We start from the raw sequence: 72,089 nt of genomic DNA, 5'->3' as shown, positions 1-72,089 counted from the left end.
CTCTAATTGAGGACGGATTATGCCTTTGTCTAGCACCATGATGTTTGTGGGTAAACCTGCAATATTTGTTGTGTGTATCTTATGTGATTTTAGTAAACTCGAGTTATTGAGGAGAGGGGTAAAGGGGGATGACTGATTGGATATTGACTTATCATGTGCTAAGAACCTATCCCATACTCGTAATGTAGCTGCAACATAGTAGTTTGTGTTAACCTCTGGAGGTCTGGCTTTGGTTGGGAAACCAACATATATCTCCTAGGTTATGTCCTCCTATCAGGAAAGATACCAGTTGAACCCAGGGTTTGTTTGTTTGGGAATGTTTCCATGCAGTTATGCACGCTATGTGTGCAGCTTTATAATAGTTTATAAGTTTTGGGACACCCAACCCTCCATGTTCTCTGCTAAGGTATAGCATATTCGTGGCAACTTTGGTTCTTTTTTGTGCCCATATGAATGTTTCAAATAGTTTTTGTTGTTTCGTTAAATATTAAGGGGAAGGTCTAGAGGGAGGACCCGAAACAGGTACAGGAATTTAGGGAGAAGATTTATTTTTATGGCGTTAACATGCCCCATCCAGGAAAGATGGCCTTGATTGTGCCATGTCTCAAGGGAAGACTGAGACTCCCTCTGAAGGGGGGTATAATTGAGGTCAAAGAGATCTGGCTGACTAGAGGGTACATCAATTCCCAAGTAGCGTATTTTGTTTGTAATCTGGAAATTGGTATGCGTTGAAATAAATCGGGATTCCTCCTCTGAGATATTTAAGGACATTAACATTGATTTCCCCATGTTAATAGAAAAGTTTGAAACCTGTTTGTAATCAGCTAGCTCTGCGAGGAGGGTAGGTAGCAAGGTGATCAGGGAGCAAATTGTAAATATAATGTTGTCTGCATAAAGAGGCATTTTTGTTGTGCCCCTCCAAAGGAGATGCCCTGTATTTTAGTATTGTTTCTAATTCTAGATGCCAATGCTTCCACTACCAGAGCAAACATCAGGGGAGAAAGGGGGCATCCCGGATGTGTACCTTTGCTAATGTGAATCTGTTGGGATAGTGTGTTGTTAGCATTAATTCTGGCAGTAGGATTATGATATAATGCTTTTACTCTGTCAATTAATGCATCCAAGAAACCACATTTCGACAGTGTGGCCCAGAGGAAATCCCAGTCCACCCTGTCAAAGGCCTTTTCAGCATCTGTGGACAAAAAGATAAGGGGGGTTTTAGAGAAATCAGGGTTTGTAATACACGGATAGTATTATCTTTGGCTTCCCTACCAGGGATGAAGCCAACTTGATCGGTGTGAATAAAATTGGGGAGTATTCTATTTATTCTTGTTGCCAATAATTTGCATATAGCTTAATATCAATATTTATTAACGATATGGGGCGGTAATTGGTGACCTGTTCCGCTGATTTACCTGGTTTTGGAATGACAGAGATCATGGCCTCTAACAAAGACTGCGGCAAATGGCATGTATTGTCAATGGAGCTATACATTTTAAGGAGTTGAGGACTTAGCTGGGATTTGAACAAGTGGTAGAATTTGGGAGTGAACCGATCTGGGCCTGGGGCTTTTCCCAGAGGGAGATCTTTGGTGGCTATAAGGAGTTCTTGTAAGGTGAACTGGGAGTCCAAGGACTAGCAGTCCTCCATAGATAAAGAGGGGAGTTGAGTCTGCAAAAGGTAATCATTAATTAATCTGAGTTTATGGTTTGGGTTTAAAGTTGGGAGATTATATAGGGAGGAGTAGTATTTCGAAAATTGATGAACTATGCTCGTATTGGTAGTATGCGAGGATCCAGAGGAGTCCCCTATTTCAGTAATAAAGGACTTATAGTTTTTCTTTTTGAGGGATCTGGCCAAAAAACGCCCCACTTCATTACTTTCAATAAAAAAAAATTGATTTTGTTGTGAGTGCGCGGAGGTAAGCATTTTTAATCAGGTAATGGTTGAGGGCTTCCCTGGCTTTTTGTGACAGTAGCAAGAGTTGCGGGGATTGGGGGTTTTGTTTTAACACTCTTTCACTGTTATGAAAGTTTGAAGTTAGTGTTAAGAAGAGTGTCGCTCTTTGTTTGCGTTGCTTATGTGTGTGACTCATTATCACGTCATTTGTATGCTTCCCAATTATTAGTTGCTGATGTTGCTACAGGGTCATTGAAGCTAAAAAACTTGGTTGTTTTTTTCTACTATATCAGTGGTTATCTGAGAAGATTTGGTCGTTAAGTTTCCAGAGCTGTTGGTGTTGAGGATTTGAGGACCATTTAAAGGTGGAGCTGACCATACTATGGTTGGACCATGTGGTGTGGTGCAGTCTGGAATCCATGAGGGTGATCAAGGTGCTTTGGTCACAGAAGATATAATATAAATGGGTATAAGAGCGCTGTGGGTTGGAGAAAAATGTAAATTCTTTGGTAGTGGGATGCATTATTCTCCAGGTGTCAAAGAAGGGTATGGTCTGAATTGCCTGCCAGTTGGGTTTTATTTGGATGTTCCAGAGATAGTATTTGCCTGCAGATGTGTCTATGGCTCGATTAGTGTGAAAATTAAAGTATCCTCCTAATAGTATAGGGCCTTTGGAGATGTCTATTAGTTGATTGATAACTTTGCAAAGAAGAATGGTGTAGGGCGAATGGGGGCATATATATTGGCCAGAGTGATAGGTCTACTATAATAAAGCTCCACTAAGATCAATATTCTGCCCTCTTGGTCTTGGTATTTTTGTAGAAGTTTTAAAGATGTTCCTTTCCTAAATGAGATGCTCACCCCATTGTGTTTTGTCGGGCCAGAGTTCAGATAGTATTGATCGCAGTAGAGGTGTGATAGAGCGGGTTCATTGGTTTTTCTAAAATGTGTTTTTTCAATCATGATAATGTCTACATGCTTTTTATAGAAGTCATGAAATGCTATTGAGCACTTTTGCGGAGACAAAAAGCCTTTTACATTTTTCGTAGCAACTTTAAAAGAGCTGACTAGGGGATGAGGGGCCATGTATACCTGGATAATGTTCTATGTGAGAGGTGTTATCGGGTAATACTAAGACAATTTGCAATTGCTGTAACAGGACTGTGTTCTGCACTTATAATAAGTGTTTACAGATATTAAATTAATTTAACAAAAAGTAGAACAGGGGGACAAGGAGGTTTGGGGGGAAAGGTTTAGGGTACGGTAGGAAAATAAGGGTCAGGGAACAAAAAGAGGATACTTGGTGGACTAAAGCCCAACCGGTAAAAGCAGAAAAATAGGAAAAGAAGTGTAACAATAGGGGGAATTACAGCCCAACGGAGCCGACTCCATCAGGTAAGCAACGGTTAATAACACATTTGAAAACACACCCTCTATAACAGTACAACACAATATAACATAATTCACAACACAGGCACATATTGAATCTGAACAGTTTGGGACTAAAATAGGTAGATGGGCTAATATGCGCATCAAAATAAGGACTTAAAATGTGATACAGTAGTGTCCAGGACAGTATTAAAGCTAAACAGTTATATATATTATTGAAAGAAAACAAACAGAGAGAACAATTGGAGCTGAGTGGATGCCGCTTCCAGATGTGCAACAATTTTCACATCAATTTGACAGGTTAAGTCAAAATATTGTAAATTAAGAGCAAACAGTAGAAAGTCTACAACATTAGGTGTGGATTGGAAAATGGATTGCATATCTCTAACGTCCATAGCAGAAAACAAGAGGAAGACTGTAATTATAGTTGTCTATGTGAGTGGTTTTATCACCAATTCTAGGTAAAGGTTACCAAAGTTCCATACTCACTAACTCTGATGGTCCTTTATAGTGTTGCTCTAATTCAAGTGGTTTCAAGAGGATTAGATGGGTCAATACATTGCTTCTTCTTGGTTCTTTTGCTTGCAGTGTCGGACCACATTTTTCTCTGTGGTCTAGGTGGCAAAGGTGTGTCTTTCGTTGTGGAGGAATTCAGTATTTCTGGAAGAGGAAGACACAGCTTTTTGCAAAAGTCAGCTGCATTGGTTGGATCAGAGCATTTGTAGCGCTTACCATTTTTGATGATTTGGAGGGAGACTGGAAAGCCCCATCTATAAGGGATTTTTAGGGATCGCAGATGTGTCATAAAGAAGGCATACTCTCTTTTCAGTTGAAGCGTCCTTGCAGAGAGATCTTGGAAAATCTGAATTTTAGCGCTTATGTAGGAGAAGTTAGGTTGCGACCTTGCTAACTGATATATTTTCTCTCTATCTCTGTAGCTTTGAAAGCAGACTACACTGTCTCTGGGAGGTTGGTTGTCATTTGGTTTAGGTCATAGAGATCAGTGAGCTCTCTTCAGGGGTATTACCTCTATCATGCGTTTGTTAGCAATGACTAAGGATTGAAACATATTTTGAAGATGCTCTTGGATGTCTTCACCTTTCACTGTCTCAGGCACTCCGCGGACATGGAGGTTACTCCTTCTTGCTCTGTTTTCCATGTCGTCCACCTTATCTTCTAGGTCCGTGTGTCTGTTGAGTTTCTATGGTATGAGACATGTCAGATAGTTCCCATTCTTCTCTGTCATCCTCTAGTGCTTCAACTCGAAAACCTAATTCATTCACTCTTAATGCAGGACTTGACTTGATTTATGAGGGCTTCCATGGCCTTCAGAGTCACAGGGGCGTCTTCATGTTGTGTTAAAGTGTTCGTGAGGGTGGTGACACTTGGGAAGTATCTGGGTTGTCTGATAAATATTCTTCCTCGCTATGCACTTTCGGGGTATCTGTTTTTTTCTTCCATTCATTGTACTAGGTGTAGTATTAGGTTTCAGAATTTTATCTGCTTTGGAGTTTCTACGAAGCGCTATCTTGTAGTATTATCATGGGTAATGCAGGTAATGCACGTGTGGGTGCAGATTAGCTGCAGAGCAGAGGTTCAGACACAATAGGTTAAAGCCTTCTGTTGGTTTCTGCTGACTTTGTCAGGGCTTTTGTGTGACCCAATAAAGTGCGTACTACAAGGCAAGTTATATCATCGTCTATCAATTTTTCTCTGTCTTTTCTGTTCCTGCAGTGAGTTAGGTGCTTATATTATAGCCCGCTGTGCAGGCTGCAGCCATAAACGTAGTTAAATGGTAGCAGTTTTGGCGCTAGAAGAATGCAGCACCCATATATATGTTTAAAGGCAGCTTGTGTTGCTTTTTATTTATCATTTATTAGGGCTTAAATGTGCAGATGGTATAGCCCTTTATAAATCTGTAGTGTACTTGTCACATTATGTTTGGGGCTGTAGATGATCTTACAGTTCTCTATTAATTAAACTGGGCATCTATGTTGTCTTACCCCACATGTAGCTGATTGGAGAAAAACTGCAACAGGCAGTTAAAATCCCTGTCTGAACTGAAAGCTCTTTGGCATTGATACTGCGAGTTGATGGGAGAGTACGCAATCAGGCTGTTCATTTGCCTTTTTTCCTCAATCTCGGGTATGCGGAGCAACGGCTCTGAGCCGCAAGGAGACACTCTGTTACTGAAGGCAGGCTTCATTAGCGGCCTGCACAGCAGCTCGGCTGGAGGTCCCTGCTTAAAAGTTATGGCCCAAATGAGTAATTCGGAGGAACGCCAGTCATGTCCTTCGTTGGTGGTAACACTTTTGGGGCATATTTTTTTAAACGTGCAGTCCTGAGAGAAAGCTCTGTTCTCTCCGTCTCAGGAGCTCTAGTGTGGTGCGGCCATCATGGACGCCCGCACGCTCCGCCCCCATAATATTTGTTTTTATATATGTATTATATTTTCTGATGCCGGCATCTTGTGTATTTTTACAGCAAACTGATTCATATTAATTGTCTATTCACACCATATTTAGTCTCATATGAGCTGAATAAATTTGTCTTATATACATACTTGATATTCTCACTCCTTTTATATTTCATTTATCAGTTTTGGCTCTGTCTTTTGAGCGCTTGCCCTAACCCTATGCACCACAGCATTCCCACAAAGATTCCACACAAAGAAAGAGTAACCCTGGCAATGCTGAGAACACAATACCACCTCTGCTGGGTAGCTAATCCAGGTATCAACTACTCCACATGAGTGTATCATGCATGGCATTCTCCATGAGGTCAATTTATCAAGTTCCATATGGAGCTTGATGCCCCTTGTTTCTTTCCGGAAAAAGAAGTTATGAAGCAGCGGTCTAAAGACCGCTGCTCCATAACTTGTCCGCCTGCTGTGAGGCTGTGGACAGAAATCAACCCAATCGAATACAATCGGGTTGATTGAATCCCCCTGCTAGCAGCCGATTGGCCGCAAATCTGCTGGGGGCGGCATTGTACCAGCAGTTCACAAGAACTGCTGATGCAATGATAAATGCAGACAGCATATGCTGTCTGCATTTATCGATGTGCAGTGGACATGATACGCTAAATCTTATCATGCCCACTCGCACATTAATAAATATAACCCCTTGTGTTATTTTCATATTATTGTTATATATGTATTTCTGGTTATTTAATTATTCTGACCTTAATAGTTTTATTATGAGACTTAACAAGTTAGTCTGGGACCTAGCCATGTTGTTAGCATGTAGAAAGGAATTCACCCCTTAATTTATTTCCCCCCACCCTTTTTTGTGGCTTATACTATTTTTCCATAACTTGATTGGTGCCTTGCGGCCAGGGGCCAAGGTCGCGGACAATGGTCAAGTACAACATTACTTATTATATTCACCATTTTATGATTTTATTGTTTTGGGTTTCATTCCCTATGTAATCTCTAGGCCTCTTATAGGCTTTAGGGTTCCAGACTTATAACACTTTACCTCTTGCCGTATGCCAGGTTATCCTTTGACTCCTTACTGCACTGAAATATTTGGTTATTTGTTCCCAGATAGAAGGTAATATTGATTATAGTTTGCACACACCATTTCTATTGCTGCTATGACGATTTACTACAATAGCAAATTGTATATTATTCTAGTCAATGTCTCCTCAATTTTCAAGCACTATAACTAACATATATTTCTAAATGTGAGGTTTCTTAAATATCGATTTAATGGCTCACACTGGTAATTCATGGTCTATTTCTTCCCCCTCTGAGTGATTATTTAAATTGAAGTTGAAGTTTGTGTGGCTTCTGTTAACATGTAAATATAGGTATAAGGTCGTAGGGTGACCTTCAAATTATTATATTTTGTTTCACTATAGTTATTCTTCGGTTAACAATTTTTATCATATACTTTCTCTGAGCTTATAACAGCGGAAGGTTCGTGAGCAGTTTACCTTTATGCAACCCCATGCTACAAATTTATTTTTTGTTAAATGTCCAAGAGTGCCCTATAAGGGGACTATAAAAAAGGACTGTCTTACTATGGGCTAGATTAGAAGTGGAGTGGTAATTAGCGCGTTCGTTTCAAACGCTAATGCTGCTGAAAGTAAACTTATTATGCACGCTGGAATAGTGTGTGTATTACAAGTTGAAAGTCAAATATTATCAAATGTGTGAAACCCAATATATACGCTAACCGCTGGACTTCGGATATCACGACTGCGTTAGCTTCTTCTCCCCAAAGGCTTCAAAGGAGTCGTGCTAACCCGACCACGTTTAACCAAGTATTCTTCACATACAAGAAAATTTTATTTTTATTTTTAAGTTTATATATATATATATATATATATATATATATATATGTATATATATATATATATATATATATATATATAAAAGTAAATATACAGGTATAGATATATACAAATATATAAATAGGAATATCTATTTAAAAATACTTAAACATTTTCCTCTATGTGAAGAACATTGTAATGTAAAATATTTACAGTAAATACCCAGTTAAACACATTATTAAATATTAATACTGAATAAAATATGTATATATGTATATATATGTATATATGTAAAATATGTATATATGTATATATATGTATATATGTGTTTATTTGTGTATACGTATGTATACATATATACACATATAAGTACATAAATACACATATATATATATATATATATATATATACACTGTATACAGTATATATATATATATATATATATATATATATCATGTACACAAAAGAAGCGTTCCTGGAATGTAATCCTGGTACCAAAAAGACAGGGTTTCAGCACTCTTTTGAAAAAACTCACAAATCACTTAAATGTAATTCAATAGCTTTAATTGTGGCAGCCAAATCCCACACAACATGGGAATGAATCCATGCAAATATTAAAATACATAAGCATACAAGTTTGGCTCATGAATGACAGTTCAAAGGAACCTGACCGGTCAGGGGTACATGAAAAAGCACATCTGTGGCAAAGTATAGATAACAATAATATTGCTTAAACACAGGGTTGTATCGTAAACCACTACACCCAACTGCCTCAGAACCTTCCACGCAATTGTTATGGAAGGTATATCCTGGGCAGATATATGGACCGGGATCTAAGTGGTAGACATTGCAAAACCTGTGTCAGGCACCTTGTAGAGTGTGGTTACACTATTTGGAATGTATACAAATACTATAATGTACAAAGTATTGTTTATTATATCAAGTGAGACCTCCTCTGGCTTAGCTACACCCAGCTGCTTACAGCACCCCTGCAAGTATGGGGCTAGTTGCTGCGCAGGTTACAAACGGGATCTAAGCAAGCCAGCAGGTGAGCCCCCTGAATATGTACATAAGTAAACAATTGGGTACCAATAGTAGAGGTAACGTAATTCATGCAAAGTTAATTAAATTCACATTGTGTAAATACACACACATATCCTCAGAAAAAGTCTGCAAAGTAAGATGCACAGATGTTAGCATAAAGATGTCGCAAGCAGATTAGTATTTTCACATACAGGCAAGTGAGAGTCAAGTTGTAATTGGTAAACACTTTTGAACATAACACCAATTTCCCCAAATTGAATGAAGAAATAAAGGATCAGATAGCTAGGTTACAAAATGATATAAAACTAAGAAAAGGAAGGAAGTTCTCAAGGGATAATGACGACTATAAAAACAACAAAGTCTATAGCTACTTAACTACAAAAGGAACATATGACTCTGGGACGGATAGCTCTGATGTAGAGCTTGACCAACACAAAAATACTTTTGACAAAAAACAGTCTTTTTTAGGGGAAGGAGGAGAGGTGGTAGGAAGAGAAGGAGGGGGTCTGAGTTTAAACTCAGAAGAAAGACGCTACCCCTCGAGGCAAAGATATCAGCAGAGTCAGGATCAGGGCCAAAGGAACTATCGCCAGGGCAGACCGAGGTGGTCTCGAGGTCGCAGGGGCTACTCGAACTAGCTGATAATGATATGCAGGTAATCAACCTGTCCTCTTTCAAACTAAACTACACACACATAGAGGTCCTGAAAAGGGGTCTTTCATTTTGCCCTACAAATAATTTGGATAAGTTTAATTTCTTAAAAGATCTCCATTTATTTGCAAGGCGTATTGTACTTTCACAAATTATGAAGGGCAAGAGCAAACACCTAGTTGAGGATGTCTCACTTACTTGAGAAGATAATATAACAATACTAGCCCTGCAAGAACTACTGACTGACTCTGAAGGCAGCCAGCAGACTCCATCACAAGATGAGGACATAGGAACTAATGTTCATATTTCCTCAAACCTAAAAGCGAAATCAAAATATATGCCACAGCTATCCATGGTCCCGGCAGTAAATATTTTTGTTAAACAAGTAGAGAAAGACCTACAAAATATATCCATCACTGCTTTGGTAGGTGATAACCTTAACAAAGCTGAAAGAAAAGCTCTCAATGACCTAATGAATGCCAAAGGGGTGGTCATAAAGGCGGCCGACAAAGGCGGCAACCTGGTCCTATGGGACGAGCAGATGTACGTACTGGAGGTAAAAAGACAGCTATTGGATAAGAGACAATATCAATGTCTTACATTCAATCCTACTTCTTCTATACAAAATGCACTATTCTTTGTTTTAAAAGGAGCAAAGGACAAAGGTATAATAACTTTATCTGAGTTTAAATATCTTTATCCTGATCATCCAATAATGCCAGTTTTTTACTGTATCCCCAAGATACACAAGAACCCTACAAATCCACCTGGCCGCCCCATAATAGCAGGTATAGGGAGCCTAACTGAAAACCTTGGAAACTACATAGACCATTTTCTAAGACCCTTCCTTATGACCATGCCCTCATTTGTTCTAGACACAGCCGACTTCCTGAGAAAGGTTGAAGGCTTGAGTGTTCCTAAAGGGGCACTCTTGGTTTGTCTTGACGTTGAAGGTCTCTATTCGTCCATCCCGCACGAAGTGGGCATTGAGGCAAGTAAACATTTCCTCATGACAAGAGGAAATTATGCCCAGAAGCACACAGACTTTGTTGTCGAGCTACTTATGTTTGTATTAACAAATAATGTATTCATGTTCGACAGCAAGATATACAAACAACTAAGAGGCACTGCGATGGGTGCCACTTGTGCACCTACATACGCCTGTTTACATCTAGGCGTATGGGAAATGGAGGAAGTCTTTCAGAGCCCCCTATTTGAGGAAAATATCCACATATGGTTGAGATATGTGGACGACATTTTCCTCATCTGGGAGGGCTCTGAGAGCCTCCTAAGAGAATTTGTTGACACTCTAAATGTAAACAATAGAAACATCTCTCTTACTGTTCAGTACAGTAAAGAGGCAATTGCCTTTTTAGACATTGAGGTGAAACTGGAAAAAGGGGTAGTTTCAACTGAGAACTTTCGTAAATCCACTGCGACCAATAGCCTGTTAATTGCCTCTAGCCATCATCCCAGCCATCTAAAGAAAGGAATACCTAAAGGCCAATTCCTAAGGCTTTGTAGGAATTGCTCTAGTAAAGAGAAATATCTGAAACATGTGTCATAAATGGAACAAAGATTCCTGACTAGAGGGTATTCCAAGAGAGTGGTTAAAGGGGCACTTAATAATGCTTTACATATGGACAGGGAGAAACTTCTCTTGCCCACACCAAAGAACAATGAATCTAAAATAAGATTAATTACTGATTACAATTGCCACTGGAACTCCCTGAAAGGTATCCTTGCAAAAAACTGGCATATTCTTACCAGTGATACAGGGGTAAAAAAGGAAGTAGGTGACTCAAATATTACTGCTAGACGGGCACCTAATCTTAAAGATAAGTTGGTGAGAAGCCAATATTTGTCCAAAACAGGACAAAGTAATTGGCTTACAAAACATAGATCCATAGGCAATTATCCCTGTGGAAAATGTGCAACATGCAAATTCATGCGCAAGACAAAAGAGTTCAGAACGAATACGGGAAAAACCTATAGATTGAAACATTTCGTGAACTGTGATACTGAGGGGGTCGTATATCTGCTGTCCTGTGACTGCCCACTTTTCTATGTGGGAAAAACGAGGAGGGCGATAAAAGACCGCATCTCTGAACACAGAGACGATGTAAAAAATAAAAATCCTAAAAGCAATGTGGCAAAACATTTTGAATTGGCACACAATTGTAATCCTGATTCACTCAGATTCGTGGGTATAGATAAAGGCATCATAAACGGGAGAGGAGGAGATAATGATAAAACCCTCCTGAGAAAGGAATGCAGGTGGATATCAATCCTTGGGACACAAATTCCAAATGGTCTCAATGATAAATTGGATATGGCCTGCTTCCTATGAGACTGTGTATATGGTAGAATGGAGTGTCGATATGGAGAGGCATTTGCTTTTACACTCCATTCTACATAACCAAAAATAAGCAGATTCTACTAAATACAAGATAACTAAAAGAACATGTTATTTCTTGAATGACAGATTGTAATGTTTTTAACTCATAGCAACCAAGTACAAAGGTTTTAAAAAATATGTAACATTTCTTTAACTTGGGTTTTGCTTCTTATAAATTTGAAACATAAGGTTGTAAATAAAGGTAACCGCATAAGATTTAAAGCTGCTTGTAGCAGCATGTGAAACTTTCACCTTCCAGCAGAGGCGCAACATCATTGATCTATAAAACAGGATGCATGGATCAAAGCAGTATCACGCCCTGACGAAGCCCGGTCTGAATTCCAGTCGAGCGGGTGAAACGCGCGTCGGCATTGGTGGAGCCGACCAGGTCACGTGATACACGTGGAGCACCGCTGTGTTTGGTGTTGGCGATGGCGATCGCTACCGGCATGGAATGCTAACAAGTGGGGATAGTACATACCCTGGATATAAAACATCTGAAAGCAAGGTCGTATAAATATAACATGTTGACACCTGAAAAATATTGATATGGAATAGGTGACCATGTTGGAGAACATAACGGCATTATGTTAAGTTGGAGAAGGCGCTGCTTGGTCTTACACTGAGACTAATATCTTGATACCTGTCTTCGCTTGGAGTCATACATTTCTTGCTTAGACTGTGCTTTACAAATTACAACTTGACTCTCACTTGCCTGTATGTGAAAATACTAATCTACTTGCGACATCTTTATGCTAACATCTGTGCATCTTGCTTTGCAGACTTTTTCTGAGGATATGTGTGTGTATTTACACAATGTGAATTTAATTAACTTTGCATGAATTACGTTACCTCTACTATTGGTACCCAATTGTTTACTTATGTACATATTCAGGGGGCTCACCTGCTGGCTTGCTTAGATCCCGTTTGTAACCTGCGCAGCAACTAGCCCCATACTTGCAGGGGTGCTGTAAGCAGCTGGGTGTAGCTAAGCCAGAGGAGGTCTCACTTGATATAATAAACGATACTTTGTACATTATAGTATTTGTATACATTCCAAATAGTGTAACCACACTCTACAAGGTGCCTGACACAGGTTTTGCAATGTCTACCACTTAGATCCCGGTCCATATATCTGCCCAGGATATACCTTCCATAACAATTGCGTGGGAGGTTCTGAGGCAGTTGGGTGTAGTGGTTTACGATACAACCCTGTGTTTAAGCAATATTATTGTTATCTATACTTTGCCACAGATGTGCTTTTTCGTGTACCCCTGACCGGTCAGGTTCCTTTGAACTGTCATTCATGAGCCAAACTTGTATGCTTATGTGTTTTAATATTTGCATGGATTCATTCCCATGTTGTGTGGGATTTGGCTGCCACAATTAAAGCTATTGAATTACATTTAAGTGATTTGTGAGTTTTTTCAAAAGAGTGCTGAAACCCTGTATTTTTGGTACCAGGATTACATTCCAGGTACGCTTCTTTTGTGTACATGATACATTTAAATTAAGGGTCTGCACCATATTTTACTTTGAGTTGCTTGGACATTAAAGCCCAGACGCAACTAACTAACTCACACTAGCAACTGCGTCCTTTCCTAGTTGTTCTTGATTATATATATATATATATATACATACACATATTTAGAAATGTATATGTATGTATGTGTGTGTATATATATATATATATATATATATATATATATATATATTATGCTGTCATGTTCGTATTTACTTTAAACTAGTATTATGAGTGCTACTTAACGCAATATTAGAGCACCACTTGTAATCTAGCCTTATATGTATACTTTTTCTTTCCCTCTACAGGTATATTTTCTAATCTTAATGTGCAAATTACTATGGCCTAGATTTGGAGTTTGGCGGTAGCCGTGAAAAACCAGCGTTAGAGGCTCCTAACACTGGTTTTAGGTTACCTCCGGTATTTGGAGTCACTCAAAAAAGGGTCTAACGCTCACTTTTCAGCCCCGACTTTTCCATACCGCAGATCCCCTTACGTCAATTGCGTATCCTATCTTTTCAATGGGATCTTTCTAACTCCGGTATTTAGAGTCGTGTCTGAAGTGAGCGTTAGAATTCTAACGACAAAACTCCAGCCGCAGAAAAAAGTCAGTAGTTAAGAGCTTTCTGGGCTAACGCCGGTTCATCCAACCCATCGGAACAGCCAATAGAATGCAAGCTCAATCTGATTGGCTGATTGGATCAGCCAATCGGATTGAACTTGATTCTGATTGGCTGATTCCATCAGCCAATCAGAATATTCCTACCTTAATTCCGATTGGCTGATAGAATCCTATCAGCCAATCGGAATTCGAGGGACGCCATCTTGGATGACGTCCCTTAAAGGAACCGTCATTCTTCAGTTGGACGTCGCCGGATGAAGATGGGTCCGCGGTGGAGGTCTTCAGGATGGAGCCGGTCCTCATCGGATGAAGATAGAAGATGCCGCTTGGAAGATGATGGTTGCCGGTCCGGATCTACTCTTCTTCCCGGATAGAATGAAGACTTTGGAGCCTCTTCTGGACCTCTTCAGCCGCCGGATGATGGATCGCCAGCCCCAGCTTGGGTTGGATGAAGATTTTGGAGCCAGGACCGATCGGTGAACCTGGTATGGTGAAGACAAGGTAGGATGATCTTCAGGGGCTTAGTGTTAGGTTTATTTAAGGGGGGTTTGGGTTAGATTAGGGGTATGTGGGTGGTGGGTTGTAATGTTGGGGGGGGGTATTGTATGTTTTTTTTTACAGGCAAAAGAGCTGAATTCTTTGGGGCATGTCCCGCAAAGGGCCCTGTTCAGGGCTGGTAAGGTAAAAGAGCTTTGAACTTTAGTAATTTAGAATAGGGTAGGGCATTTTTTATTTTGGGGGGCTTTGTTATTTTATTAGGGGGCTTAGAGTAGGTGTAATTAGTTTAAAAAGATTTTTCTTATGTTTGTAAATATTTTTTTATTTTTTGTAACTTAGTTCTATTTTATTTTTTGTACTTTAGTTAGTTTATTTCATTGTAGTTATTTGTAGGTATTGTATTTAATTAATGTATTGATAGTGTAGTGTTAGGTTTAATTGTAGGTAATTGTAGGTATTTTATTTAATTAATTTAATGATAGTATAGTGTTAGGTTTAATTGTAACTTAGGTTAGGATTTATTTTACAGGTAATTTTGTAATTATTTTAACTATTTTAGCTATTAAATAGTTCTTAACTATTTAATAGCTATTGTACCTGATTAAAATAAATACAAAGTTACCTGTAAAATAAATATAAATCCTAAAATAGCTATAATATCATTATAATTTATATTGTAGCTATATTAGGATTTATTTTACAGGTAAGTATTTAGCTTTAAATAGGAATAATTTATTTAAGAAGAGTTAATTAATTTCATTAGATTAAAATTATATTTAATTTAGGGGGGTGTTAGTGTTAGGGTTAGACTTAGCTTTAGGGGTTAATACATTTATTAGAATAGCGGTGAGCTCCAGTCGGTAGATTAGGGGTTAATAATTGAAGTTAGGTGTCGGTGATGTTAGGGAGGGCAGATTAGGGGTTAATACTATTTATTATAGGGTTAGTGAGGCGGATTAGGGGTTAATAACTTTATTATAGTAGCGCTCAGGTCCGGTCGGCAGATTAGGGGTTAATAAGTGTAGGCAGGTGTCGGCGACGTTGTGGGGGGCAGATTAGGGGTTAATAAATATAATATAGGGGTCGGCGGTGTTAGGGGCAGCAGATTAGGGGTACATAGGGATAATGTAAGTAGCGGCGGTTTACGGAGCGGCAGATTAGGGGTTAATAATAATATGCAGGGGTCAGCGATAGCAGGGGCGGCAGATTAGGGGTTAATAAGTGTAAGGTTAGGGGTGTTTAGACTCGGGGTTCATGTTAGAGTGTTAGGTGCAGACGTAGGAAGTGTTTCCCCATAGCAAACAATGGGGCTGCGTTAGGAGCTGAACGCGGCTTTTTTGCAGTTGTTAGGTTTTTTTTCAGCTCAAACAGCCCCATTGTTTCCTATGGGGGAATCGTGCACGAGCACGTTTTTGAGGCTGGCCGCGTCCGTAAGCAACTCTGGTATCGAGAGTTGCAGTGGCATTAAATATGCTCTACGCTCCTTTTTTGGAGCCTAACGCAGCCATTCTGTGGACTCTCAATACCAGAGTTATTTTAAAGGTGCGGCCAGAAAAAAGCCAGTGTTAGCTACGCGGGTCCTTACTGACAAAACTCTAAATCTAGCCGTAAGTTTGCCTGTATATTTTGTTGTATTTTGAAGGTCTTCAATAAAAAAATATGTATATATATATATATATACTGTATATATACTTTTATATATATATATATATATATATATATATATATACGCACACACATACATACACACACAATTAAAATCGTTCTAGCTAATGAAACATTACTAATAACTGGTTAACTGTCCAATGTAAACAATAATTTGCTGACTTTATTTCAATAGAAAACTTCTATTTAATTGGATTTTAAGTGTTGGAAGATTGTCAAATATTTAAATTCATAATCAAATGCTAGACCTGCATCATACTTAAAAATTTAATAATTAACCAAGAAATGTTTTATTTAGTGCCACAATATCTGATTTCATGTTAAAAGAAATATTGACACAGTTACCAACCTTTGTACTGTGCTCAAATTACACATTAAAGGGCAAACATGAATTTTAACTACTATCATTCCCCTTAAAGGGACATACAACAGGTTGAGATCTGTGCATATCCTAAAAGGGCTAATTAATTAAAAATAGTTTAAATAAAAAATTGTTTAAAAATTGCTGGCAAGTATTTTAAAATAATTTTCAAAAAAAAGCAAAATCAATTAAATAGCTAAGCTGCCTGGGGCAGCCAACTCCACCTCTCTTATTAGTGTTTAGACACAGGCATTGTATTTTAATTAATTCACAGCTTCTAGGCATACTCCAGCAGATAACCCCTATTCACTTTTGTATTCTACCAAAAGCAACCATAGATAAAGATATAGCCATAAAAGTAATTGTGTCGGGGAAGTTAGAGCTTTATAATTCAGAAACTAAAAAGAAAGGGTTAATAGCAAGGCACTGCAGTATAAATTTGCAGGTAAAGTAATTAAAATACATATTATTATATTTTGTCTCTATCCTAACTTGTTTTATGTTCCTTTAAAGGATCACTCAATGCAGTATAATTACATTATTAACAAGTACAACAAGTACATAATAAAAAACCAATGCAATAGCACTTAGTCTGAATTTCAAATAAGCAGTAGATTTTTTTTCTGACAAATTTATTTTTTTCTCCCATATTCCGGCCCCTTGTATCATGTGATAGATATCAGCCAATCACAGACTAGTAAACATATACCCTGTGATCTTGTGCACAAGCTCAGCAGGATCTTGTTCCCTAGAAAGATGGAATTTAATAATTGAAATTGAAAGTGGGAATTTGATAATTGAAGTAAATTGGAAAGCGTCTTAAAACTGCATGCTCTATCTGAATCCTAAAACTTAATTTTGACTTGGGTGTCCCTTTAAAGGGACAGTCTAGTCAAAATTAAACTTTCATGATGCAGATAGGGCATGTAATTTTAAATAACTTTTCAATTTACTTTTAGCATTGGATTTGCTTTGTACTCTTGGTATTCTTAGTTAAAAGCTACACCTAGATAGGCTCATATGCTAATTTCTAAGCCACCTCTTGAAGTCCAACTCTTATCTGAATGCATTTGACAGTTTTTTTACAGCTAGAGGGAGTTAGTTCATGTGAACCATACAGATAACATTGTGCTCACACCCGTGGCGTTACATGTGAGTGTAAGGATTTAGTAGAGAGTGAGGATGGATCACAACTGCAGAGTATGCAAAATAAATGATTTGTATCACTTTTGGCAAATGGACTATTGAACAGCATAGACCAAGCTGCTTTCAGTGAAGTTGTTATTCTCAAGTAATTGAATTGCAGATCAGAACCTTGTCTGGCAACGAATGATGTAAATCACATATGCTGTTGAACGTCACAGCAATAGTATAGACATAAACAAAGGCTGGATCAGAAGAAATATAAAAAAATAAATCAATTTCTTAGTAGCAATCTTTAGAGTTCAGCTAGCTCCCAGTATGATAAATCTTGATAAAGAAAAGCAGAGTTCCAGAAAGCAGGTAGAGTTGCTATTAGTGCTGGAGTAAGATATAACAGTTCAGTGTGAAGTGTAACTCTCAGTTTTAGACACTGTTAGTTAGTTTGTCACAGAACGGTATACACATGTGCTGATAGTCTTGCGGTCAGTAGCAGCAGGGAAAAGCAAAGTTCAAAGTTTATTTGTACAGCACAGCTTAAAGTAACTACAGTGCTTACCCCCAGTCACCGGATGGTGTGTAATAGAAGCGGAATTAATTCTGAGATGTCCTTGTACTTAGTCCGTGGGAGGTTGTTTGTAGATGAGTTGCACTGTGTTGCAGTGGAAGAGAGGTTGAAGTCCGGTGTGTGAGAAACGCTTCAGTGGCTCAGATGAGATAGCAACTCAGAGGGAGAAGGCAGCAAACACACTGCAGTATGAAATAAGTCTCAGTTGTAGCGTGCACGCTAAAAAGAAAAACTCGCCTCTGTAAAACTTTCTGTAGGCAAAATGAGCATATGAACCGGCAGTAGAAAATAAGTAATCCCAAGGTAGTAGCTGATTCAGAAATTGGAAGAAAAGCAGACTGGTTTGTTTTCAGAAAAAACACACAGCAAGTGGAAAGCAGACACGCTTCAGAGCTAGTCTAGAAACGTAATAATTAAGCACCTGTCTGCAGTCAGCTGATGCCTTAAGTATAGGTAAGGCTGAAGTCAGGTGAATGGGAAAGGCATAGGTAAAACATGGAGCGGAATCCATACATAAGGTGAATGGGAAAGGCATAGGTAAAACATGAAGCGGAATCCTTACATACGCCCCCCCTTCAAGCAAGCCGATCCTCGGCTTGATGTTTAGGTCTAAGGGGATATCGTCTGTGGAAACGAGAGATGAGTCTAGGTGCATCTATATTGGTATAAGGCTCCCAAGTGTCATCATCAGGTGAGTAGCCTTTCCATCTGACCAGATATTGTAAGACACCTTTATGCCGTCTGGAATCCAGGAGGTCTTGAATTTCATAAGTGTCCGGATCTAGGGGTACAGGTACAGGTGGTAAAATGGTTTTCACTGAAGGATCATCTGAAGCTGGTTTAAGAAGGGACACATGAAAAGTAGGATGGGTATAGAACTAGGAAGGTCCAGAGTAACTGCATTTGGGTTAACAACGTGAGTGATAGTGAACGGTCCGATATATAATCCTGCTATTTTTTTACTGGGAACAGGGATTTTGATGTTTTTTGTCGAAAGACAAACTTTATCGCCTATGGCATAAGATGGTGATGGTCGTCTGCGTAAGTCGTAGTATTTCTTCTGTGAGGTCTGAGCCTGTTGAATATTTGTTTTTAGGAAGTGGAAGTTTTCAGCGAGCTTCTGTAGTAGATCATCTACAGAAGGAGAAATTGGGTTATCCGTTTGTTCCAGGGAGAAATGTGGATGAAAAGCATAGTTTGCAAAGAAGGGTGAAACTTTGGTGGATGAATTAACCGAGTTATTGTAGGCAAATTCGGCCAGATATAGGTATTGTGACCATTCATTTTGCTGATAAGAGCAATAACAGCGTAGATACTGCTCTAGCCATTGATTTAATTTCTCTGTTTGGCCATTTGTTTGTGGATGGAAGGCAGTACTTAGGCTATGATCAATTTTCAGTTGAGCAGAAAGACTTTTCCAGAACTTCGAGGTAAACTGAGTACCCCTATCAGTTGTTATGATGGAAGGTATTCCGTGGTATCTGATCGAATTTAAGAAGAGTTGTGCTGTCTCACTGGAAGTGGGAAGTTTGTTAAAAGGGATAAAATGAGCCATTTTGGTCAGGATGTCTGTGACAACAAGAATGGTGTTGAAACCTGAACTCACAGGTAATTCAACTATGAAGTCCATGCCGAGATGTAACCAAGGTCTATCAGGTATTTGAATTGGAAGAAGATGTCCATATGTCTTGGCCCTTTCCTTTTTGGAAGTAATGCAGATGGAGCAGTTTGAGATATAGTTTTTCACAGATGTTTCCAAATTTGGCCACCAGTAGGATCTGCTGAGAAGTTCCTTTGTTTTCATAATACCTGGATGTCCAAGGAGAGGTGGATCATGATGTTGTTTAATTAGAGCAGGTCTAAGAATCTCGGGGACATACAAGAGAGTCCCATGATAGTAGAGGTTGTTTCTACGAGATAGTCGGAGTTGAGGTAGCTGAGGATCTGACCGTAAAGCTGTTTGAAGTTGCGTCTTGAAAGTGGACAGTAGACCCAAAAATCTATCTGGGGGAATGATAGAAGTAGATTCCTGAGTGTTTGGAGGTCTAGGGTCTTTCCTAGAAAGTGCGTCCGCCTTTCCATTTTTAGAGCCGGGCCTGTAGATGATTTGATAGTTAAACCTGCTGAAGTATAGGCTCCATCTTACCTGTCGACTAGAGAGAGTTTTATTCCTCTGTAGGAACTCGAGATTACGGTGATCCGTGTAGATGATTATTGGTAAGACGGTGCCCTCCAGGAGATGCCTCCAATGTTCAAAGGCACGTTTTATCGCCAGGAGTTCCTTTTCTCCAACAGCATAGTTCATCTCAGGTGCAGAAAGAATTTTGGAATAGAAAGCTACTGGATGTAGTGGTTGGGATATACTGCGTCTTTGCGAGAGGACAGCTCCAAGGGCATAATCGGAGGAATCCACCTCCAAAATGAATTGGAGAGAAGGGTCAGGAAATTGAAGTATTGGAGCTGAGCAGAAGGAGTTTTTTAATGAGTTGAAAGCTTCAGTTGCCTTAGAGTTCCAGGTGAAAGGTGTACTGGAACTGGTGAGTACAGTGAGAGGTTTAGCAATTTGAGAGAAATTTTTAATAAACTTTCTATAATAGTTGCTAAACCAGAGGAAACGTTGTAGTTCCTTCCTATTTTTTGGTTGTGGCCAGTTTTTTACTGAATCGACTTTGTTAGCCTGCATTTGGATACCTTTTGAGCCAATGGAGTACCCCAAAAAATCTATTTCCTTGGTGTGGAATACACACTTTTCTAGCTTTGCATATAGCCTATGAACTTGGAGCCTGGAAAGTATCCAACTAACATGTTTAACATGTTCTTCAAGCGTGTTTGAGTACACTAGAATGTCGTCCAGGTATACGACCACACAAGTATCAAGAAGATTGTGAAATATATCGTTAATAAAATACTGGAATGTGGCCGGGGCGTTAGTTAACCCGAACGGCATTACCAGGTACTCAAACAGGCCGTATCTTGTCCTAAAAGCGGTCAACCACTCATCCCCTTCTCTTATGCGGACAAGGTTATAAGCCCCTCTTAGATCTAATTTGGTGAAGATTTTGGCATGTTGGAGGCGTTCAATGAGTTCGGGGATGAGTGGTAGGGGATACCTGTTTTTTATTGTAATTTTATTGAGTTCCCTGAAGTCGATGATTGGTCGAAGGGAGTTATCTTTGTTTCTTACAAAGAAGAACCCGGCTGCTGCTGGAGAGACTGAAGGACGTATAAAACCTTTTTTTAAGTTTTCATCTAAATACATCTTTAAATGATCAAGCTCGGGTTGGCAAAGAGGGTAGAGATGACCGTAGGGAGGAGTGGTACCAGGTTTGAGGTCGATCGGACAGTCATACGACCGATGAGGAGGTAGAGTATCAGCTTCCTTCTTACTGAATACGTCTGCAAACTTCTCATATACTTTAGGTATGTGTGGAGTTTCTGTCAAATGGAAGAGAACAGAATGATTTAGACAGGTTTGCTGGCAATATGGTGAATCAAATTTTACTTCCAAAGAACTCCAATTGATCACAGGTTCGTGTGAACGGAGCCATTGCAACCCTAGTACAATGGGGAATAGAGGAGAGGTAATAACATCAAAGGTGATGTATTCCTGATGTGAACCTAGGGTGGATACCAAAATGGGAATTGTATGCTGAGTAATAGGACCAGAAGAAATTTCAGACCCATCTACAACCCGTATAGAGACAGGAGACAATTTAGTGATGAGAGGTATTTTATTTTTTTCAACAATAGCTTTATCTATGTAATTCCCTTGGGCTCCTGTGTCAATTATAGCTTCTTTCGTCATGCGATTGCTGTCCCACTGTAAAGAGAGTGTTAAAGTACAGTGAATTGGTTTATCATGTTCAATCATTGAAGTCAAATGTAAGAGAGACTTACTATTTTTATTTTTACGTAGGGAGTGGCATTCGCGGATAGGATGGTTTGGACTTCCACAATACATACACAGTCCTTTTGATTTTCTTCTAAACCTTTCTTCAGAGGTCAATGGACCTCTCATAAAGCCTATATCCATAGGTTCAGGCACACTTGATGAAGAAGCAGTTGGAGGAGGATGGAATGATCTCTTGTAAGAAGAATCCCCAATTTGACGCTCTGACTTCCTTTCGCGAAGCCTTCTATCTATTTGCATTGAGAGCTTCATGATGCCGTCTAAGGAGTCAGGGAGATCAGTTCGGGCTAGCTCATCTTTAACTGCTTCCGAGAGTCCTAGGCGAAATTGGTTTCTTAAGGCAATCACGTTCCATTGGGAGTCAATGGCATGTTGTTTAAACTCCGTTATATAAACTTCAACAGGACGGTTGCCTTGCTTTAGTTTCCGCATCTTGCTTTCTGCAGTCAATTGTAAATTTGAGTCTGAATAAAGTTCATCCATGACTGCTAGAAAAGACTGTAGGGATGATAGAATAGGATCGTTGGTTTCAAAGAGTGTGTCTGCCCAGATTCGGGGTTCACCCCGTAGATAGGTAATCATTGTGAGCACTTTAATCTTATCATTAGGATATGTGAGTGGCTTAAGGTTGAAAGTGAGGAGGCAGGCATTCCTATATTGGCGATAGAGACTCCTATCACCATTGAACAAATCAGGTGCTGCAATCTGTGGTTCCACAATAGATTCAGCAGCTTTTGCTTTGGGAGGAGTTGTCTCTCTTATAACCTTAATTAAAGTCTCATTTTCAACCTTTAAATCTCTAAGGCCTTGACTGAGTTCATCTACTCTTTTAGACAGGTTGTAAACGAATTGGGGCAATTCTGCTGGATCCATATTTTTTAAGGCTTAATTATTCTGTAAGGATTTAGTAGAGAGTGAGGATGGATCACAACTGCAGAGTATGCAAAATAAATGATTTGTATCACTTTTGGCAAATGGACTATTGAACAGCATAGACCAAGCTGCTTTCAGTGAAGTTGTTATTCTCAAGTAATTGAATTGCAGATCAGAACTTTGTCTGGCAACGAATGATGTAAATCACATATGCTGTTGAACGTCACAGCAATAGTATAGACATAAACAAAGGCTGGATCAGAAGAAATATAAAAAAATAAATCAATTTCTTAGTAGCAATCTTTAGAGTTCAGCTAGCTCCCAGTATGATAAATCTTGATAAAGAAAAGCAGAGTTCCAGAAAGCAGGTAGAGTTGCTATTAGTGCTGGAGTAAGATATAACAGTTCAGTGTGAAGTGTAACTCTCAGTTTTAGACACTGTTAGTTAGTTTGTCACAGAACGGTATACACATGTGCTGATAGTCTTGCGGTCAGTAGCAGCAGGGAAAAGCAAAGTTCAAAGTTTATTTGTACAGCACAGCTTAAAGTAACTACAGTGCTTACCCCCAGTCACCGGATGGTGTGTAATAGAAGCGGAATTAATTCTGAGATGTCCTTGTACTTAGTCCGTGGGAGGTTGTTTGTAGATGAGTTGCACTGTGTTGCAGTGGAAGAGAGGTTGAAGTCCGGTGTGTGAGAAACGCTTCAGTGGCTCAGATGAGATAGCAACTCAGAGGGAGAAGGCAGCAAACACACTGCAGTATGAAATAAGTCTCAGTTGTAGCGTGCACGCTAAAAAGAAAAACTCGCCTCTGTAAAACTTTCTGTAGGCAAAATGAGCATATGAACCGGCAGTAGAAAATAAGTAATCCCAAGGTAGTAGCTGATTCAGAAATTGGAAGAAAAGCAGACTGGTTTGTTTTCAGAAAAAACACACAGCAAGTGGAAAACAGACACGCTTCAGAGCTAGTCTAGAAACTTAATAATTAAGCACCTGTCTGCAGTCAGCTGATGCCTTAAGTACAGGTAAGGCTGAAGTCAGGTGAATGGGAAAGGCATAGGTAAAACATGGAGCGGAATCCATACATAAGGTGAATGGGAAAGGCATAGGTAAAACATGAAGCGGAATCCTTACAGTGAGAGGGCAAAATTGGCCGCCCATGTGACTAGCATATGTTTTTCACCTTTCATAACTAAATGGTTTATAAGTGGCCAGCCAAATAGTCATTCATTTAAGTTATTGTTACTGTAAAATGGAGGTTTGAGAAGCCTGTATCTTGTCACTTATTGTTTTTCATACTTATATCAGAGTCTATAGTTTTTTTTGTCATTACTGTTATATGGCGATCATTGTATGTTTTATCTTTCGCAAAACCTCGAAGATTATTTAAAAAAAGAGATAGTCAGAGAGAGAGATAGTGAGAGAAAGATAGTGAGAGAGAGTTTATGTACAAGTAGGGAAGGGATTAGGGATGAGATTAGGGAGGAGATTAGGCAAGAGATTAGGGACGAGATGAGGCAGGAGATTGAGGAGATTAGAGAGGAAGGGGGAGAGGAACTAGAGAAGAAGGGGAGAGGAAGGGGGAGAGGTCAGTGTGGGTGGGCACAGCTGGGCCCAGTAGGACAAAGCAGGAGCGCAGAGAGGGCGCAATACTGTCCGGAGAACAGAGGCTCACATCACAGGGGAAACCCAGGCAGAGGGAGGCAGTGGAGACTCCTCCATTTGTGCACTGTCGCACGTGAAACCCCAGGGGGCAGAGGAGGAAAAAAAAATGAGCCCCAAAAAAAAAATGAGCCCCAAAAAAATTATTAAAAATTTTATTTATATTTTATTATAATTTTATTTATATTTTCCCCAAGTGTGTGTGTGTGTGTGGACTGTATCCTCCCTGTCCTGTCACTATAGCTAGCTGCTGCTGGCATGCTGTGTATGTATTTACAATTACTTACTGTTACATTAACAGGCAGGAGGCAGGAGCTAGGACCGGGTGGACGACTCAGTGTGCTGACGTGACGTCACACCACACCACCACCACAGCCCTCGTCGCACTGCCTGCTGCTGCCTAAGGCTGAGTCTGTCTAGTGACTCCAGTCTCCACCCCCCCACTCGCACATGCGGTAAAGAGCCCTATATGCCTGCACAGTGATCTCAATGTATTCACTGTGCAGGCGTAGCTCCTCCCCAGCCTCATGCCTATAGAGGCATAATCGCACAGGCTGAACTGTACAAGTCGTTTCAGCCTGTGCTCTGTCTCCTCCCCCAGCCTCTTGATCCTTTCAGTGATACGCTCCCTGCTGCACACGTGTCACCTGATGGCCCTCACGAGGCTCCTCCCGGCTCAACGGCGTGAAAATCTTTTGTGGAGATAGCCGTTGAGCTGAGAGGAGCCTTTTGCAGAGAGCTCTGTGAAAAAATTGTTTATAACGTCTTAAACTACTTTGTTTGCCTGCTTTATTCGAAATAGAATATATCAGAGAGAGACAACATCAACAGTCTCAATATTTGCTGCTGCAGACTGCAGTGTGCAAATTGCATTATTAGCAATATAGTTTAGAACTTTAGATTAGTACTAGTAGTATTCTATTATCTTATCTATAGAAGATAGTATATTATATTAGTTCAGTTGTTTGACAGTTTTGGGCAGATATTTTAATTATTTTTGCTGCAGGCCTGCAGGTTTTTATATAGGTAACTTGAGTTGAGTCTTGAACTTGAACTACTAGTGTTTAAAAAAAAAAAATCATTTTTATTTTTCTACTTGTAATTTAGGCAACAGATACAGTCTGAGTCTGAGATTGCTTTTTATATAGAGTAACTTGAGTTGAGTCTTGAACTTGAACTACTAGTGTTTAAAAAAAAAAATCATTTTTATTTTTCTACTTGTAATTTAAACAACAGATACAGTCTGAGTCTGAGATTTCTCTTTATATAGAGTAACTTGAGTAGAGTCTTGAATTTGAACTACTGGTGTTTAAAAAAAATCATTTTTATTTTTCTACTTGTAATTTAAACAACAGATACAGTCTGAGTCTGAGATTGCTTTTTATATAGAGTAACTTGAGTTGAGTTTTGAACTTGAACTACTAGTGTTTAAAAAAAATAATTCATTTTTATTTTTCTACTTGTAATTTAAACAACAGATAGAGTCTGAGATTATCTTAAGAGTATACTGGACTTTTAGGGAGTTCTTTAACAATTCGCTTTTTAAGTTAGTAGTGGAGTAATTTGGGAATTATAAAAAAATATTTTTTTATTTTAAAACAATTTGCTTTATTAATTTCTGATTCTTTCTGACTGAGAGAGGCTGCTTGAACAGCAGGCCTGGGCCAGCAGTCTGTTGACGGCTGTCACGGCTGCGTACTATTTAAACATTTAAGTATTTTAGCAGATTAATCATTTTTTTGCAGATTGCAATTAGAAGTTTTGCAAAAAAAGTTTATTAATTTTTTTTTAAAAAAAGCAGTGAATACGTAGTTGACCTTTGACGGCTGTCACGGCTGCTTGCGTACTATTTAAAAATTTAAGTATTTTAGCAGATTAATTAATTTGCAGATTGCAATTACAAGTTTTGCAAAAAAAGTTAAAAGTTTAAAAAAAAAAAAAAGCAGATAACTGCAGTGCTGCTGCTGATACTAGTAGTAGTTGACCTTGACCGTTGACTGCTGTCACGGCTGCTTAATATTAAAAAATTTAAGTATTTTAGCAGATAAATTTATTAGCAGATTCATTGCAATTAGAAGTTTAGCAAAGAAAGGTATTTTTTTTTTTTCAAAAGGCAGTTAAGTGAGATATATTATTATAATTATTATAAGATATTACCTATTAGTTCTAGTTGATATTTTTTAATAGCTGCAATCTATTTTATAACAACCGGCACCGCATGGTGAGGATATGGAAGACCACAGGCACAGTTCTTGTTAAGGCCAGAAGTGGCAGGCCAAGTAAAATATTGGAGAGGGCCAGAGGCAAAGGCAAAGGATGGTAAGAACGGTCAAAAACAGCTCACAGACCACCTCCAAAGACCTGTACTGGGAATCTTGTTGAGGATCTCATGGATTCCACTCAATATCAGCAGATACTTGAGAATAATGTTGAGGAATCAGTCACAAACTTCAGTTGAAGTTATGCCAGGGGCTGGATATTTCAAGAAGATGATGACCAAAAACACTGCTGGTTCAAATGGGTGGGGCCATTTTAGGGGCGTGACTTTTGCAAAGGGGTGTGGCTTTTTAAAATGGGTGTGGCTTTTAAAGGGGCGTGGGTTTTTAAAAGGGGCGTGTTTTTTCAAAGGGGTGTGGCTTTCTAATGGGGGTGGGGTCTTGTGCACCCCCATCCTAAAAATTCACCAGCTGCCACTGGAGGGAGGAGAGGTATACCAGGGAGTAGAAGGAGGCCCTTATAATAGCCTATATGGAGAGGCTGCAGGCACTGAAGGCCACCCCTTCAGAGAAAAAAAGGTTGTGGCTGGAGATCAAGGATGCTGTCAACGCAGTGGGGAGTTCAGGAGGGACGTAAAATCTATACAGCACCGCTACCAGGACTGCAAAAGCGAGCTCAAGAAAAAATGTAGAGGGAGAGGCAAGCCAATTCCAGGACCGGTGGCGGGTCGGTGCAGACATTCGTCTACAGCCGCAGGGAGGAACTGCTGCTTCCCAACATCTCCGAGGTGGCCCTAGTCGGATCGAAGGTGGGATCGATACCAGGAACCTGCACTTCTCATCTGCTGGTAAGCACATTTACTAATCTCTTTTCATCCACCTCATAACTCATTTACACTCTAAATAAATTAGGGATATGACTAACGCAATTACGCTTTTTTTAAACATTATTCCGAAAGCACATCCAGAATTACCTTGAGAAAGTTGGATTTGAAGTAAAGCTATCACAATAGTATCTAGTCTCCAGATTATGTCTGCATTTAGACATATTTAAGATGCACACAAAAATACATTAATATTGACCATCTAGATATCCAAAAGACGGGTTTTCAAATACGTAAATCGTATTGATTTCATTTAGATACAATTGAATTACTAAGGCAGACTCATTTATACACTTTCAAATATAACATTTACATCTTTATTTGCAACTGTGCTAATATCTCTTATTTCTTTAATGTTAAAATATACAGAGTCTGAGGCCGGTGAGGAGGAAACACAGCAGGAACATGCCCCTCCTTCACCCAGGCATGAGAGTGGTGCAAAAGGTGACATGCCACCTTAGAGAGAACAGGAGGATAACCCTGCAGAAGATACCCCTGCAGAATCCCCCTGTGCAGCAGCCTGCCGTGCAGCAGCTCACTGTGCAGCAGCTCCCCCTTACGAAAACATCCCACCACAATGCCTGAGGTGGAGCGGAGAAGGGTTTTCCTACCAGAAATGCAGGACTCCAGGAGGGCACAACAGGAACACACACAGTTTATGACCAGCGCAGTGAACACCCTGATAGAAGGACAAACAAATATTGTAAATGTTCTAAATAACATATTTCAGGTCCTCCGGGAGGTGGCAAGCAGACCATATCCAGAAATGGGAAGATGACAAGAGCCTGGACCATCAGCTCCTGGACCATCAGCTCCTGTGCCTCCTCCATCTCCTACTCTGCCTGGTCAATCCCCAATCACTCACAGTACTCCTCCTCCCCCTCTTCCCCAACCATCTCCAATGAGGACACGTCTGAGGAGGCATTTGACCACTCCAGAGCCTCACTGTCATGAGATGAAGGGAAGGAGGAAGAAGTAATTATGTTTATATATTATTGTTTTTAATTTTAAGTTAATGTGTAAAGGATAATTATGTGATGATGTTGTCTTCTTACACTTGTGAAGCACACTCTGTATTTAATAGACTTCTATGAGACCGGGTTCATGGAGGCAGATTGTTTGCAGAGTGTGTTTTACAAGTGTGTTGAGACAACATCATCACATGCTGTCTTTATTGATTAGATTGATTGGTTTTTGTTATGTCCAAATGTGTTCTCCTAATACAAACCAATGACCATTACAATAACAATGGAATATCACTGTGTTGATGCAAACAACATAGCTTAAACAAGAACATATGCTAACATATACTAATTCTTATGGCTTATTGGTATATCTACATGTGCTTGTTAAATAAAGCAAATATTGTTATTTGTATGCCATATTTCTCTCGATGTGTTGACAACATTAAATACGTGAAATAAAGTGTATTTTTTGGAAAGCTAGCTTAAAATGTTTTACTTATTTTTTAAATCTATTTAATTTAAAAGGTGCATGAAAGCAGAAAATTATCTTTCATGATTTTGACAGAGCATAACATTTTAAACAACATTCACGTTTACTTATATTATTTAATTTGCTTCATTATCTTATCATTTGCTGAAAGGTTTATCTAGGAAAGCTCAGGAGCAGTAAAGAACCTAGCTTCTATCTGCTGATTGGTGGCTGCATATATATACCGATTGTCATAGCCTCTCCCATGTGTTCACTTAGAAACTAGTAGTGAATTGATGCTCCTTCAACACATTATTCCAAGAGAATGAAGCACGTTTGATAATAGAAGTAAATTGGAAAGTTGTTTAAAATTGTATGTTCTACATAACTAATGAAAGATACATTCGGGTTTCATGTCCCTTTAAGTGTTACATTTGAAATTCATGCTCACAGTGCTATATTATTTGGATAACAACAATGTTGAATCAATACATGATACAATATTGAACATTTAAACTAATAATAAATATCAGGACATAACATCCCTAAAAAGTATACACAATTTATTATATGTTACACAATTAAAATATAATTTATATATCACATTATATACAGTAGGTGAATGCATATTGAAAAATGACTTCAAATACAAATGCACATGTTTTGGAAATTACAATGTATACAATTAAACACAATACATAAATTATTTGTTAATGAGAAAATATTGTTGACAAACATATTAAACAATATGGAGTATATTCATCGCTGAACTTTCATGGATTAGCACTTGCCTCAAATATTCGGGATTAACAACACATTGACTTCATTTGTTTCTTCCACGAGACAGCCATCAATCGAAATATTTTAGATCTTTTATCATATATGTTTCAACAATGTAAAAGATTGACACAATCTATAAACTCAGAAAATCATGGTTTTAAACTCGAGTTCTCATTCACAAACATGCAATATCACGAAACAATGTGATTCAATCAAATTACGGAATTTACACCTTTCCATGTGACGTCTCATGCAACATGGAGCATCGAATGTCGTGGAACAACGTGACCCAATCAAATTACGGAATTTACACCTTTGCATGTGACCTCTTACGCAACATGGAGCTTCCGATGCTGCGGAACAATGTGATCCAATCAAATTACGGAATTGACACCTTTGCGTGTCAATAACAATTTTATTTCTAATTCAAAAACTAGCATGTGCTATATTGTTAAATAGAAAGCGTGTTTGTTCTATGTAATGCACATCTTCACATAATGTAACGCTAGGTAACATAATAATGTGATATGTGAAATATACTCCATTGTTGTTAATAAATATATATTTCTTTAGAAAATATTTAGGAAACATCAAGGTTTAACATAGAAATAATGCTACTATATACATCACAAAAATGTGTATTGTTTATACATTATATGTTACCTATAGCAATATATCGTTTGATAATTAATAATAATAAAACATCATAGAAAGAGATTAATCATCTAAAATATGTGTGCATTACACACAGTGATTTCTTATGTTCTACTACTACAATAAGATTTCATGAGAATGGGAATATATGTGCTGTCAACATTCAGATTATAGTCTGTTTTAAATATATTATATGTGTATGTTGATTAAAAAAAAATCAAATGTTAAAAAGTACCTTATAAATGCATATCCATAAATTCATAACTGTTGTCAGCATCACTTAAGAATTATCAACATAAAATCACTTATTAGAGGGGCGGAGCCTGCAGGCGTCTGTGATGACTGCATCTCTCTGAGGCTCTCTGCAGGGACTAGCAGAAAACTGCCACTACTCAAGCCAAGATCTCCTCTAGACTTCCACAAAGTCGGAGGAGACATCGGAACACCCATTGACCCTACCGACCTCTGCAAACCACTCACTGGCCTGATTTCATCTGCAGTCAGGAGCGACCATCGCATCTGGTATGTGAGAGGCTGCTGCCTGACTAGTAGAGGTGAGCATATTGCGCAATTACTAACACCTTACGGGGTCTTCCTACAGCTGTTGCCAGGGAATATGGTATACATCGCTACACATTAAGTGCACTCACCTGACACAGCGACCCATACTTTGCTCTGCTCTCACGGCCCGCTGTGCTACCGCATGGCTGACTTTTAAACTGTGCACGGCCAGCTCAGGGACCCTTAAACAGCATGAATCTACAAAAAGAATAACATGGACGTTTAGCTTGTACATCAACCTGCCTTACATGCATGTGTATACCTTAAAGTAACAGTTCAGCGTAATTAAACATTGCAACCTGGGGCCTACTCTCTGATGCACGCTCCCTGTCTAAGCATAACATTTAGTGCCTGATGCTTTGATAAATACCGGAACAACCCAGCAATGTTTCCCTCAACTGCACAATTATAATGAGAACCCTGATGCTGTGTTCTGAGGAATAGCTTTCAGACAATATCTAGGCTGATCTATAAAGCACGCACTATATCTATCCAACTCAGAGCATACACCTTACTCAACTCAAGATCTTCTGGCTCACAGTAAGATAACCACCCCATAGACCCTAGAAGGGACTTAATAATGGCGCACCGCAGAACAACCAAAGAAGACAAACTGCTGAAAACAATTCCTTCCCTCCAGCACCTTCTTTAAACAATTTGAGAAGAAAAAGGCTACAGATTCCTCAATTATAGAGGGAGAAGACGAAACTTCAGTAGACCTGGCTGACTCATCACCAGAAGATGGTCCAGTTACGTTAAAAGCTATGGAAAGCCTTATAACACAGGTGAAGGTGTGTATCCGTGAGGAATGCGCTGACCTAAAACGTGAAATCAATGAACTAGGCTTTAGAGTTGAAACTCTAGAGGATGACAGAGAAGAGCTTGTTAAGGAAATGACTGAAATGTCACAGCAGATCCAGCTTCAGCAAACCACTATCTCCAACTTAGAATCTAAAATGGATGATATAGAAAAACGTACAACCTCCGAATTAGAGGAGTGCCCGAAACAGTAACTGGGGACGCCATACACCACTTCCTACAAGAACTATTTCAGGCTCTAGCAATTGCAAACTCATTCGTCATAGCAGAGATCCCGATAGAGAGAGACCACCGTACTCTACATCCTAAGCCGGGTGAGAATCAACCCCCGAGAGACATAGTAATCTGCTTCCAGAGCTTTAAGGATAGAGAAAAAGTACTCAGCTATGCTAGACAGCAGCATAACTTCTCCCACCTAGGATCACGGATCCAGATCTTTTAAGACCTGTCATCTAGGACCCTACAGCTGCGCAGAGAATTTAACATCACCTCACATCTCAGGGCCCAGAATATTCCCTACAGATGGGGGTTTCCAGTATCTCTTCAGGTTCTCAGAGGTGGGAAAAAGCTAGAATGCAAAGATCCATGTGAGACTGTTTCCTTCTGTGAACTTCTGGGAATTCCGGCACCCAAGGTATCCACAAACACATCTTCACTAAAGAAACAGTCCACCTCAACTAAACCCCAAAGAAGCACCTGGTCTGAAGTAGGGAATAAGCTGCCCAAGAAGAAACCATCTCCTGTACCCCAGGCTATCCTAGACGACACCTGAATTATTACCCGGAGTCAACTACATAAATTTTCTTTAGACTTTTGTCTCTAAAACTGTAGACCTGGGCACGTGAGTTTACAAAGAAGCATATAACTCTTCCACCTAGTCTGCAGTTATTTTTATAATTTATTTATATCACCAGTTGCCTTATGCATGGTAGACACTGCTGTAGATGTCAATTGTTGATATGGCAGGTTTTCTCATACCGTGCTAAGCCCCTACTTGTTCTTGTATTCAAAACATTCCAATTCCACTTATTTTCCTCTTCCTATTCTTTCCTTCTTCTAGTTTCTTCCCCCTACCTTCTCTTTTCCATCAGATACCTCACATTACATATTACATAAAATTGTGAACAGCAACTCTCCCTCCCTCTCTCAAACCCCTCCCATTTGCTGCTCCCCAACCTTGGTAGCCCTCTCCCCCCCCTTTCCGATGAATATACTACACATTTAACAGCCTAACCAGCCTCTCTGGTGCGGAAGTTGTTCCTTACTTCCCTACAGCTATTTAAATATTGTAACTCACACATAGATTTAATATGTTCAAACCTACTCCTTCTAACACATTTACCCTAGCTACACAGAATGTCAAAGGCTTTCTTTCCCCAGAGAAATGGTTTATAGACTTCCATGACCTATATAAGAAACAAATAGACATCCTTCTTTTACAGGAAACTCATTTTAAAAAACTCAAAGAACCCAATCTCCCGACATTCCACTATGAGCAACATTTTTTGAGCTCAGGTCCTGACAAGAGAAATGGTGTTAGTATCTCCTTTAAAAAAGGCACTCCCTTCGAACTTTTGCAGAAATACCTTGATTCTGAGGGCAGAATCGCTAACCTATATGCACCTATCCGTTGTACACCTTCCTTCTTTCGCAAAGCTATTAACCAACTAATAGACATAGCTAAAGGCCCTATCATCCTAGGTGGAGACCTAAACTTTCCCATTAACCCTATTCTGGACACCTCCACTGGGAAATCATATATGAACCACAGAAGAATTAAAGCCAATTGGTCAGCAATACAATCTCTCCCACTTATTGACACATGGCGAATCACCCATACACATACCAAGGACTATACCTTTTTCTCACACCCACAAAAAACCTACACTCGCCTAGATTATATACTTTGTGACCAATCCATTTTAACATCCCTAAAAGATTCCAGGATCAGCCACACAGTATGGTCTGACCACAGTGCGGTTATCAACTCTTTCACCTGGTCTGCCAAACCTTTACATCGCCCAAACTGGAAACTAAATGATCTTATCTTTTCTGACCCTCAAATAACAACCGAAATCATTAAAAAAACTAAGGAATTCTTTACCATAAATAGATCTTCTGACACATCTATAACTAACTGGGAAACATATAAGTGCTTTATAAGGGGTGAACTTATCAAACATAATAAAAGACAGCACCAACAGAGAGCCTCATTATATAACTCCCTAACCACTAAATTAACACAAGCCGAATATAATCATAAAAACAACCCTCAATCTAGCCAACACTATTCCACTTTACAACAAGCCAGAGAAGACTTGAACAACTATCTCACAAAATGAGCCCACCTACGCTCTCTTACTTTGAGAGCTAAATTCTTCATAGAAAGAAACAAACCAGGACGCATGCTGGCTAGATCTCTTAAAAAAAGAGATTTAAGACCTTTATAAAGCGTATAACAGATCCCTTGTGTCATGTGTCCTCTGACAGTTCATCAATCGTGAATAATTTTGCTTATTATTACACTTCCCTCTATAATATAGAATCCCCAGACCTCATCACAAAGACTAATTTAATTAAAATTTTCTTGAAAAAATTGAACTCCCAACATTATCTGAGGAAGACATCTCTTCCCTAGACCAACCGTTTCATATCCATGAAATCCTGGCCGCTATTAAAACCCTACCACAGGACAAAGCCCCGGGCCCCGATGGTGTTACCCCAAAATTCTTTCACCTCTTCGCCCCACAACTTAACCCGCATCTTCTTGAGCTTTACCAATCAATCGATCACCAAGGCACTTTTACAAAAAATCTCCTGGAAGCGTCTATTACTGTTATTCCTAAACCCGGTAAACCAACAAATCAAGTCAAAAATTACCGTCCCATCTCCCTTATAAACATTGACATCAAGTTATATGCCAAATTATTAGCTACGCGCCTAAATACATTTTTGCCATACCTGATCCATACGGATCAGGACGGCTTTATTCGGGGTAGGGAGGCTAAAGATAATTCTATGCGGGTTCTTCAAACTCTGTATACAGCCACTACCAATAAATTACTAATGGTGGTGCTCTCCATAGATGCCGAGAAGGCTTTCGACAGGGTCAACTGGGATTTTCTCTGGTTGGCCCAGGCGAAATTTGGCTTTTCCCATGCATTTATCAAATAGAATTAGAGCTTTATATATTAATCCCTCAGCAACATTTTGGGCTAATGATATATTGTCTCATAGTTTCCAGATACACAATGGCACATGCCAAGGATGCCCCCTCTCTCCCCTTTTGTTTGTCTTAACAGTTGAAACACTTGCCACCCATATCAGAAACAACATAAACATTAAAGGCATGGCTAGACCGAGTGAACGTGGTGTCAATGACTATACTCCCTAAATATCTTTACTTGTTTCAGGTCCTCCCCCTAGATCTGTCTACTCAATATCTCAATTCACAACAAAAAATAATCGAATCATTCCTGTGGTCTTATCAAAGATGAAGACTCCCCAAAAAGAATCTATACCTTAGTAGGGAGAAGGGAGGACTGGGAATCCCCATTCTAACTAATTACTATAAAGCAGACCACCTGGCGCGTGTTGTGGCATGGAACCACCTCTCACCCTCCAAATCATGGGTCCAGTTGGAAACTTCCCTTTTAATAGGGCACAATATAGCCGAGATATGTTGGATCTCGAAGAGACACAGATCTCCACTATATGAACTCAACTATTACCTAGCAAACACTCTTGGAGTTTGGGATAAGACTATCAAAATCTCAGGGAAAAGCAGATACCATATTGGATATTATTTTTATATGGGAACAGAGAGGAACCAAACAACCCTAAATAACTTTTTCTCCTTGGTTATGTACTTCCACAATCCATCATATACCACTCCCCATATACCCATTAGATGGTTTCCCTCCTCACCTCCCATTCCCTACCCCTCCTTTTCCTTCCTTACTTTTGTTGCTGTTTGCTACCATACAGATTTATTAACAACTGTTACTACTTATATTATACTTCTTTATGTCTTTTATTTAAGGTCTCAAACCTGGACTTAATGGACTCCAACTCGGAATACAAGTATCTCTCATAGAGACAGACTTCCTTTAAGAGACCTCTGATGTTATTTTATGTTTATTATTACCTATGTTTAATTGTATCCTCACGAGACTCACGAAAGTCTATGGATGCATTTTTTCATTTTCCCAATATTCTCTCAACAATGTTGTAAACTTTGAAAAATTACAAAAAAATAAAAATAACTTATTAGAAATTACATTAATAAATAAAGCAGAAATATAACATTTTAATCAAATGATTCTTTTTATTATGATAAATATGATTTATGAAGGTCATAAAAACATAATTAAATAAGATAATAGGACCAATAAGTCAGAATGATAACACAGCCCCTTTGGAGCCAGCTGACAAGGTGACATAGTGCATCACAGTCCTTGGAGGGAGTTGACAAGGGAAAACAAAGGCCAACATAGCCCCTTTGAAGCCATCTGACAAGGTGACATAGTGCATCACAGTCCTTGGAGGGAGTTGAAAACAAAGGCCAACAAAGCCCCTTTGGAGCCCTCTGACAAGATGACATAGTGCATCATAGTCCTTGGAGGGAGTTGACAAGGGAAAACAAAGGCCAACATAGCCCCTTTGAAGCCATCTGACAAGGTGACATAGTGCATCACAATCCATGGAGGGAGTTGACAAGGGAAAACAAAGGCCAACATCGACCCTTTGGAGCCATCTGATAAGGTGACAACAAAGTGAAACAGGCACAAACATAATAAAAATATAACTTTTAAAACAGAGCCAACAGGCAACAAAGAAGAAAAATAAAAATGGACAGAGGAGTTACTCCTGCTCCCTTGGGGCATCTCCGGACTTGCTGCCTTGCCTCCATACGGAGCATGCAATTAAGTATAAGCCAATTAAGCTGCAGAACCATGTAGTCCTGCATCCTTCCCAGTTGCTGATGGCAACTCAGCATGGTTCCCTCCAATCTAGCTAGAGCCTCTAGCGTCAACCATGCTGAGTCACAACATAAACAAAAATAAAATTAATATAAATGACAGAACAGAATTAAAATATATCAAAGGGACATTGTACTAATTTCAATATAAATCATGATTATAATAAAATATACTATTTCGAAGAACAATTACACATTAAATATGTTCTTCATAGGGGGGGAAGGTAAGGAAGGTGTGGCAGGGTGATGCCCAGAAGTGGATGGTCCGTCTGAAATATATAATACAATTGTTTCAATACATATCTGTAAATATATTATTTACATTTCAAATTAATATTCATCATCATTTGAAATATGTAATTATTTATTTTGCTCACAAATTAGACAAAGTCACAATAATGACTATCTTTAAAGGTATCAATTGATTTCAAATAAGTCTAATTTCAACTATTTTGGAATTGATTCTTGAAACTATAATGTTTGTTCAATTGAACCTTTCTTGAACGTTTGTTAAATACATTAAAAAGCATATGTTGCAAAGTCCCCATTATGTGCTAATCTTTATGATTTTACAATATTACATTTCTCTTTTTTGATAATATATATCAATACACATATATGCATTTGATATAGAAAAGACATAGAGGTCCGTCTCTTATGTCATGTACTTGTCATTGGATCACATCTCGAGTGCATTATTAAATGTGACCAACATAGATTACTTTTAGACACATGCCTGTGGATTGACTTATGAGAGTTCACTAATTGGATAATATGGGAGTGTGTCATATGAGCAAATATTAATGGACACTCCACATAAGCTTTGAAACAAGGTAATCACTGATGACTAAATAGATTAAGATGATTGCCTTGATAATGTTAAATACCTGTGTACCAATTTCTGATTGTAGTCTAAATGTAGCCAACAACTGTCAAGTACTACCCAGGTGCTGAATACAGAATGGCACTGTCCCCAAAGATTACATTCAAATAAAAATAGCAAGATTATGAAGAATATCTTAGATTATGACTAAATTCTGATTTTGATTAGAATGTAATTCTATATCAGAATCACAATTTTTCCTTTCAAATACACTTTAGATTTAATTAGAGGATCCATGTTCAAATAGATCAATGTGAATGTATTAGGCAATGTTATGTACAAATGTGTAAGCCAAGAGTGAAGTGTAATGAGACATACCAGACTGTGACAACCCCGAGGTTGAGGGTCCAGCACCAACATCCATATCTGTAAAATATTCAATCAAGATTGGATATCATTAGTAAAAATCATAACCATGACATGAACAATCATACATGTTTAAATATTTTGACAAGGTAAATCATATTCTTAATTATGCATGTAAGATCAATTTTTGAAAAATATATGCATAAATGAGCATAGATAATTTCCTAATTTGTTTTTGCCATTAAGTGATAACTTAATCACAACTATTATGAAAATGGTATATATGTTTATGAATGATTAATCAAGGCCCTATCCAACTAGAAGGTTGAATCAATGACCCCATGTGTTAAAATGACAGTGAATCAAAGAATACTATATTTTTATTCCAATCCTTATTTTGATTTCTATATTTTGCCTCTAATGGAATAAGCTTAAAAATACTAGTGTATTTATGTTGCTATCAGGAATTGTAACCTAAGCCTAGGTAGTCTCACATGTTATTTTATTATAATTTGAAGTGTGCCTCTTATGTTAAAGGAACAGTTTATTTAGAATCCAACGTTCATTAATTACATAGGGAATGCAATTGCGACATAATTTGAAATTCACTTGTAACATAAATTTGTGTTTGATCTCGTGTTATTCTTTTTTGAAAGATAAAACAAATTCTGATCATATGCTATTACCAATATCCTTGAAATGGATATATTCTTTCAATTCATTTTGCACTTTTGAACAGCTAGAGGGTGTAAGTTAAGGTGTGCCATTCAGATAACATTGTGACCACACCAATGTATTCACAATGGAGAGGGCACTGATTGGCTAAATGCAAGCCTGTACAAAAGAAATAATTAAGGGGTCAATGTGCAATGGCTTAGATACAAGCTAATCACATATTTCATAAATATTTACTAAAAAATGTGATTGTATAAATAAAACAGTATTATGAAATAAAGGGATCATGTATATTTTTAAATATTAATATTTTTTGGTGACTGTCCCTTTGAGTCATTTTATGTATTCTTGCATTGATATCAATTGTTAGACATTTATCTGTGGGGGGGTTTCGATTCCTAGTATAGATAATTTCTTTTTGAATCTTGAAACTGTATTTGTAACATTTATCAAAATTAATGTATACATTTGAACAGCATGTCTAAAGTAATGTCACTGTAACAGCAAAATCATGTTTACATCTCTGCGCATTTATTTTATCGATGAGCATTGTGTAATAATTAAAAGCGTAATTGCACATCCGTGATTATGAATTTATTGGGATCCAGTAGTGTGTGAAGTATATTTTCTAACCTTTTCAAAGAAATTAACCAGTTTGTGTATTACGATATTCGAATATAATGATTGTAAATATTTGATCATGCAAATTAATATTTCAAAGTTATGTATGAATCGATATTCAATGGATAAAATGACGGAGGATTGGGAGTTCACGTATGTGCACTTCCGTTTTATCTCTGTGAAGCATAATCGTGATTCCGCAATAAAGATCATTATTCCTATATGATGATTGATGAATCTAAATTCAGATGTATACCATCCAACTTAACATCTGTTGTGAATTCTATATATGTTGAAAATATGACTGTATACACATTGCTTAAATATATACTCAAATATTAAATTATTATATAAAGTCTGATCTTTACCTTGTTCAGCTTCTGTCCCACTTTCTTCCAGGTCATCGATTGGAGGTGCACTGGCCTCTGGGTCAGGAGTTTCAGGGCCATCAGCTGGGGGCTGGGAGGGGGGCAAGGACTTGGGGGCTGCAAATTATGTCATATAAAAGGTGAGATATCTGTGAAAGCAGTGTGCACAGATATCATATTGATTATTTAATTCATATAGGAAGCTATTAATATCAATTGTTTTGCTTCATGATACAACATTGTTTTCAACACTGAATTGGGTGAGGTCAACCCCCTTTCTGTTGCCAGAGACACATTACAAGCCTGGCATGTCCCCAGTACACCTGAAATAAAGTATGTTTATTCAAACCTCCTGCTGTTCAGAGTTTAACTAGACAGGACTTCTAAAGAACAAACATTTGTCCCAAACTATAAGAGATAATGTCACATTTCAAGAGCCTTTGATCATGGTCTCAGAAGAGAGGTAATTTATAAAGAATTATTATTGTATATTCTTCCCAGATTGAAATCTCTAAATTAATTTAACCTAAGAAATGTATTACTTAGATCACAGGAACCCATGTGGATAAGCAGCCGAGAGGTCTACAATGTGAGATACCTTTCCAGGATGACCAACAATTTAATAATTTATTATCTTAGTGCAAATTGACACATGCTGAGTTCCAAATACACAAACCACAGACGTTGAAGCTCCAAATGCCCTTGGTGATATGGGGGAGTTGAAAGCATCAAAATTGAGATTTTAAAGTACAACTAAATTATGTAAAATTTTCAGATATGGTGTACCTCAGTATTGTATAAATGTACATTTGTGGATCTGAGAGAAATGCCTAACAGTAACATAGTAGATAAGTATCTGCTGAATTGAGTAAGTAGCTATATGGTCAATTTAAAATGTCCAATTTATTTTAAAATAAATAACATTCTTTTGTTTTCCAGGCATCTGATATACAAACTGGGTTTTAAATATGACTAGTATATACTAATATATGAATGCCTATATAATGTGTGCCCTGAATCATATCATATAGTGTATACACTAAATATTAAAATAATATTATATTATTATTACCAAGGGTATTCATTTTATTTTAACACATAATTATTTTGAATTTAATTCACATTTTTATTTACAACTACAAGGCACAGCGATGGGGACGACTTTTGCCAATTTATTTATGAATTATTTTGAAAATAAATTTGTTTGGTCTAATAATCCATTTAGAGATCATGTATATAAATATTTCAGATATATAGATGACGTCATCATCATATGGACAGGCAAGGAAGAACAAGTGGTAAATTTCATTGAACATATCAACAACAATAATCTAAATCTCAAATTCACCAGCAAATTAGAAAGGGATCAGATAGAATTTTTAGATTTAGTTTTATTTGTGGATAAAGATAGTAAAGTTGCTGTCCACAACTATAGGAAACCCACTGATAAAAATGGCTTCCTTAGGGCCGACAGCGGACACCTGCCCAGATGGAAACAGAACATTCCAATAGGGCAGTATCAGCGTATATGCAGAAATTGCACCCATTTAGATGACTTCCTCATGGAATCTGCAATTTTAGATAAGAGGTTTCAGGAAAAGGGCTACGATCCAGCACTTCTTGCGGAGGTTAAAAACAAAGTGGCTAATATGGATAGGGGGTCTATGCTAGATACTAGTAACAAATAAAAAAAAAAGGCTTTTCAGCGGGATTTGGAGGAGAAGGAGAATATAAGATTCATTACCACATATAGTCAGGGGAGTAGGGAGATAGAAAATGTTTTGAAAAAGCACTGGAAAGTGCTCACCCTAGACCCAATACTAAGTAGGGTCTTACCAGATAAACCTACTGTGACCTATAGAAAAAATAAGGACCTCAAAAATATACTAGCACCTTCTAAGTTTAAAGGAACACCAAAACCAGTATCTACTGATAATAAACATTGGTTAAGTAGAACTAATGGTACCTGGCCTTGTGGAATGAAAAATTGCAATATGTGCAATCGTATTATTAAGGGGGACACCTTTAAAGATGCAAAGGGCTAAAAGTCATATAAAGTACAACACAAATTTTCCTGTAAATCCTCATTTTTAGTGAACATCTCAATAATATTAAGAACAAAGTAAATAATCATAGTGTCCCCTATCATTTTTTAAACCAGCATAATGCCAACAATTCGGGATTACGTATTATGGTGTTAGATTGGATTGCTCCTACAGATTGCAAAAACAGGCTCAGGAGTCTCCGACAACGTGAAACCTATTGGATTCACGAACTCCAAAGTCTAAATACCTCTAGTGTTAAAGGTTTAAACATAGATTTAGATTTACAAGCCTTTATGTAGTAACCCATCCTAACAGAATGAATTTGCTTCTTGAGACATCTTGCTTATACTTATAGTTTCACATATAATCTTTCAGCATATAACTTTTTAGATTTTATATCCAGATTGTTCCCTTTTTTATATTAATTTTTTATATGAATTTTTTATATGGATTTTTTAACCGTCATTTTATATTCAGTCATCAATTAACAATTAATAGTTATTAATTACTCAGTCATCAATTAATATTTATCATCCACCATATTGGCTTATATAAGAATTCATCCAACTTAATTTATCTATTCAATTTTAAATTTATATCTTTTGTATTAATTGTTTACTGTTAGCTCCCATTACAACTACATCTTGGAAATGAGTATATCTTACGGATGCTATAACACTTTGAGAGGTTAATATCCAAGAATTTCCTTGTTAAATTTCGTATATCTATATCAAATACACTGTAAAAAATGTTTTCTTCAATTTATCCAAATGGTCATTATTTATAAATTTTAATCAAATGGGTAAGCTCTTTTGTAATTTATTTTAAATTGCAATTGACTCTATGAATGAATATTCTTAATGTATGTTGTGCATGTATTTGATTCAGTTGATACTACAAAAAAGACACAGACGATTGTACAGCCTCGCTTTCAGGCCATTGACGATCTTACAGCCAATGAAATCATCTCTCCTGGAGGCGCGCCTGACCCGGGTCTTTTTAAAAAGGATACACAACCAGACTGATTTATACTTCCTCTTGATAAAGTCAGGTCGCAGCCTGAGGAAACGCGTTGAGGCCGTGCTACCACCATATCCGGGACACTGCAATTCTAGTGCTGATTACAGAGTATCCCCCGACACGGCGAGTCCCCTTACGGCTTTCCGGAAGCTCTCCAGAGGACTTAGCCGATGGGGTGACAGAGAACACACCTACAAGCATCAGGAGTAAAGGACTCGGACTTGGTGATAGTGCTTTTAAATTTTGTTCAGCTTGTACGTGTGATTTATACACTTTGATTTTAGTTCCATTAAACGGTGTTACACTTAGAGTGGGATGCGCTCTGTGTCTTCTTTTGTCTTCTAGCTCTTCTCATGATCAGGAACACAGCCCTGTATCTCACTCTGGAGCTGCATCCACTCGCTACACTGAACTTGGGAAGTATTTTAACCCCTTGTTACCTCGTTCTCTTTTTTCAACTGTATTATTGTTATTAGTCTGTATGGGCATGTATATTGCTATATGATCTATTCAACTATATAACAGGTGTTATGCAGACTAGTATATAACTTGCTATTCCTTTATTTTATTTTATTCTATATTGTATAAGGTTGGGTGCTAATCGCCTGTTGTTGTCTTTGTTCAAGCCAAAGCACAGAGTCACTTTATTGGCTAATATATCTACACCCCGTTATACTTATTTCTCTTTGATCATATTCCCATTTGGGTTAATTAGATAACACTAGATTCCTCTAAGACCATAAGTGGAATTTAGTTTTTACTGGGAAGCGCAGTTTTTTTGTCTAAATTTCACAGATATGCAATATTTATATTAATATGGGATAATAATTAAATGTAAATATAGCTATATGACATTACATCAGACTGCCACTCACAAGGTATGTATGTGATATTAAAATATAAAAAAAAAATTAAACTGAGAAAATATTAATTAGATCCATGCTGAAAGTATTAGTATCCTTTTTAGTGCCATATAAGTAGTATACTCATGTTTAGTATGAAAATACTCAGATTAAATAGTATTAACTAATCCCATACATATTGGACATATTTGTCTGCTTATATAAGAAATAGTGAGTATATTAAATTTACATTTGAAAATTAAAAGATATATAGTAAACTGTTAGCAGTATTGATAATGAAACTGCATTTCTATGTCTGCTGCCCCCTAATGGACAAAAACTGGTATAACAGACAAACGGGTTGACTGTTAAAACCCATACATTCCCAGTATCACTTATCAAGTCTGATGCACAGAGAGAAAAAAAGAGAACATGCTGCTGAATTTTAAGTCTCTGACGGATCTTGCTGCCTTGGTTTACAGAAAGCAACATTGGGCCTAAACCTTTTATTCTCTAAATTGCAAATACCTTTCTTATTTATGATGGTGAACTGGATTAATCTGAAAAAGCTGAACTCTCATCTGGTTATGCCGTAATGTATGACAATGGTTATAATTTAATATTTTAAAGCAAATACATTAATTGTTGCTACAGTTTAATTGAAGCTGGTGATTTAAAGGGATATTTGATATTTTAAGTTTATATTCATAGTCCTGCCTAGTTTACAACTAGTCATATTGATGCTAAATAATTTTATTTACTAGAAAAGAATTTGTACTTTTATATTTATAAGTCAGTCTTACTTATTGTGAAATCTCTTAGAAATTGCATATAAATTTTTTATTGTGTTAATAATATACAATTTCTCTGATGGTTATAAATTCAGTATTAGAGTTATTGGCTAATTATAGACTGTTCTGATATTCTCCTTTGTGGCATCTTAATGAGCAATTTATTGTGAGTAAGGTTCATTTTTAGAGATATATTTTATGATCTGCTTTGCACAGAAAATTGTAATAGAATAAGCGTGTATAATTTATTTATAATCTAGTTTTTACATAAATATAATTCAAGGTGTCTATAAAGATAACTAAACAAGAATTATGGAATAAATATTGATTTTTAATAAATATATTGCTACGTAAATACATTTATAATTGGTTTGCAACTGTTGAGATAAGTACTCCAACATTTTACTGGAGATTATTGCTGATATAATAATAATGTCTCCTCAGAAGGTTTGAGGACAAGTTTCCATGGGGGTGGGCCTGGATCCTCACCTCTCTGATGGGCACGAGTCCCCTCCCCCATGAGGCCGACTTTATTCCGCAGCCGCAACCTCATATCCCCAAATCTCTTGCACATTTGCACCAGTGTCCTCTTGACGTCTGCCATCCCATTAACTGTGATGGTGACAGATGCCCAGATGTCTCTTTTTACTGGCCCAGTCGTCAACCTCCTTCGAGCCCCATAGAAGTGGGGATAAAACTCCTCAACCGCTTACACCAGTGCAGCACTTTCCTCTCTAGTGAACCTGGGAGTAGACATCCTGACCAACAAACAGGCATTAGAGAACTGACAAAAATGGCAATGTGTAATGGACTTTTATATGGGGAAGTCAACATGAGATACACCATGGGACATTTTATCTGTACATCTGATTGAATAAAATATTGTAATTTTGTTAGCATGTCTGTGAGGCCATACTGAGTCAAGTCATGTTTGTGTGATGAACTCTGATTGGCCATTACTTAATGGTTGATGGATTCATATCTTTGTAACTTACATACACATACCTCCTAGGGGTGCTATCACTACATTTGGCATGTAGACTTTTCTATAGAATTTATGGGAATGTAAATCATATGTGACGCATATATAATATACAGCATCCGTTAAATATTAAGCTATTTTGTTTACATTTGAAATATATTTTATTTAATATTCAGAAAGTAAATATTATCCAGTCACATTAGTTAATGTTTATTGAAACATTTCAAAGTTTAATATTTAGCAATAGATGTGTAACATTATTCAATGTATTTTTAACTCTGTTGATAATTTTTTAGAATCCAGAATGTTAATATTGTATGTATTCCTTTGTTCTTAAATAAGTATTGATAGTGCTTTTTTATTTAATTTATTTTCAATCCCAACAATGCACATTGATTGTGTGCAAAGTGACAGTGTGTGAAATTATATTTGACTTTTCAGAAATGTGAATCTTGTGTTGAAAGATACATTTACTGCGCTATATCTTACTAATGGGGAAATGCGTTATTTGTGTTTAAAAACATAATTTATGTAAGAACGTACCTGATAAATTCATTTCTTCCATAGTGACAAGAGTCCATGAGCTAGTGACGTATGGGATATACATCCCTACCAGGAGGGGGCAAAGTTTCCCAAACCTCAAAATGCCTATAAATGCACCTCCCACCTCACTCATGCCTTAGTTTAACGTGTAGCCAAGAGTGAGGTGTAAAAAAGGAGTAAAAAGCATACAAAAAGAGGAACTGGAAAAAATAGTGTGCTTTATACAAAAAATCATAGCCACAAAAAATAGGGTATGTCTCATGGACAATTGCCACTGTGAAAGAAATTAATTTATCAGGTTAGTTCCTACATAAATTATGTTTTCTTTCATGTAAGTGGCAAGAGTCCATGAGCTAGTGATGTATGGGATATAATACCCAAGATGTGGAATCCACAAGTCACTAGAGAGGGAGGGATAAAATAACAACAGCTAAATCTGCTGAGAAATTAAATCCAAAAAAATAATTAAGGCACTAGAATCAAACTGAGACAACTGCATGAAGAACCTTTCTAAAACAATAAATAGAGGTCGTGGGAGGCGCCAACAGCAGTCTGTTCTCAATTTAGTAAAATGAACCAAATATAAACCATCAATAAAATTTTATCACAAACTGGATAATTAATATTACAAGAAAGTTCACAACTCTGCTTGTTACTACATATAAAATGTATTTGTACATAAACATAAAAATATACTTGTCACAGTTAAAAATTAAAGACAAATAAGATAGTACCTGCAGGAATCGAGTCCTCTACACCTTACTCGGTGGAGTCTTCCAGTTTTCTCTAGTGTCACTTGTCAGCGGTTAGTTTGTTCACGTTAGGTAAAAGCAGACAGCTCGATTAACCCGGGATTCTCCTCTTGGCCAATCAGCTCCTTGGTTTCCAAGTATTTAGTGTGCGCACTCTTTTGAATATACTTCTGGTAGATGTTTGTTGAATAAACTCCTACCGCTCCACCTGTACACTTATACTGTTTATAGTGTACAAAGCAGTCAGTTTCTTGCTGGTGTTGCGGTTATGGGAGTGTAAACGGTTGGCAATTTTAAAAGACAGTCCACAGTATGTGGAGCTCAAGGAAAGATATCAACATGTATCGTCTTTCAACGAGCCTTTGTCAAGATAGTTCGTCCTCTGCTCCTCCTCTATTTAAGGCCAATATGTTAATCCTTTGGTGTGCATCATATACAAATCATGGTGGATAAACATTCTTTTAGTTCGGGACTTCCTCTAAAGTTATATAGGAGTTATCACCAGTTGGTATCATTTCTAACTTGGAGAAATTGAGACATTTTCTCTTGCATATAGTTTATATATATATATATATATATATATATATATATATATATGGTACAACCTGTTATCTCATAGCAATTTGTAACTTTACAGAAACAGCTGTTGAACTTTCTTGTATATATTATAATTAACCATAACTCAATAATAATGGGATATAGAAATATATATATACATATATATATATATACATATATATATATATATATATATATATAATTAATATATATATATATAAATAATACTGTTTAATTATCTGAATTTTGAAATATTGTTTAATTATCTGAATTTTGAAATATCTAGACACATTTGGTTGGAATTTGTGATTATCAACTTATTAGAAATTCCTCTCTCTCTCTCTCTCTCTCTCTCTCTCTCTCTATATATATATATATATATATATATATATATATATATATGTTAGATTCCCAAAGGTATATATATACTTGCAGATTTATTTCAAACATATTTTTTATATATTTTTCCTATATCCATTTTATAATGTATTATCAAAACAAGTGGTTAAGGTCTAATTCACTTTTAAGACCTGCAGGGAATAAAGTCCCAAAGTTGTATATTAAGTCAGCTTCCTGACATAGAAGTTTTTTCTCCATATTCCCCCTTCTTCCATCTTGCATTACTTTTTTAATTCCCCAAAATTTCATACTGTCAACATTGCCATAATGAACTTCATAGAAATGTTTATAGAGTGCAGTATCCTGTCTATTATGTTCTATACTTAAAATATGTTCTCTAATGTGGTCTTTAAGTTTCCTACTTGTTTGACCTAAATACATTAGATTACATTCACATTTTATGAGATATATCACATTTATATCTGTGCAACAAATTATCCCATTGATTTTAAAGTATTTTCCTGTTTTTTGTGATCTAATACTTTTTAGTTTATTACTGAATTTACATGACTTACAGAAATGACAGGGAAAAAACCCTCTATTTTATTTCCTTCTAGATCTCTGATTCCTTTACTAAACATAGATATATTCTTCTTTCTATAATCACTCGGGCCTAATATGTTCTTAAAATTCTGTGCTTTCTTGTAATAAATTTTGGATTTTTCCCCAAATTAGGTCCTAATAAAGGGTCTTTTAACAGAAGGTGCCAGTATTTGTTAACTACTCTTTTAAAAAGTTTATGTTGAGAGGAATAAGTAGTTATTAATGGTATATTTAGATTTAGATAATTTTTATTTACATTTTTTGTTTCCATTTTTTTCTGCAATAGTATGTTCCTATCTATATATTTAATATCTTCTACTAATTTTTCTATTTTGTTTCCATTATAACCTTTCCGTTTGAATCTATTAATGAGAATCTTCGATTGTTGTTCATACTCATCTACATCAGTACAGTATGTTCTTATCCTGAGTAGTTGCGCCTTGGGTATGTTTCTCTTCCAGGTGTCATGGTGGCAACTTTTTGAGTCAATATAATTATTATAAGATAGGTACTATCTTATTTGTGGTAAATAGATTAACCGTTGAGGAACAAAAAAGGTATTATCTATTTCACTCTGGAAATCCCATTGGGCCATTGGGACAAACCCATGTTAACTTATTACAAGTGGATACATATATAAACAAACTCAGATTTATCCGTCACATCTTTTAAATCACCACGCTGCATAGACTACTCTATGTAAAGTATATATAAAGATAAATGTGGTTTAACAAATGAATCATTGTGTCCGATAGCATAACATATATTGTATCAGATATTGTATCAGATTTTATATTTATGCTAAAATTATTGTTTGTGATTGATACTTACTAGGCATATTATAATCTGCACTCAATAGCTAAAGGTAATATTAACCTGTACTTTAGGAATCATATAGCAATATATTAGCCTTTATTATTATTCTAGGAATAAAGGTTACATAACCTGAATTAGACACCGGTGTCTTTAACTTTTTTTTTTTTTTTTCAATCAGCTTTATTTCTTTATCAAAACGTTACAGATGCGGAGGCGCAGCTCCTCTTTAATAAACACATGCCGATTCATTTTTTAACCAATACAACTTATAAAACTGCTTCCACAAACCAAAGCAACACAATATAGATATTTGTAGACTTGCAATTGGGCATTTAGTCGTAGCTGCAAACTTTGATTATGTATATTTATATGCTCTCAAATATATTTCTTAACAATGTGTCCTATTTAGTTCAGATAAGTCAACATCCAAGGGTTTTATGATTGGGGGTTATTTAATGTCCTGTTATAGCTTTCCCACAGTGTTCCTATCTCAGCATATATTTCCATTTGGTTGTGTTTACCGGTGTCTTTAACTTTTAACTGTGACGAGTATATTTTTATGTTTATGTACAAATACATTTTATATGTAGCAACAAACAGAGTTGTGAACTTTCTTGTAATATTAATTATCCAGTTTGTGATAACATTTTATTGATGGTTTATATTTGGTTTACTAAACTGAGAACAGACTGCCGTTGGCACCTCCCACAACCTCTTACTGAGATTACGAGTTTTGCGGTAACAGGGTGCTAACGAGCCTTTTTTTCCCACCGCTCCCTTAAGACAAAGCTGGTATTACAGGTTTTTTTAAACCTGGCGTTATCCACAAAAACGTGAGCGTAGAGCAAAATTTAGCTCCACATCTCACCTCAATACCAGCGCTTCTTAAGTCAGCGGTGAGCTGGCTAAACGTGCTTGTGCACGATTTCCCCATAGGAAACAATGGGGCTGAGCTAGCTGAAAAAAACCCTAACACCTGCAAAAAAAACATGAACCCCGAGTCTTAACACCCCTAATCTTACACTTATTAACCCCTAATCTGCCGCCCGACATCGCTGCAACCTACATTATATTATTAACCCCTAATCTTCCGCTTCGGACACCGCCGCCACCTACATTATACTTTTGAACCCCTAAACTACTGCCCCTAACGTCACCGCAACTATATTAAATTTATTAACCCCTAATCTTCCACCACTAATGTTGCCACCACTATTATAAATTTATTAACCCCTAAGCCTAAGTCTAACCCTAACACCCCCCTACCTTAAACATAATTTAAATACATCTAAATAAATTTACTATAATTAACTAAATTATTCCTATTTAAAACTAAATACTTACCTATAAAATAAACCCTAAGCTAGCTACAATATAACTAATAGTTACATTGTAGCCATCTTAGGATTTATATTTATTTTACAGGCAACTTTGTATTTATTTTAACTAGGTAGAATAGTTATTAAATAGTTATTAACTATTTAATAACTTCCTAGTTAAAATAAAGACAAATATACCTGTAAAATAAATCCTAACCTAAGTTACACTAACACCTAACACTACACTATCATTAAATAAATTACCTAAACTACCTACAATTAATTACAATTAAATTCAATAAACTAAAGTAAAAAAAAACACACTACATTACAGAAAATAAAAAAAGAATTACAATTTTTTTCCAATTTCCAATCCCCCTAATAAAATAAAAAGCCCCCCAAAATAATAAAATTCCCTACCCTATAATAAATTACAAATAGCCCTTCAAAGGGCCTTTTGCGGGGCATTGCCCCAAAGTAATCAGCTCTTTTACCTGAAAAAAAAGACAATACCCCCCAACATTACAACCCACCACCCACACACCCAACCCTACTCTAAAACCCACCCAATCCCCCCTTAAAAAAATCTAACACTAACCCCTTGAAGATCACCCTACCTTGAGACGTCTTCACCCAGCTGGGCACAAGTGGACCTCCAGAGGGGCAGAAGTCTTCATCCGATCCGGGCAGAAGAGGTCCTCCAAGCGGCAGTCTTCATCCAGACGGCATCTTCTATCTTCATCCTTCCGGAGCGGGTCCATCTTCAATCCAGCCGACGCGGAGCCATCCTCTTCAAACGAAGTCCAAGCGAAGAATGAAGGTTCCTTTAAATGACGTAGGAAAAATCCTATTGGCTGATCGTTAAAATCACAAACAAAAGTTGTGGCTACAGACTGTTTCACGTAGGGCCCACTCATAGATATATCAAGGAGGTATACATTTTATCCATTGAGGGATATTTTTAGGATTATGAGTCCACATCTGATTGGATTCTTGACAATAGGTGTACCTTTATGAGACAATTTATGAATAACAAGGAATATTATCACAGTTTTAATAGTTTGCTTTCTGCTCCATAGGAAGACTTTGGTCTCTGAGACTCTGTCAGAAAAAAACTCTGAAATTATAGTTGGAATGTTTTTTGAATAATGCAAGTATTCAGTCCTTTTTTTAAAACCATAAGTAGAAGTGGCTACCACGACCTGTCATATTTGGGTCTGTTATCACCCCAATTAGGAATGACCTGTGGATGTAGGTCTAATAAGAAGTATATTAATTTAATACACTATTTGCCTACTTGGCCCATTGAAGTGCATATCACGGGTTAATATTTACACATTTAACCCATTTATTTGATCACATTACTAATATTGGTCAAAGAATCTTTACCATTTATTATACTTTATTATTTTTTTAATTGTTTTTCCCATCATCATTATTACCACTATACATCACTGTAGTACAGTTCATATGAGTATAAAGTAACTGCAAATTGTGATCACAATTAATTATGACACTATAGGCACTGTACCATCAATTTTTACTATCCTCACAAGCTTATAGAAATATAATTTACTCTTACATCATTATTATTTATTAATTATTTTTTAATAGTCCAACATATGGAGACTATGGGGATATTAATTATAATCTATCTAAGGTTAGAAATGACACAAGCCTTTTCTGACATTTTAGTCAGCCTGATCACTCTTCACACACATTTTCACATGTTCATATCACACTGGTCATACACATCTATTTTCACATAGACATTCTTCTCACTTTATTTATTTATATATTCATTTTAGTTTTTTCCCCCACCTCTATATATTTATACTTTTATATAGTGGTCTAAGCACAAGCTCTAAATCACAATGATTATATCAGCTAATACTAGTGACCCGGGTAATATGCACATTCTTTTATAATCTATCTCACATATTTATTTATAGATCACATATTACTATTAGATCAGTTTTGTTTTATACTAAGTTGGGCTTATTACCCCTGACAACAAGTCCTATATATCATCATTTTTGAGTGCACATATTTTCAAATAACGCTCATCCCCCAAATAAGAAGCAGAGTGTATCTTTACATTCAATTTGTCCATAGACACACTCGCTCTATTGTATCAGCTTTCATTGGAGGAAGATAGGTCACTACCGATTGGAGGGTCTACACACTCCCCCTAATATACAAAATACTATTGGAGGGATTTCCCGGTTTCTCTCATTACGTCAGCAAACACAGTATAGTGAGTGTCACGTATTATCTTGCGTCCAGTACAAACAATGTTTGAATCTTCAGATCGTTCAATCGATCTCTAACTATTACACACATATATGTTTAAATAATAATAGAATTACGTTTCTAATAATCGTAGCATCATAAAGGAAAAGGAGTTACACACTGTTGGTCTCAGTAGCTGTAAAGAGGGTGAGACAGTTTTAAACATACAGCTGTCGACATTAGACAGAGCATCGAATATCACACAGTTGGATCCAAACAAGGGAGTGCCATTAATTGCAGTCTTATAAGGGTTTGCCATTAATCTCAGTTTATTTTTTGAATGTGTTTATATTTTGTGAATGTTATTATGATGCAAATTTATACACACCATTAACATCATATCATGGGTTCATATGTTTTGCGATTTCTTAGGGTGTCAATTGCCATCATGTTTGATGTAAGTTGCATGTATATATTATTGTTTTTTGAACATTTTGATTTGTTTGTAATGGCTCTTGGCTACTTGAGTTTGCTATACCAACGGAGTTGTGGATAATTACCTGTATGTATGAACTCACCTGTTTAATTCTATGTTTATTTTGGTTACCATAACTAATTAAATCTGAGCACACATTGGTGTGATTCATGATTGGTTTCCCTATCAGAAAACTTTTAGTTCTTGGATATCTGTTATAAAGCAAGTGTATTTTTAATTTGTATTATAGCCTGATGAAACAGCCCACAGGAGGCTGAGAAACGTGTCGCACTGTTATTACTTGCTGTTGAGGTGTATCATTATATTTTCAAGTTGCTGAGAAATATTGCACCACCATTTTATTTCTGCTGGTAGCTGTGGATATCCTTTGCTTATAGTCTACTGGGCGACTGTGAGGTCCCAGCTTGCTGATATTGCACCTGGAGGTGCTTTATATTCTGTAAGTATAATCTTATGGTTATACCCTCCTTCTGCTTATACGTTATTGGGCCATGTTGGTTTGCCCTTTTGTCCATTTAGGCATCTTACCATAGGCTCTTCCAAGGAACACTGATTGGATCCCCGCTGAGGGTTTACAGTGAGCTGGACCACTGCGAATTTCCAGTCTGCCCCACTAGCACCGCTGGGTGCTTTATGTTTGTAAGTATATTCTTCTATCTGCATTCAAATATACATGCTCTGGTGGTACTAGGCCATGGTGGCGCCTCTGTTTTTCTCTTTTTCCATATTGTGATTACCAGGATGACGTCCTTTGACAGAGTGCTGCCCCTTCGTTTGGATTTCTCTTGATACACTGGTTTATATGGTCTTTTATATTCTTTTCTAAGTTTTATTATTTTTTAGGTATATTGCCTGTATTTTATTTGCAGCGTTTTTTTTATGTTTGTATATAAATATAGTTTTAGTATATTGATTCATTAGATTATTATTGTTTCACATATATGGTTCTAGTGTATTGATCCAATACATTATTATTGTTATATATTTTAACATTTAACCACTTTGCCACTAGTTTTTGGTACAAATTAGGAGGCGCCCCCTAAAGGGCATGGTGTGCGTGTTGTGTACACCACTCTCTACACCTTTAATATAGTAGCGGCGACATTGGGGGTGGCAGATTAGGGGTTAATAAATATAGTTTTTTTTAAATTTGATCGCATTTGGCGGTGAAATGGTGGCATGAAATATACCAAAATGGGCCTAGAGCAATACTTTGGGTTGTCTACTACACTAGACTTAAGCTAAAAGTAACTCTACAAGCTCCCTAATTAACCCCTTCACTGCTGGGCATAAAACACGTGTGGTGCGCAGTGGCATTTAGCAGCCTTCTAATTACCAAAAAGCAAAGCCAAAGCCATATAAGTCTGCTAAAGTTTGGGAAAAAGTGAACAATTTTTTTTTATTTGATTGCATTTGGCGGTGAAATGGTGGCATTAAATATACCAAAATGGGCCTAGTTCAATATTTTGGGTTGTCTACTACACTACACTTAAGCTAAAATTAACTTTACAAGCTGCCTACATGCTCCCTAATTAACCCCTTCACTGCTGGGCATAAAACACGTGTGGTGCGCAGTGGCATTTAGCAGCCTTCTAATTACCAAAAAGCAACGCCAAAGCCATATAAGTCTGCTATTTCTGAACAAAGGGGATCCCAGAGAAGCATTTACAACCATTTATGCCATAATTGCATAAGTTGTTTGTAAATAATTTATGTGAGAAACCTAAAGTTTGTGAAAAAGTGAACAATTTTTTTTTATTTGATCGCATTTGGCGCTGAAATGGTGGCATGAAATATACCAAAATGGGCCTAGATTAATACTTTGGGTTGTCTACTACACTACACTTAAAGGGACATTAAACCCACATTTTTTCTTTCATGATTTAGAAAGAGAATGCAATTTTAACCCCTTAATGACCACAATGTACCCTGTATGTCACTGGTCGTTAAGGGTTTTTTCAGGACATAATAGCACAAGTCTAACAAGAACACACTATTAATGCACTCCCTTTCAGGCTTTGTGAAATAGAGCAGTCTCAATGCTGGTGGCAAGACCGCACTATAAAACAATCAAGTCCCAAAAAAAGGCCAGCGACATACAGGGTACGTCGCTGGTCCTTAAGGGGTTAAACATCTTTCTAATTTACTTCTATTATCTAATTTGTTTTATTCTCTTGATATTCTTTGCTGAAAAGCATATCTAGATATGCTCAGTAGCTGCTGATTGGTTGCTGCACATAGAAGCCTTGTGTGATTGGCTCACCCATGTGCATTGCTTTTTCTTCAACTAAGGATATCTAAAAAATGAAGCAAAATAAATAATAGAAGTAAATTGTAATGTTGTTTACATTTGTATTTTCTATCTGAATCATGAAAAAAAGATTTTGGGTTTAGTAGCCCTTTAAGCTAAAATTAACTCTACAAGCTCCCTACATGCTCCCTAATTAACCCCTTCACTGCTGGGCATAAAACACGTGTGGTGCGCAGTGGCATTTAGCAGCCTTCTAATTACCAAAAAGCAAAGCCAAAGCCATATAAGTCTGCTATTTCTGAACAAAGGGGATCCCAGAGAAGCATTTACAACCATTTATGCCATAATTGCATAAGTTGTTTGTAAATAATTTCTGTGAGAAACCTAAAGTTTGGGAAAAAGTGAACAATTTTTTTTTATTTGATTGCATTTGGCGGTGAAATGGTGGCATGAAATATACCAAAATGGGCCTAGTTCAATACTTTGGGTTGTCTACTACACTACACTTAAGCTAAAATTAACTCTACGAGCTGCCTACATGCTCCCTAATTAACCCCTTCACTGCTGGGCATAAAACACGTGTGGTGCGCAGTGGCATTTAGCAGCCTTCTAATTACCAAAAAGCAATGCCAAAGCCATATAAGTCTGCTATTTCTGAACAAAGGGGATCCCAGAGAAGCATTTACAACCATTTATGCCATAATTGCATAAGTTGTTTGTAAATAATTTCTGTGAGAAACCTAAAGTTTGTGAAAAAGTGAACAATTTTTTTTTATTTGATCGCATTTGGCGGTGAAATGGTGGCATTAAATATACCAAAATGGGCCTAGATCAATACTTTGGGTTGTCTACTACACTACACTTAAGCTAAAATTAACTCTACAAGCTGCCTACATGCTCCCTAATTAACCCCTTCACTGCTGGGCATGAAACATGTGTTGTGCGCAGTGGCATTTAACAGCCTTCTAATTACCAAAAAGCAACTCCAAAGCCATATAAGTCTGCTATTTCTGAACAAAGGGCATCCCAGAGAAGCATTTACAACCATTTATGCCATAATTGCATAAGTTGTTTGTAAATAACTTCTGTGAGAAACCTAAAGTTTGTGAAAAAGTGAACAATTTTTTTTTATTTGATCGCATTTGGCGGTGAAATGGTGGCATTAAATATACCAAAATGGGCCTAGATCAATACTTTGGGTTGTCTACTACACTACACTTAAGCTAAAATTAACTCTATAAGCTCCTTACATGCTCCCTAATTAACCCCTTCACTGCTAGGCATAAAACACGTGTGGTGCGCAGTGGCATTTAGTAGCCTTCTAATTACCAAAAAGCAACGTCAAAGCCATATAAGTCTGCTATAATGGCATGTCTGGCACACAGTGTTGGGGCAAGGGTCCATCTGACCACTGATACCTGGTCTGCAAAGCATGGTCAGGGCAGGTATATCACCTACACTGCGCACTGTGAAGCGGGCGTAACCCTTACACTACCTGATCGATACAACATCATACCTGATGTTTTAAAGCATGTTATTCCAAACAATTTAGGAATGTTAGGTGATTTATGCCCTTTATGGATTAAAACCAGACTCTGCATCAACTATGTAATTTTCCATGGGAGTTTTGCCATGGATCCCCCTCCGGCATGCCACAGTCCAGGTGTTAGTCCCTTGAAACAACTTTTCCATCGCTATTGTGGCCAGAAAGAGTCCCTGTGGGTTTTAAAATTCGCGTGCCTATTGAAGTCTATGGCGGTTCACCCGGTTCGCCGGTTCGCGAACATTTGCGGAAGTTCGCGTTCGCCATTCGCGAATCCAAATATTTATGTTCGTGACATCACTATCACCAAATGCTGGCATTATTGGACTTAATGACTTACCTAAAGTCTTAATCCAGGTTGGAAAGTCCCTTTCATGCAAATCAATCCTTAAGAGGTCTGCATGTACCCTTTTAACCAATTTCTCAATTTCTTCATGGGAGGAGCCTAGTCTCACTTGCATGTTATGTAAATTAGCCCAGAATGCTGTCATGTATGGTATTTGCAATGTAATATGGGGTACCAGCATTGTTAAATGTGACCTATCATGTATATTTTTTATCACAGGTGGTGTAAAAATTGTATTATAACACTCCACAGATTGATTTACTGTTACCATTGTTGCTTGCAACATAGGGATATTACAATCATTTTGACTAGTAATCACAACATATGACCCATTGACAATCTTCAGGGTTTTTTGTTGTTATACATTTCAATTCTCTTATATTAAAAATCAATGATTTTAAATATGCAGCATGATTTCTGTTTGTTTCACTGTTAGACCTAATTGTATCTATGTGTCCCTCTAGCAAAGTTAACCTCATAGCTGTTAAATAATTAAGTATTGTTACTGCTTTCATTTCTTTATCTACCATTGTGAAATCTGACATTGCTGCAGTCAGTATAGTTACCATATGATCTTTTAAAATCATTAATCCTCTCTTTAATTCTTCATCATTAATATCTAAAATTTCACTGACAACACTGCATCACTCAATAAATTCCCTGTCGATATCTGAACTTCAACATTAGACATTAACTGCCTTTGATTTGTTTTATCTTCTGTATTACAACCATCTGGAATTATATTCTCTATTGCAATATATGTTACATTATCAAATGTATTATTTGTTCCCCAAACAGCTTCATCATAAGTCATATCTGCCACATTTTGCTTATAACATTTAGCATATTTACATCGTATGTCATCAACTGATATATTTACATCCATTCATAGTTTCATACTTGCAATTACTACATTTACTGGATATCTTATACTATCTATGAGACATTTCTGAAACAGGGAATATATTACATAATTTTTGTTAATAATGTGATGTTTTGTCACGCACCGAAACCCAGGTATGCCTGCATAATGTAGGAACCCCTTATCAATGTCTTTAGGTTGAAAACGAAAAATATTTCCCTGATTTCTTAAGGTAGAAGCAGGATGTACATCGATAGTCTGTTTCCAAGTCACAAATGCCCTTTTCAATTAGATCTTCAACTGTTATATTACAAAGATTGTTCTTTTCTTTTCATGAGTGACTGTAATATGTTGTATTCAAGAAAGCTGCATATCTTGGCTTTGTACATGTATCCCATTCTTTTAGATTCAAAAACATTTCATCTTTTCCTTTCTCATTCCATTCTGTAGGTAATCCTTGCTCTCGCAGTCTTCCTGTCTGTTGATCCACTACTTCAAGCTGAAGCTTTTCAAATAGTTGCAGGTATCCTTCATCTGTATGTAACTCTGGTGTCCACCATTCTGAATAAAGTGTGTTAGTACAAAACACTGCTCGATTATATGATTCTACACCACCAGAAATCCTGTATTCCTCTTCTTCCGCATTTTTCCCAGAATGCAATGCGAGGATCTGTGTAATTTTCAGGAAAGAAGCCTTTTTGAGTTAATTGTCCTGTGTTTAGATAAAAAATAGGATATTCTTTATATTTTACTTTGTCAATTGTAATCCCAGGACGTGGACATTGGTCTGCTTTTATTTCTTTTGCAGGCCATCTCCTTGTCCCTTGATAGTCCACATAATAGCAATGTGCAAATGTTTAAAAACACATTTTTTCTCTGTATGTCTTTTGTTTCCAGTATTCTTATAAAGGCAAATCATATTCCAAAGATTTTGCTAGTATCATTTCCATTTGCCCATTTATGTGATATTTTACCAATTTTCTTCCCATATGAGTTGTGATCTTTGCATTCTTTGATATTATTGTTGAATCTATCAATACCACTTGAGATATTCCTAATACTTTTTTGTTTTTGTATTATAGGTTTTGGAAATGGTTTCCAATAAATTCCTTGCGGTAGCCCATTCATCTTTATTTCTACAGGTTGCAGATTGTAATGTACAGCTCTTTTTAGTCTTGATATTGTTGTTACAGCATCATCTCGAGCTTTTGTTTGATTCCATGCCAGAACAGCTCCAGGTCTCTTTGCAAGACTATTCCACTGTAGACGAAAAACTAACATGCAGGTTGATATCAAGATAAGGAGAAGTATAAAAAGTATCAGTACTGTATATCCCAATACTTTAAGATTTTTATAACTGAACAAGTTCTTTAACATTTTCAGTCCTTGTTGTTGTATCAGTGTTCATGCTGATAACATAATATTTATGATAGGTAAAACAGGATTAGATCTTGTAACTGGTGTTGGTGTATCAAATGAATCTACTCCATTTATTTGATCACCTCCTTCAACATCATAATAAAGGGTGCTATAGTCTCTGGGTTTGAAGAAAATGGCATCATTTGAAATGGATTATTTATCTGGTTTGCTTCATTCAAAGTCACCCACTGAGAGTAAGTCAGAGGATTTGTCATCTTCTAACTCAAATTTAGAAGCAGACTTTAAGTTATCAATGCTGACAATTCTGTCTTTGCCTTGTTTGTCTTTTATAACCAAAGTCCTTGAGTTAATGACACGTTTTACCTTTGTAGGAGGTTATCACCTTGGCCATAGAGGTTTTACTGATTGAACTCTCTCCTGGACAAACTGACCAACTTGTGGTGTCCAAGCTGATAAAAGGTTAGGTGTATAAGCAGGTTGTGCAAAACAATCACTTATAGTAAAATAGCTAATTGCTCTAATCTCCCTGGTACAGAAAGGTACTCAATATTAAACATTGTATTCATAGGTATACCATATAACAATTCATAAGGTGTTTTCCCAGAAATAACAGAAGGTATATTGTTTAAACCTACTTGTACATAAGTTAACAGGGGATACCACTGTTTTGGGCGGTTAGTTAGTAACTTGGTTAACAATCGTTTTACCTCAGCATTTTTCTTTTCTACAACCCCACTACTTGATGATAAGGTGCGCTGTTTACCCATTTTATATCAAAAGATTTAGCCCACTCTTGTGCTTGAGTAGATGTAAAAGCTGATCCAGCATCTGAGTGTAGGGCTTTAGGTTTACCAATACTTACTAAGGAATTGAGACTATCAAGCGTAGTACTAGCCGTGGCACTTTTAACAGGGTATAACCATGTGAACCTTGTACAAGCATCAACACATACTAAAACATATTTGTACCCATGTAAAGCAGGTAAAGGCCCTATGTGATCTAAATAAACCAGATCAAATGGCTTATTAGGAATTTCTTTAATAATGTATGGTTGTTTCTGGTGATTTGGATTATTAACAAGGAGACATGCTTTACCACTCCCTATAACTCTTATGACCATTTTCTTCATATTAGGCCACCAATATTTTGATCTTAAGGTTAATAAGACTTTATCTTGCCCTAAATGAGGATGTCCAATACTAGAATGGGCCATTTCTGTTATGTTCCATTTGTCTATGACAGGGGGAATAATCAATTCTTTGTCTCCAATCTTAACCATACAATGTTTGTCTTTTAATTCATAAAGATATTTTTTAGGATAACCAGGTGAATTATGTCTGGTTTTATCCAAGCAAGCATTTAACTCTGTGTCAAGATTACTGGTTGCTGTCATTCGAGTTTTAACTGCATTTACTGCATATTTTTGACTTACACTTTGTGCAAGAGTATCTGCAAATATATTGCCTTCTGTATGCAAAGAAGAACCTAGCTTTCTATGAGATGGTTCATGTACTACTTCAATATCAGGCTTTGGCCTCTATTTATCAAAGTGTCAACTATGGTGCATTCGCGGGCGTCAATACACTCGCCAAACTTCGCGGGCGCGGACCTTAATACGCTCACCATATTTATCAAAAAACCCGTCTAAAACATGCGCGTCAAGTACGGTGCGAAGAGCATTGGACTGTTGTTAACTAACAGTCATCGATGTCGCAGCGATTCAGGCTTTTCCCAACTTTATTTATATCATTGCAGTACAGTCCACGAACATAGCACATACCTTGTCAGCACATGATTGTATATAGATGTATTTTTTTTTTTTATTCGAATTTTAAAGATAGCAAGTAGCGACATATTCTTAGCAAAATGGAGAGGGAATTATTTTTTTTAAAGAATTGTATACAGTATACTGTACATATTTTACTATGTATATAGACACACACACATAGAAGTTTCAAATATAACGTAATCAGAGTATATGTATTTATTTGAGATCTATTACTATTTGAAATGGACAGGAAATAAAATATTTAATTTACAATAGTGGGAGCTAGCTGCTAATTGCGCCTGTTATGTAGTTCTTTTCTTGTCTTTCTATATTTATCATTGCAACAAGTTAGGTGCAAAACTGTGCACAATATATGTAATCCCTGATTTAACTTTTACTAAATGAACACTAAGCACATTTATGTACTTTCAGAAGTCTGATTGAACATTCAATTGAAATCCATTTTGAAAATTACTTAATCAGACTTCTGAAAGTACATAAATGTGCTTAGTGTTCATTTAGTAATGGACACATTTTTTCTTTCAGCTTTTATAAAGAGACTCTACTGTTTTCAATCTTTATACTTTTTTTTTTATTGTTATAAATTGCTTCATTCTTCTATTATACTTTGATGAAAAGCATATCTAGATATTCTCAGTAGACGCATAATTTTTAAGTATCATAGATGCCTTGTATAATTGCCTCACCCATATAAATTGTTATAACTTCAACAAAGGATATATATAGAATTAAGTAAATTGAATATCAGTAAAAAATTGTAAGCTTTTGGAATATTATAATCTCTATCTGAATCATGAACTTCTCTCATGCGGCACCAACCCTCTGGAACACACTTCCTCAAGATTTCATGATTGCCCCAAACCTCTCCTCCTTTAAACGTTCCCTAAAGATCTTTCTGTTCAGGGAAGCTTATCACACAACTTACCAACAAACTAACTTCAATTAACTAACAGTTGCCCTCTATCTCCTCACTAATATCATTCTCACCTCTGCAGTCCCCACCTCCTGTTTCCAATCTTACTACCCGTCTAGATTGTAAGTTCCCACGGGAATAGGGCCCTCAATTCCCCCTGTATTTGTCTGTAAAATGTTGTGTCTTATCATATTGTTTCTCCACTGTACTGTTATCCTTGTACCCATGGGCAGTGCTGCGGAATCTGTTGGCGCTTTATAAATAAAGAAGAATAATAATAATATACATGCATCTTAAATATTTTTAACTATATGTCTATGTATCTATCTATATGAGTAAACCATATTGTATCATTGTTAATAATTATGATGGCGAACAAATTTTCATTCCAAAAATTCATTTTTATATCTGTTTTTCTGTCTTTATATATGTCTCCATAAAATAAATTATGTTGATAATCTAAGGATGAAATAAATTGTATTTCATTGACCATCTACAGAAATTATGGGTTGTTGAATGACATGAATTTTTGGGATGCAAATAAGTTAAATCCATAGAAAGAAAAAAAAAAGAAAAAAAAAAGGGCCTGCTTAAAAAATATATAGATTATTATCAAAGAATTTTAAGGTATTTATGTAATACAATAGAATAAATATGAGTAGCTTACAAATTCATTTCAAAATAATTTTTACTTTTAAAAATAGTGCGTCATTTAAGTATCCATAATTTATAAGTACAACACACAATATACTTACATGTACGAACAAGCACTCGCAATTCATTGTAGAGATCCTGCTCGCGCCGTCTAAGGTCACTAAACCTTCGGAGGCAGCTGCGCCTTGACCGGCGGATCCCCGACACCCTCTTCATTCGATGATGCGGTCCCAATCCTCATGCTGGATCCCCCTCACACCACCTATGCGCCTTGGGAAATAGCGGTTCATTCCGTAAACCAAAATTAATAATTCCCCTTGGGTAAATGGTTTCGCCATTCTGTCCTCACAAATATCTCAAGTAAAAAAAAAAATCTGAATTTTTTTTAAGTGCAACACTAATATATCAATGATAGAGAAATATGATTGGTTATTGCAAGTGTAAATAAAAATATTAATATTCGGTTGGCGGATTACATGTATCACATGTTCATGATGATTAATATGTAATACAAACATTTAAAATAAAATATAATACATGCGCCACTAATGACTGACTGTCAATAAATTGAAATTTATCCCAAAAAAATACAAACATTTGATCATAGGATTGTCTTGATTCATACGTTGTAAGAGTATTATTAAATATTAAAAGATGCGATCCCTTTGTCAGACAATATCCCTCTCATAAATTTTGTGAAATGGTAGACAAGTCTGACGCCATGTAGACAAGGATGACACCCTTTAGACAAGGATGACACCTCGTAGACAAGGATGACGGATTCACCGTCACTACATAATTTCGATTGCACCATAAATATATTTTTAAACATTCAATAATATTGTTTTAATGAGACATCAAGACCAGTTATAGATCATTGTTCGAAGATTACATTAAACAGGCGTCATCAATGACGGAATGTTTTAAAAAATATGACCTAATGTGTTTATGATTGTATAATTATATAATTGTTAACGACTGATTGTCTAAGTAGACAAGAATGACACACAGTAGACAAGAATGACGCCCTGTAGACAAGTATGACACCCTGTAGACAAGTATGAAACTATAGACAAGGATGACACCCTGTAGACAAGGATGACGGATTCACCATCACTAACTAATTTATATTGCGCCATAGATATATTTTAAAACATTCAATAATATTGTTTTACTGAGACATCAAGACAACAATTATAGATCGTTATTATTCTATAATTATATTAAACAGGCGTCATTAATGAGGAAGTCATTCAGAACAGTATTAGCAGAATAAATAAAATATTTACACTCACTAATTACAGAGAAGCACACATTAATATATTAAATCAAACATATTTGACACCCTCAATAATGTCAAGATGGAACAGTAAAGTGAAAGATAAATGTGTTAAATGTGGTAGTAGCAGTGCTGATATCCTCCACTATTTCTGGGGCTGTACGATAGTCAGAAAATATTGGAACAAAATAAGCTATTGGCTTTCTAGAACACTTAAAGCAGAGAGAGCATACATCGCGATTTAGTATTTTTTCTATTCTCCTCGGAGGATAGAGTTAAAGACAAGATATATATTGAAACAGTAATTGGAGTAGCTAGGTTTCTCCTGCTAAAAACCTCGATTTCGAAAAAAAACACTGTCTATAGCTGAATTTAGTAAGCGGATATTCCAATAAATGATGATGGAGCAATATCTGTTAGATCAAGATAAAGATAAAGAAGTAGTTAGTTTTTTAAAAAATGGGAAACTTTTCTCCCTTTCTCAAACAACTGAAGTACAAAAGAAAATGATATAGCCTCTTAGATCTACGGAATATGTCTTAAATGCTATATTGAGAAATAAATTACCATTGATTTACTAGGTTGAAAAAAAGGGGGGGAAAAATTCTCTTCCCCCTTCTCTTTTTTTCTTCTTTTTTTTCTCTTTTCCTTTTTCTTTTTCAAGTTTAGGTAGGAAAGGTCATCATTTGGGGATGACAGGAAGTTATGTGCAATGGAAAAACATGTCAAAAGGGGTTTTTATTTATCTATTTATTTATTCCCTTTCCTTTTTTTTTTTTGCCATGCTATAACCTGGAAACTGAGGTATATACTTTTTTGAATAGGCATGTTCAACCCAAGTGGGTTATGCTATTTTTTCCCACAAGGTGGTTTTTATTTTGTATTGATACCCCAATTATGTTATATATGTACTTATACCCTATTTGCTTTCTGTACCCCAAATGGACTAATAATAAAATAGAAATTAAAAAAAAACAAAACAAAAAACAGGCGTCATCAATGACGAAATTACAGGGGTGCAGAATTATTAGGCAAGTTGTATTTTTGAGGATTAATTTTATTATTGAACAACAACCATGTTCTCAATGAACCCAAAAAACTCATTAATATCAAAGCTGAATAGTTTTGGAAGTAGTTTTTAGTTTGTTTTTAGTTATAGCTATCTGTGTGTGCAGGTCACTATTACTGTGCATAATTATTAGGCAACTTAACAAAAAACAAATATATACCCATTTCAATTATTTATTTTTACCAGTGAAACCAATATAACATCTCAACATTCACAAATATACATTTCTGACATTCAAAAACAAAACAAAAACAAATCAGTGACCAATATAGCCACCTTTCTTTGCAAGGGCACTCAAAAGCCTGCCATCCATGGATTCTGTCAGTGTTTTGATCTGTTCACCATCAACATTGCGTGCAGCAGCAACCACAGCCTCCCAGACACTGTTCAGAGAGGTGTACTGTTTTCCCTCCTTGTAAATCTCACATTTGAGGATGGACCACAGGTTCTCAATGGGGTTCAGATAAGGTGAACAAGGAGGCCATGTAATTAGATTTTCTTCTTTTATATCCTTTCTTGCCAGCCACGCTGTGGAGTACTTGGACGCGTGTGATGGAGCATTGTCCTGCATGAAAATCATGTTTTTCTTGAAGGATGCAGACTTCTTCCTGTACCACTGCTTGAAGAAGGTGTCTTCCAGAAACTGGAAGTAGGACTGGCAGTTGAGCTTGACTCCATCCTCAACCCGAAAAGGCCCCACAAGCTCATCTTTGATGATACCAGCCCAAACCAGTACTCCACCTCCACCTTGCTGGCGTCTGAGTCGGACTGGAGCTCTCTGCCCTTTTTATTTATTATTTTTTTTATTTTTTATTTTTTTTTTTTATAATCTTTTATTGTGAACCAACATTGGATACAGGGCATCAAAAACATAATAAGGTAATAAAATATGCCTAACAGAGTCTGTTATCCAAATACAAAAACAAGAAGAAGAGTTATCCATATTTTAAACAACTAATAAACAATTTTGTAATAACTTCAATATAATATATGCTCAATGCTGGTATTTTGTATGTAATCATAAAATAATAGAAAAAAAAAAGAAAGAAGAGAGAAAAAAAGAAAAAGAAAAAAAAAAAAAAAAAAAGGGAAGGGGGAAAAAGGGAGAGTCCTACATCTTCTATCTATCTCCGGGGTATAACATAGCCTAAGGGAGTAATGCTATTACCTAGGGTCATATTATTTGTTTTAATTTTAATTTTAATCAAGCCAGTTACAGGGAAAATATCCAGCATATATATTCATTTGAACAAACTCCAAGTTTATCAAGGGCTTAACTAATTGTCTTTGGGCTTGAATTGGCATAGATTTAATAACCACTAACCATTTTTTTAAATAATTTTCGAATTGATCGTTCTTTATATTAAGAATCTGCATCTGTTCTATTGTACTTTGGGCTATTATTATTTTTTTAAATTGTGCAAAACTGGGGGTTTTATGAGACTTCCATGATCTTAAGATAAGATTGCGAGCAATAAAAACCATAGTATTGATCAAATTATGATTTAAGCGATACTCTGAGTATTTAAGTAAAAAAAACACGTTTATTGAGGTTATCTTGAAATTTAAGTGGAGTACCGTATTTATCCAATAATTAATTTTAGCCCAAAATTGGGCGATTTTCGGGCAAGACCAGAAACAATGAAAGATATTAGCATTACTGCTACTGCACCTTGTACATAGGTACTTAGTTTTATACCACTTAGATTTTTTTTCTGGTGTAATGTAGACGTTGAATAGTAATTTTAGATGCGTCTCCCGCCAAGATGTCATAACCGCTGAATTTTCGGTAATTTTAAAACTATCAGATATATCATATATTGTAATATTTGGGAAGTACAATTGCCACTTAATTTGAAGAAATTCTAATTGTGCCTTTGTAGAAAGGGCATTCAACATAGTATACAATGGGGAGATAGAATATATGCCATTTTGATATAGTTTAATTCTAGGGGTAAGATCCCCTAGGGACCAATTTAAGTTATAATTTTGTTTCAGTTTATCAATGTAGTGGCGTATCTGTAAATATGCGTAAAAATCTCTCCTTGTAAGACCAAACTTACTACAAATATCGGTAAAGGATTCCACGTAAGAATCTGATCTAATAAATTGGCTGATCCATTTTAAGCCTTTATTTTCCCATTCTAAAAAAATACTGTTAGAATATCCAGGAATAAACTTGGGGTTACCCCTGATTGGTAGGAACTCAGAAACATAAGGGAGTATATGACATTCTAAACAATACTCTTGCCAAGCCCTAACTATATTTTTAATAGTTATTAAATTACAAGCCATAGATGGTAACTGTGTTAGTGGACAATGTAAAATTGCTTTAAGACTAAAAGGAGCTATTAAGTTAGATTCACATTGCAGAAAAGAAATATATTATTTTTCCGTGATCCAATCTAGCGCTATTTTTATTAATGTTACTACGTTATATTGCTTAAGATTAGGAAATGCTAGACCTGCCGCTAATCTAGGATTCATTAGTCGTTTTAATGCAATGCGTGGTTTAGTACCTTTCCAGATAAACCGTGAACATAAACCATTAAATAATCGAATATCAGATTGGTATAAAAATAATGGGATATTTTGGAGTAGATACAAAATTTTAGGGAATAAAATGGTTTTAATTAACATTGCCCTAGCTGTTAGAGAGATAGGTAAATGTGCCCAATCTTCGAGTTTTTTTTTGCAAATTTTGAATACTTCCGGAAAATTTAAGTTATACCAGTCATGTGGGTTCTTACCTAGAGTTATCCCTAAATATGTAATTTGCGTTGTCTCTCTAAACGGATGACTAATCTTATTCCCAGGTAATTTATTAATCCATAAAAGTTCCGATTTAGAGAGATTAATCCTATATCCTGAGATTATACCGAACAATTTAATATCTAATAATATTTTAGGGAGACTCACACTAAGATTACTAAGGTACAGCAGTAAGTCATCAGCATAAAGTGACAGTACAAACTTCTCCCGACCTACCATTATACCACTTAAATTCTGACGTAGAAGGATCGCAAGGGGTTCTATCGCAAGATTAAAAAGAAGCGGAGAGATTGGGCAGCCTTGTCTAGTTCCTCTCTGTAAGCTGAATCGCTCAGTTAGTGAGCCATTGACAATGATTGAAGATACTGGTTTACTATATATCGATCTAATACAATCAGCAAACTGACCTGCAAAACCAAATTGCTCCAAAGTAAAAAAAAGATGATCCCAACTGATGTAATCAAATGCTTTCTCCGCATCTAATGTTAGTATGGCTAGGTCTGTTGTAGATTTTTTTTTGAGGTGTTTGAACTTATTCCAAAAGAAATCTAATGTTAACATCAACTTACGTATATTTTTAATTGGATTTCTACCAGTCATAAATCCTGTTTGGTTTTCATGGATTATTTGATTAAGATGCGGTTTAAGTCTATTAGCTAGAATGGCAGTTAAGAGTTTGTAATCACAGTTTAGAAGTGAAATTGGCCTGTATGAACCCGGCAGTTCAGGGTCTTTATTTTTCTTGAGAATTAGTGAGATATTTGAAGCTGTAAAATAAGATGAACATTTAGTATCAGAAGAATAATAAAAATTGAATAGTTTATGTATTGTAGGGGCAATCTGGTCTTGCAGGATTCTATAAAACTCCGCAGGCAGAAAATCAGGTCCTGGAGCCTTATTCAGTTTAGCCGACTGAATTCCGTCTACAACCTCTTCTAAAGATATAGTGGAGTTTAATTGTTGTATAATGGCGGGTGAAAGTTTGGGTAGTGTAATTTGATCCCAAAATAATTCTCTCTTGTCTGGTGTTAACTTATCTGCTTTATATAAATCTTGAAAGAACTTAAAGAAAGTCTTCTCAATATCTACATTATTTGTAAATCTGTCTGTGCCAACTTTTATCGCAGTAATGATATGCTTATTTGTAATCTTAGCAATCTTTGCTAGGTATTTTGCAGATCTGCCTGTATGACCTCCATAAAGTGCCCTCTGTTTAATATCCTCTTGTGTTGTTTTTTGTTGTAGAAAAACATCTCGAGCTGATTTGGCATCAATATATTTCTGCCATAATACTTGTGTTTGACTGGCTACATAAGCATTATAAGTATTTTTAACGTTATTAGATAGTTGGGTTTCTTTATATCGTGTTTTTTTTTTAAGCAAACAAAGATATGCTTTAATATCCCCCCGTAACACAGTTTTGGCCGATTCCCAAAATATTTCAATTTTTCCCAGATATGATAAATTAAATTTATAGAATTCCCCCCACTTATTCTTAAGCCAGTTCTGAAATTTAACATTGTTTATTAAATATTTAGGGCAAAAAAACGTATTAGGGTTACGTGTTTGGAGGTCTCTAGTATTAAATTCTAGGGAGATAATGGCATGGTCTGAGATTGCAATTTCTTTAATATCTGGTGTCATGTTCATTCCACTAAGTACTTCTGATACTAAAAACATATCCAATCTAGAGAGTGTTTGATGTCCTTTTGAGACACACGTGTATGCTCTAGTATCAGGATTGTGCACACGCCATATGTCCTGAAGCCCTAATTCGAAACAAAATTTCTGCAAGCTCTCTGCCCTTTACCAATCCAGCCACGGGCCCATCCATCTGGCCCATCAAGACTCACTCTCATTTCATCAGTCCATAAAACCTTAGAAAAATCAGTCTTGAGATATTTCTTGGCCCAGTCTTGACGTTTCAGCTTGTGTGTCTTGTTCAGTGGTGGTCGTCTTTCAGCCTTTCTTACCTTGGCCATGTCTCTGAGTATTGCACACCTTGTGCTTTTGGGCACTCCAGTGATGTTGCAGCTCTGAAATATGGCCAAACTGGTGGCAAGTGGCATCTTGGCAGCTGCACGCTTGACTTTTCTCAGTTCATGGGCAGTTATTTTGCGCCTTGGTTTTTCCACACGCTTCTTGCGACCCTGTTGACTATTTTGAATGAAACGCTTGATTGTTCGATGATCACGCTTCAGAATCTTTGCAATTTTAAGAGTGCTGCATCCCTCTGCAAGATATCTCACTATTTTTTACTTTTCTGAGCCTGTCAAGTCCTTCTTTTGACCCATTTTGCCAAAGGAAAGGAAGTTGCCTAATAATTATGCACACCTGATATATGGTGTTGATGTCATTAGACCACACCCCTTCTCATTACAGAGATGCACATCACCTAATATGCTTAATTGGTAGTAGGCTTTCGAGCCTATACAGCTTGGAGTAAGACAACATGCATAAAGAGGATGATGTGGTCAAAATACTAATTTGCCTAATAATTCTGCACTCCCTGTATATGAAACATTTCTTAATACTGTAAAAGTTTTTGATGATTTTATAATTGTTAACTGCTGATTGTCTACGTATTACCTATCTATAAAAGGAAATTTTAAATGGAGTATATTGACCTATGCTTTCCAAGAGCTATAGGTACAAGAGCTATAGTTTTGACTATTTTTTCTCATATTTATTGACTTGCTGTGACATCTGTGTATTTTTATCATGTCTGTGCCTGGGAAGACAAAGTCAGGGCGCAGCATACAATTTAATTTTGAGCAGAACAAAGTTTTAGTGACCCTAGTTTTAGAGCACTATGATTTTATTTATGGTACCAAAGCCCAAAAGACCTCACTCACAGAAAAGAAGAGATCTGGAGAGCAATAGCTGGCAGTGTCTCCGCAGAAGGGACTTATCCCAAAACGGTGGGGAGCTGTAAGAAAAGATTCTCAGACATCAAGAGAATCTTAAAGGCCAAGCTGGCCAGGGAGAAGCAGTCTGCACGTATGACCGGTGGTGGCGCGCCATATATGGCTGAACTATTGGAGTATGAGGTTCAGCTGCGGGAGAAGCTGGGAGCAAACATGACACTCGGTCTGCATTTAGTGGGGCATGATACTGACGAGTTGGCAGGTAACATTCTATTACTTGCGTTATTGATGTTACACATTTTTTATCATCAATTTTTATTCTCTTGTTATCTTTTTTTTTATGTTTGTTAAGATTATGATGTGCAATAATATTGATAATAATATTTTATTTCATGTATTTTGTTTAAGCATCTACCAGTGCTGCAGCTGCTGCTGCAGATCCAGCTGGTGATGCTGCCACGGCTGGAGATGACACCCTCCTATTGCCCGTCAGTATCCACACTGAATCCAGCCACAGCTTCTCCTCGGCCGCCACACACCCGGACATTATGTGCAGCACCCCTGATGGAGCAAGCATTGGCCGATCTACAGGTATGTTTGCTATTATTACTTTGCTTTTAATTTAATTGTTATTACTTGTATGATTGTTCACATTTCTAAATATGTATATTCTATTTCCATTATACAGCTGAGGTCCAAAGGGCTTTGGGACCCCCTCCAAGATCTACGATCTCCTCCTCAGGTAACACAAACAAGATCAAACATGAATGTTATGTGTGCTCAGAGTATCAGAATTGTCAATAGCTTAATGTGAAAGTTAATGTTTTATTAATGAAGAATATCACTTTCATAAAGATTAATGTGAAATAACATAGATTGTTTAGATAATCTCTCATTTCATAGTATTTCAAAGAATAGGACAGTCAAATGATGTTAGTTCTCATTTACATACAGCATTTATTTTAGATACACATACGGAAATTTAACTATTGTTAAATTGAAATATTTATATTATCTGTAGTTTAGCCATAAATTTACAGGGAAATGAAACAAAAACCCATATTCAGTGGATTAGGATAGGGAATACTGGATTAATCATATTGAAAATGTAAGTATATTATTTGATTTGCATCATTACATTTTTATACTTTAGATTAAAAGGTTAACTTTGAAAGCACTGTAGTATCAGAAAACAAAACTTATAGATGATAATTGCTACATGCATACATGTATAGATAGATATACTTATATACTGATTGTGATTGGCTCACCAATGTGTTCAGTGATCAAACAATAGTGCATTGTTGCTTCTTCAAAAAAAAATACAGAGTAAATTAATAAAATGAAATGTTATGTTGTATTC

At 36.6% G+C, this 72,089-nt stretch overlaps 1 long non-coding RNA gene across 1 annotated transcript; it reads right to left on the bottom strand.

The window, feature by feature from the left end:
* Positions 1 to 37,048: 37,048 nt before the first annotated feature.
* On the bottom strand, positions 37,049 to 39,731 carry LOC128655334 (uncharacterized). The gene is made up of 3 exons (XR_008401761.1): positions 39,664 to 39,731; positions 38,012 to 38,059; positions 37,049 to 37,079 (listed from the first exon to the last, which is right to left on the bottom strand). It is a non-coding gene; the product is annotated as an uncharacterized LOC128655334 (long non-coding RNA).
* Between the last annotated feature and the right edge of the window lie 32,358 nt (positions 39,732 to 72,089).

Source organism: Bombina bombina, chromosome 4 (assembly GCF_027579735.1).
Source record: "Bombina bombina isolate aBomBom1 chromosome 4, aBomBom1.pri, whole genome shotgun sequence".
NCBI classification, from domain to species: Eukaryota; Metazoa; Chordata; class Amphibia; order Anura; family Bombinatoridae; genus Bombina; species Bombina bombina.
The sequence above is the reverse complement of the archived record's forward strand: the minus strand, read 5'-3'. Positions and strand labels throughout refer to the sequence as shown.